The 72,089-nt window shown below is 38.1% G+C and overlaps 4 protein-coding genes across 6 annotated transcripts; 3 read left to right on the top strand and 1 right to left on the bottom strand.

Moving 5' to 3' along the window:
• Positions 1-9,059: 9,059 nt before the first annotated feature.
• On the top strand, positions 9,060-17,696 carry LOC105043683 (uncharacterized). Its single transcript, XM_010921341.4, is given in 5 exon segments — positions 9,060-10,697; positions 15,897-16,043; positions 16,280-16,396; positions 16,880-17,429; positions 17,432-17,696. Coding segments are annotated over 5 exon segments (2,403 nt in total). The 5' UTR covers positions 9,060-9,185; the 3' UTR covers positions 17,509-17,696.
• Positions 17,697-19,127: 1,431 nt separating this feature from the next.
• Positions 19,128-32,250, top strand: LOC105043682 (autophagy-related protein 3). 3 transcript variants are annotated; one of them, XM_010921339.4, is made up of 10 exons: positions 19,129-19,445; positions 19,548-19,618; positions 19,873-19,989; positions 20,070-20,236; positions 23,031-23,116; positions 25,323-25,374; positions 26,184-26,249; positions 31,176-31,303; positions 31,670-31,772; positions 32,013-32,250. In XM_010921339.4, exons 1-9 carry the CDS (start codon positions 19,285-19,287, stop codon positions 31,767-31,769), a joined length of 948 nt encoding a protein of 315 aa, XP_010919641.1. In that variant the 5' UTR covers positions 19,129-19,284; the 3' UTR covers positions 31,770-31,772; positions 32,013-32,250. The 3 variants fall into 3 exon arrangements, with proteins under 3 accessions (XP_073111795.1, XP_010919641.1, XP_010919639.1); XM_010921337.4 differs by having other exon boundaries at positions 32,016-32,250; XM_073255694.1 differs by lacking the exons at positions 31,670-31,772; positions 32,013-32,250 and adding an exon at positions 27,793-27,892 and having other exon boundaries at positions 19,128-19,445; positions 31,168-31,306.
• A 736-nt stretch (positions 32,251-32,986) lies between these two features.
• Positions 32,987-33,930, top strand: LOC105043681 (PLAT domain-containing protein 3). Its single transcript, XM_010921336.4, is given in 3 exon segments — positions 32,987-33,154; positions 33,254-33,532; positions 33,534-33,930. Coding segments are annotated over 3 exon segments (537 nt in total). The 5' UTR covers positions 32,987-33,088; the 3' UTR covers positions 33,726-33,930.
• An 882-nt stretch (positions 33,931-34,812) lies between these two features.
• LOC105043680 (E3 ubiquitin-protein ligase BRE1-like 1) lies at positions 34,813-54,054 on the bottom strand. The gene is given in 20 exon segments (XM_010921333.4): positions 34,813-35,779; positions 36,115-36,280; positions 36,359-36,561; positions 36,679-36,816; positions 41,178-41,264; positions 41,356-41,428; positions 41,908-42,102; positions 43,350-43,426; positions 46,453-46,524; positions 46,619-46,779; positions 46,880-47,035; positions 47,038-47,065; positions 47,170-47,289; positions 47,409-47,492; positions 47,583-47,776; positions 48,028-48,195; positions 48,309-48,533; positions 50,056-50,143; positions 50,229-50,390; positions 53,489-54,054. Coding segments are annotated over 20 exon segments (2,643 nt in total). The 5' UTR covers positions 53,603-54,054; the 3' UTR covers positions 34,813-35,647.
• Between the last annotated feature and the right edge of the window lie 18,035 nt (positions 54,055-72,089).

A 72,089-nucleotide genomic window follows, 5' to 3' on the forward strand; every position in this document is an offset into this window, starting at 1 on the left:
GCTGAAGTCCCGTCTGAGGAACCATCGACCGAGGGAGCAGCCTCGCCCGAGGGACGGGCGGCCAAGGAATCGATCGAGGATGTGCCGTTCGCTCAGCCGGCAGAAGAGGTTCGGGAAGAGGCGTGCGAGCCCGAACAACCTGCGTTGGCAGCTGCCGCACCTTTGAAAGGAACCCAGTCGAGGTCGAGCATGCCCTCCCTTTCTGACGTCAGGGCCTGGGTGTCCGCACGGGGGAAGGCCCCGATGGCATCCGACGACGACAAGAGGTCGGCCGGTGGCGGAGCGTCGACCGACTCCCTGTTTCCCGAAGGGGCATCGGCCCTGGCCAACCACGACTTGGCCAAGAGGTTATGTCAGGCAGTTATCCTCCCAGCCGATCACGAGGTCATGAAGAACCAGAGAGTATCTGACATGCTGTCCTCCTTTTACCCGACCGTGATTCAGGTAAGTCTCCTCCCTTTACCTTTCGTTTTCGTCGCTACCTTTCATAAGTTCGATTTTCTGACGATCGATTTTGTTGTCCGCAACTGATTTACAATATGTCCGAATTGGAGGCCGGGTATCGAAGATTCGACGATCTCTGGGCGGCCTGAAAAGACAAGGCCATGGCTGCTGAAGCCGACAAGACGATGTTGGTCGACCAGCTGCAGCAGTCGGTCGATCGGAAGGCCCGACTTGAGGGGGAGATCTCCCACCTCTTCGAGGAGGTCTCCCGACTTAGTGGCGTTTTGACGGCTTCGGGGACCGAGCTACAGTCGGCCCGAGATGACGCCAAGCGAAAGTCCCACACCGTTTGCCGGCTGCGTCGTGAGCGGGACGACTTCGCCAAGAAACTCAAGGCCGAATGCGAGTAGCTCCAAACAAGCTTAGGGAACCTCGCCAAGGCTGAAGAGAACCTGTCCACCGCTCAGGCCAACACGGACATAGCAAGGGCGGAGGTGGAGTCGGCAAAAGAAGCCATGGGTTGGGCCGTGGAGGACTTCCATGACTCTGAGGAGTATCGGGAAGAACTTCTAGAGAGCGGCATCCTCTCGTACCGTGTGGGATACGAGGACGCTCAGGAAGCCGTCCGAAGCCTGTATCCGGAGCTCGACCTCGGTAGCATCGTCCCGTCAGAGTCGGAGGCCCAACCTGTGGAGGAGACGGCTGACCCGTCGTTGGGAGATCGCACCACCGTAGTGGAGACCGACGCAGACCCGACTGCCGAAGGACAGGCGGCTCCGACTCCTGAAGCGGCCCCGACCCCTGAAGCCCGAGTGGATGAGCCGATCGCCCCCGATCTTCTCCCGATGGAGGAGGCCAACTTCGGGGATTAGTCGGTCTTTTTTTTTTTACTTTTGTTTGGTATACTTGTAATCGGGCTTCGGTCTAATTTTGTAAACTTAGCTCGAGCCTCAATGAAATCAAAATCCTTTTAACATCAACTTTTTCTTTGTCTCTATGTATCCTGGGAAGTGTCTTGTGTGACTCGTCGAAATGCTTTCGAACGCATAAGTCGCAAGCCCAACGTACTAGTTAGGACGTTCGATAGGATCCCAGGTAACGATCCAGAATAGTCGGTAGCGCACGCCATGGCAAAGGCAGAGCGAACTCCAACTTTAGATCAGCCTCCCGACTGTCGTATGACCCGACAGTCGAGAACTTAAGTCGAACGCCCGTCACCCAGACGTGAGTCGAGCGTGTTCGTCGAGTCGAAGGTCGACCGACCTTCGGACATAGCTCGACAACCCGATCATTCCGTAGGATCTGATAGCCGAATGTTGTCCGATGCGTTCAGTCGGATGGCGTTCGATGCGTTCAGTCGAAAAAATGATGACAAGTCAAGTTCCCGTTACCCAGACCTTGGTCGGGTACATACGTCGTGGTGTGTGATAAACGGTGGTAAGCCGAATATCCTTCGATCAGTTGTGACCTGGTCGGTAAGTCGCGAACGCGACACTGGTCGTGTTGGCGCTTTGCCTTTCTTGATCGGGTCCAAGTTGGCAAGTTAGCCGATCATTTTGCCCGAGAGTTTGATCGTAGAAGGAGTGTGACTCCCATTATTATGGATATATCAGTCTTCGTAAGTGTCCGATGTGTCGTTGGTGATCGGTCCGTTGATTTTCCAATGGAACGTTGGGTCCAAGTCGGGGCGTCGGGGCTCGTACTTCTGGCGAGCACCGACCCACAGTCGAAGAGTCGAGATTCCAAACTCCAAAGTTTTGAAACTAAATTTATATTCCGGACGAGGGGATACAAAGTTCACTGGTAGTACAATCTCAGATTGTCGGCATTCCAAGTCCGGAGGATGGCTGTTCCTTCCAAGGTCTCGAGTCGGTAAGCTCTCAGCCCATAGGTGTCCGCTATCTTGTAGGATCCTTCCCAGTTCGGGGACAACTTCCCCCGGTCCAGGGGCTTCGAGACTTCCGCCTTCCTTAAGACCATGTCTCTGGGTCGGAAAAGCTTCGGCTTAACCCTAGCATTGTAGTACCGGGTAACCTTTTGTCGGTAGCAAGAGGTCCAAGTCGGCTCTTCGACACTCGGAGTTGCCCGGCTCACGATACTGCTCGACTCTGATCGACGGTAGCCCGATCTCCAGCGGGATCATTGCTTCCGTTCCATAGGCCAAGTTGAAGAGAGATTCTTCGGTTGGGACACGGGGCATCGTTCGGTACGCCCACAAGACAGAGGGCAGTTTCTCAACCCAGAGGCCCCTGGCTTCATTCAGTCTGGTCTTCAGTCCATGTAGAATGGTTTGGTTGGTTACTTTCACTTCGCCGTTGGACTGTGGATGTCCGACTGAGGTCAGCCTGTGCGCGATATGAAATCTCACACAGAAGTCTCTGAAGTCCTGGTTATCGAATTGTCATCCATTGTCGGTGATAATGGTGTGCGGCAATCCGAACCTGAAGATGATGGACTTCTGGATAAAATCTTCCATCTTCCGCTCCGTGATTTGCGCCAGAGATTCGACTTCTACCCACTTAGTGAAGTAGTCGATTGCGACAATTATGAACTTTCTTTGGCCAGATGTCGGAGGGAAAGGACCGAGTATGTCAATCCCCACTGGGCGAAGGGCCACGGGGCGACAATAGGAGTGATTTAGCTGGCTGGTCGGTGCTGTATGTTGGCGTATCTCTAGCATGGCTCACACCTCCAAACCAGCTCAGCCGCATCCTTTCTCATAGTAGGCCAGTAGTAACCCTGCCGTAGGACTTTGTAGGACAAGGATTTGCCCCCCAAGTGATTTCTGCAGATCTCTTCATGCACTTTCTGAGCACGTAGTCCACATCGATCGGTCCCAAGCATCTGAGCAAGGGGAGAGAGAACGACCTTTTGTAGAGTCGGTCATCCATTATTACGTATTGGGAGGCCGCCCATCGGAGCCGTTTGGCTTCCGTGAGATCTTCAGGGCTGATTTCGTCGGTCAGATACCGGATGATCGGATCCATCCAGCTTGGTTCGGCTGCTAATTGCAGTACCTCTTCGGCCCTATCAATGCTCGGCTGCTCGAGGCTCTCCACAAATGTCCGACCCAAGACGTCGTAGGTTGATGTCGCAAGCCTAGAGAGTCCATCGGCCCGAGCGTTCTCCGTCCTGAGAATGTGGGAGATCTCGAAATACTTGAGGTGTGTCACGAGATCTCTCACATTTTGGAGATATTTTGCCATGGTCGGGTCTCGCGCCTCAAAGTCACCTTTAACTTGCCCCACGATCAGCTGGGAGTCGGAGAAGATACTGAGGCTGTCGATCCCAAGCTCCTTCACTACTCTCAAGCCAGCGAGGAGCGCTTCGTACTCGGCTTGATTATTGGAGGCTTTAAAATTGAATCGGAGGGCGTACTCGATAACCACTTCCTCCAAGTTGGTGAGCAGGAACCCAGCCCCACTCCCTCGAGCATTGGAAGCTCCGTCGATGTGCAACACCCAAGTAGACCCGGGGTCAGGTTCGAAGGTTGCAACTTCTCCGGGGCTCCCGTCTTCCGATCCTTGGTCGGTTGTCGGGCACTCCACAATAAAGTCGGCCAGGATCTGGGCCTTCAAGACAGGTCGCGGTCGGTACTGAATGTCAAACTCATTGAGCCTCATTGCCCATTTCGTCAGTCGTCCCGATGTGTCGGGGCGGTGCAATATCGCCCTCAGGGGCTGGTCGCTGAGGACCATGATGGCGTGCGCTTGAAAATACGGACGGAGTCGTTGTGCAGACACGATCAGAGCGAATATCATCTTCTCCGTCTTTGAGTACCGAGCTTCAGCACCGTGGAGCACTTTGTTGGTGTAGTATATGGGTTGATGGATTCGACACTCGTTCTCTCGGACGAGCACCGAGCTAACCGCCTCAGGGGAAGTGGCCAAATAGAGGTATAGCATCTCTCCAACTTTCGGCTTCACAAGCAATAGCGGGGAGGCCAGGTACCTTTTCAGGTCCTCAAAGGCCCACCGGCACTCATCCGACCAAGAGAAGTCCTTCACATGTCTCAGGGTTTTGAAGAACGAGAGGCATCTTTCAGCCGACCGAGAGATGAATCGGCTGAGTGCGATGATTCTTTCGTTCAGCTGCTGGACCTCCTTCTTGGTGTCCAGGTGCCGCATGTCGAGGATTGCCTTTATTTTCTCAGGGTTAGCCTCAATTCCTCGTTGAGAAATGAGGAACCCGAGGAACTTCCCCGAAGGCGCACCTATTCGGATTCAGCTTCATCTGGTGTTGTCGCAGAGTACGAAAAGTTTCTTCGAGATCTCGAACATGATCTGTAGTTTGCGCACTCTTTACCAGCATGTCGTCCACATACACCTCTATGTTGCGCCCGATTTGGTCTTTGAAGACCTTATTGACGAGTCGCTGGTAAGTGGCTCCGACGTTCTTCAGTCCGAAGGGCATTACTCTACAGCAGTGAAGGCCCTTGGCGGTCACGAAGGCTGTGTGCTTCTCGTCTTCGGGCACCATCCGGATCTGATTGTATCCGACAAAAGCGTCCATGAAGCTGAGCAGTCGATGGCCGGACGTCGTGCTTACTAGCTGGTCGATTTTCGAGAGTGAGAAGCTGTCCTTCGGGCAGGCGCGGTTTAGGTCGGTATAGTCGATGGAGATTCTCCAGCTCCCGTTGGCTTTTTTCACCATTACAACATTGGCGAGCCAATCCGGGTATGTAATTTCTCTGATGAAGCCTGCCTCGAGTAGCTTGTCCACTTCCTCGTCAATGGCCTTCTGTCTTTCGGGAGCAAAAGACCACTTTTTCTACCTCACCGGCCTCATTGTTGGGTCGATGTTGAGTCAGTGAGTCATCGTCTCCGAGGGGATGCCAGACATATCTGCTGCCGACCAAGCGAATACGTCGGCATTGGCCTTCAGTAGCTCCACTAGCTGCCGTTGCTCGGGGTCGGGTAATTGAGACCTGATCCAGACCACTCGTTCGGGATTCTCCATTATCGGGATGGGAACAAGCTGTTCGGCTGGTTCACCCCGTTCTTCCTTTTTCCGTTGGTCCAACTTGTCGACCGTCAGGGAGCTCTTCAATTCGTTGCTTTGAGCAGAGATCTGGAAGCATCGTCGAGCGAGCTGTTGATCCCCGCGCATCTCTCCGACTCTATTTTTTATCAGAAATCGAACCAGCAGATGATACGTCGAGACTATTGCCCTGAGGGCGTTTAGTCCGGGCCTTCCAAGTATGGCGTTGTAGGCCGAAGGTACTTGGACGATCGCAAAGGTCAAGTGGACTGTGCTTTGTCGTGGTTCGATTCCAGCCGTCACGGACAAAGTAACTTCCCCTTCCACCTTGACAGCATCTCCAGCAAAACCTACCAGGGGTGAAGAGACTCTCTTGAGCCAGTCAGCCGACAGTCGCATTCGGGAGAAGGTCGAGTAAAACAAAACATTCGTTGAACTTCCATTATCAACAAAGATCCTTCTTACATCATAATTTACTATTGTTGTCGAGACAACAACAACGTCATCATGGGGAGTTTGGATACCCCGAACATCTTCATCTGTAAAAGTAATTACATCGTCTTGACGCAGCTTCTTCGTCGGCTCCCCTTCAGCAGTTGTCCCCGGGCCCAGTCGTTTGGAGATCATGTTGATGACCCCGATCGTGGGCTGGTTATTCGTTGCTTCTTCAGTCGGCTGGGGTCGTCAGTCAGTGATGGGTCGAGTCGGCGGGTTCCTCCAAAATTTGCCGAGATACCCTCGGCGTATGAGGGCCTCGATCTATCCTTGAGTTGGATGCACTGCTCGATGTTGTGGCCATGGCCTCGATGAAATCGTAGTACTTTCACCGATCGAGGCCCTTTGCCTTCAAAGGTGGGGGCTGTCGCAATATTCTTCCCCTTCAATCTCCATCAAAATCTGTGCACGAGGAGCAGAGAGAGGAGTATAGAAGTCATACCTGGGATGCGTCGGCCTCGGACTTCGCCGTCGAGGTAACCTCGGGCTCCGTCGCTGGGGTGAGATCTGTTTGTCGGTCGGGGGCCTACTAGGTTCGGCAGGGGCCCGACCCTTCCTTCGCTTCTCCTTCGAGCCTTGGTCTTAGTCAGGCGCCGATCAGAAGCTCCTTCGTCCGCGCACATGTATTTGTACGCGCACTCCAGCAATTCGGCGTATGTCCGGGGGAGGGTCTTGTCCAAGGAGTATGTAACTTGGACCCCCTTAGCTCCCTCTTCATGGCTGAGATAGCCATGTCTTCGTTGAGGTCCCGAACCTCGAGCGTGGCCGCGTTGAATCACGTCACGAAGTATCGGAGCATCTTATTTTCTCCCTGTTTGAGGGAAAAAAGGCTGTCCGAAGTTCGTGACGGCTTCCGGCTAGTGCTGAAGTGGGTCACGAAAGAGTGCTCAAGCTGTCTAAAGGAGTGAATACTTCCTGAGCGGAGGTCGAAGTACCAGGCCTTGGCGGCCTTGCGAAGTGTAGCAGGGAAGCCGATGCAGAGAAGAGCATCGGTCGCCCCTTGGATCATCATGAGAGCCTCGTAGCTCTCTAGGTGGTCAACTGGATCGGTGGAGTCATCATAGGGCTCCACATGGGGCATTTTGAACCGACTGGGGATCGGCTCGTCGAGGATGAGTCGGGAGAGAGGTTGGGCAGTCTGGAAGTCGACGTCGTTCGAAGATTTCTGTCCGTCCACCTGCAGCTGGGCTAGCCGACGGTCGATTTCTTCGAACCTGCATTCGTAGTCGTCGGCCCATCGATGCTGAGAGACCCCGGGGGTGGAGTCTCCCGATGAATCTGAGAGAGAGGAGGACGGTGTTCGCGGCCGCTTCTCCTTCCTTGCTCGTTCCAGCTGGGAAGGAGACGGCCGTCGAGACCGATGGGTATCAAGCCGTGGCCGTCTCTCCTCCTCTCGGTGGGAGTGCTGTGACAGCTGCTCCCGAGGAGGGGATGGAGACCGATGCGGGCATCAGCGGCTGCTCCTGGAGGGCATCGGGTGTGCCGTCGGTTGCTCCACCGGTGAGTGCGGCAACCGGGTTGGTTGTTGTTGAAGGCTCTTGACCACGTCCGTCAACACGGTCATCTACCGCACGATCACCACGATCTGTGCCTCCGTGGTCACCACGGGATGCGGAGAGCTAGGTTCCGTCATGGAGGGTGAAGGAGAGGTCTCTTTCCGGCGGGAAGAGTGTCTTGCCGATCCGATGGCCCTCGATCGCTGAGCTCTGGTTCTTATCATCTCGAAAGGATGTTTCGAGTTCTGTGGGGGTCGTGATCCCTGCGTCCCCCCTTTCTGGTGCGCCAAAACCTGTTGCGGTCAATCCCCTCGTCGTCTGGTCGTCGGGAACGAGCACCTGCAAGGAAAGTCCACACTGACCGGAGATGACTCCGGCGGGGACCCTCCAACGGTCAAGTCAGAGAGGAGACTAGGCAACAGTAGAAAAGAATCAAGGAGCCCAGCGAGAGAGAGAGAGAGAGGGAGAGTAAGCCCAAGAATTTCGAAGGGACCTCCTCCAGCACTGTTGCCTTCCCCGTTTTATAGTAGAGCGCGGCATGGCGCCGTCATTAATGGCGCAGACAATGGGAGAGTTGTCAGATCGCCAAAGACTGTCAGAGTCACCGTGGGACTGTCAAATCACCGTGGGGCTATCAATCACTAGGGTTGACCCCTGTCTAGGGTAGGACGACATCCCAGGACGGCTATGCCGCATGCTCCTGTCAGGACGGACGGCCTTCAACAGTCGTACGGTGTTTGGAGGAGCCGGTCGATCATATGTCGGTACTTGGTCGTAGGATGTCGGGTGAGGATCCAGGGACACCGTCGGCTGGCGTGGCGCGTCGCAGGGATCGGACGTCGGCCACCACCCCTGATGGTCAGTCTGATACGTTGCCAAAGTCGGGGGTCGGATCGTGTCGTTCGGCCAGTCGGGGATGGAGAGGGCCTTCCCGACCGACATATCTTCGGTCGGCCGGTGCAGTCGGTGCGGTCGGTAGAGTCGGACACCGGTTAGGTTGGCCCGACGGTGAGTCGGTGTGAGAGTGACCGGTCGGTATGCCCCAACACCAATATAGAACCATGACAATCTCTCTTACCCAATCTCATGATGTCCTTATCACGATTGACTCCTACTCATGGATCCTCCTCTACCCGATATCATCTAGTGAAGAACCTACATAACTAATAAAGGTTGTCACATACAATGGATTTGATTCTAATACCACAAATCACCAACTCACAGCCAAAAGCTTAAGTTGTTTGAAGGAAGAAGGCTAACAAACCTATGTGGCATCTTTTTTATCAGCTGATGCAGAACTATGACATTGGATACCATGGTAATGAAAGTCCAGTAGACCAAGGATCATCCAGGTTGTTTCTCCAAAAAAGGATCATCCAGGTTGGCCCAATGTCCAACCGGTTTTCAGGTTCGTTTCGGGGGGTCGAAGGCCTACCCAACATCCGGACCAGGGTTGGCCTGGTCCATCCGCCTCAGTCGGTTGAGCAAGCGTTACGCATACGGCGAAAGCCCCTATCAAAAGGTCCACATATGCACTCTCGTGACACGCCGCGACCGCCACGTCTCTGGCCTCGTAGATGCTTCCCGAATAGGGCGCACCGCACGGCCGCGGCCACACCGGCCCGACTAGAGAGCGCCATCCGCTCTTCCATGCCCTCCTCATTTAAATCTTCAAATCCCCTTCCTTCAGCTTTCTCTCCGAGCCTCCCCTTTCCTTCTTCCAAACCCTAGCCCCCCTCCCCCCCACCACCCACGAACTTTCCCATTCCCATGACTCCACGCTCCTCCTTCCCCATGGACGCCCAGAACCGCGCCCAGGACCTCGCCGCTTCCATCCTTGCCGCCGCCTCCCCGCCCCAGATCGCCGCCGCCTGCTCCGCCGTCGACGCCTTCCTCCGCCGCCACGCGTCCGACCAGTCCCGCGCCTTTTTCTCCATCGCCTTCCCCGCACTCCTCTGCCGCCTCTTCGGCTTCGACGACTCCCCCCGTCCCCCCCCCTCTTCCGCCTGGATAGACCGCGCCTCTGCCGACCCTCACCTTGCCGCCTCCCTTTCCGACCTACTTTCCCCCCAGGGCATCCTCCTCTCCTCCATCTTCTCTGTCGATCACCACGCCCTCGTCAAGTACGTCTTCCCCCTCGAGCGCCTCCCCGAATGGATGCGCTTCGCCCTTCAGAGTGATAAACCATCATCCGTCCTCTCCGATCTGTGCGCTCTCTTCAGGAACAGGGTCAAGGAGGACAAGATCCAGGGATCGCACCAGCTCCAGCTCAATGTCTTTGAATACTATATGTTCTGGTTCGCGTACTATCCCGTTTGTCGAGGAAATAGCGAGAAAAATGATCGTTCTATCAGTGATCGGAAGGTTCGGAGGTTTAGATTGGAGAATTGGACCTCGTCCCTCTCTGTCCTCTCAAGCGCGAGTCGCCGGCCCGGGCAGAAGGCAGAATGTAGCTTGTATCTCCGTCTTCTTTACGCTTACCTCCGAGCTTTTGTACCAAAGTATGGTCTGGGATCTTACCAGCCCTACCGCAGTTCTCTTCTTCATTACTCATTGAGCTATGATGGTTCTGCTTTCTTGCAAGCCGAGTTCTTGGTGCACACTTTTATACACTTTTGGATGGTCAATAACGACTTCTCGCCTTTGCCAGTGCACGTGTCCCATTCTCTTGTAATGTCATTCCCTTATCGAGCAGTTTTGGGTGAGACTCCTCCTACTGCTGGATTGGGAGAAGTATTGAAGTTATTCGTGAAATATCTGATTTGTAGGTTTGCTGCTCCCAACAATGAAGGGAATGACCAGACGGTGTATGGTGGAAGTCCTGTGAGAAATGGTTCTGTGGATGTTGTTCAGTCAAGGGCTATGATGGTTCCTGGTGATAATTCTTTCGGTTCTTGGAACTCAGTGATGCAGAGGCCTTTGTATAGGTTTATATTGAGGACTTTTCTCTTTTGCCCAATGGGAGCTTCTATTAGGAATGCTGCCCAAGTGTTCTCTTTGTGGGTGACCTATATGGAACCATGGAAGACTAGTCCAGAAGATTTTGTTGAGTTTGACACACAGGGAGTTGCCCAGAATCCGGGAAGTTTGAGAAGGGAGAACCTTGGGAAAATTAATGAAGATAAGGAAGGGAACCGAGTAAAATCTTTATACTCGCCTCCTTGGCAAAGCTATGTGTTGTCCAATTATCTGTTCTACAGCTCACTAGTTGTGCATTTTCTTGGGTTCGCACACAAGTTTCTCCATGCAAATGTGGAGTCTGTGATTCAGATGGTTTCACAGGTTTGCTATTCTTCCTCTGCTATCTAATCTTTTACCTTTCACTTGAGAGTTTAAAGCTGTTGCATTTTCAGATTTTTGCTTTATATTGCATGCCATAGTAGTACATGTAAGCTGATGAACTGGTCCATGCTGTGCATTTATGTATCTAAATGTCTACCCATGTGATGGTTGTTATGTTGTCGGTACAATAGAAGTTAGTGTGTAATTCACATGCAGCTTGCATCTTTAAAAATGTTTGTGTTTCAAGAAAGTTTTTTTTTGGGTAAAGGATATGTGTGTTAACATGATGCAGGGCAATTTTCTTTTATTATATATATATATATATATTGCATGCATTATTGTTATAAGAACACCTCTTTTTCTTAATCATGTCATTAAGTTTGTATTGCATGCATTATTGTTATAAGAACACCTCTTTTTCTTAATCATGTCATTAAGTTTGTATTGCATGCATTATTGTTATAAGAACACCTCTTTTTCTTAATCATGTCATTAAGTTTGCTATGATTTTTTTTTTTTTTTAGCAATTGGATTTTTTTATTAAATGATACTTCTGTGTGTGTGTATGCATTATTGTTATAAGAACACCTCTTTTTCTTAATCATGTCATTAAGTTTGCTATGATTTTTTTTTTTTTTAGGAATTGGATTTTCTTATTAAATGATACTTCTGTGTGTGTGTGTGTGTCTATATATATATATATATATATATATTGCATGCATTATTGTTATAAGAACACCTCTTTTTCTTAATCATGTCATTAAGTTTGCTATGATTTTTTTTTTTAGGAATTGGATTTTCCTATTAAATGATACTTCTGTGTAATGACTTAGTTGCTTTTGAAAGAATAGTATGCCATATGTATTGTGTTACTCAAACATGATACATGTGTAGGTAGGTGACATTTATCATCTTTGATCGAGCTTATCAGTCTTTTTAATAATGATAGAATTCACTTAAATAGGTAACAATGGTGTGCTTGCAATGCTGGATATCACTTTTTGTCTCGTAAGAAAATGGAAATGGTACGAATGCTGAATAAGTAGGTTTTCCTAGCGTCTGTATCTACAGTATTGCATAGTCAAAGTTCTTTCATATGTCCCTTTTCTAATGCCAGTTTTGAACCTCCTTTTTCTACCTTCGGAGTGTAGATATTTAAATAGTAGCAATTTACCCTCTGAGATAGAAGCTGACCCGTTAAAACCCTGAAATACCTGCATAGGTTTTTAAAGTAGGGTCCTGGACTCCTCTGATACCTTTTAGATTTGCATACAGTCCAAAAACTGATTTGTTGTATTTTTGCCGACACCTGATTTTGCATCTCTCCTCTTTGACAAAGTGCTCCTTCATTGAGTAAATTTGCTAACTCATAACGCACCTACTCAAAATGCATGAAAACCTCGTAATCCTGTCACAGTTTTCATCTAGTCAGCCAGCTTACGCTTAAAATCTATGATTTTTGTTCCTTGTCAATCCAAATCTCCAATTCATATTGTAAGTTGTTCACCCAGCTAACATTGCTTCCCATTGGTTCTCATTTTCTCATTGCACTCTGGCACATAATAAGCTGTCAAGAGAAAATAACTGCAATAGACCATCTTTTTATTGGTGCAAACTTTCTCTTGAGATATGACACATATGAGTCTCTTCTTTTACCTTTCATCTGTTTTTCTCTTTATCTTTCATTTTTGAATGTGGTTTGTTATTGCTTGAAATATGCAGTTACTTTATATTATGCTAATGAGTAATGACTTATATTTTATACGAACATATTTTCATGGGGTGATAAGACTGATGTTATAGTTATCAAACTCTCCTGTTATCAAACATAAAACGTTCATCACTCATACAACCATTTTACATCCTTCCAGACATCATTCCCTCTTTCACATGCTTTGATGAGAATGTTTGCACCATCATTCCTGTATTGTCAAAACCATGGACCCTTAACTCTCTCTCTCTCTCTCTCTCTCTCTCTCTCTCTCTATATATATATATATTATATATATATATAATATATATATATATATATCTTAAGCACACGTGCATGTAGAGAGAGAAATATATCATTGAAGCAATGACTCTCATTCTTTGACAACAATACCCAAGTATTCAACCTTTTACTAAAACCATGCAATTTATTGGAAATCCAAGAAATGCCTTAAGTTTTTCTACACCTATTAAGGTCTGCTGCTTTTATTCACTTTTCAAGTTAGCTTCTTGGATGCAAATCATATAAGTTCTCATATTTTGGTTAAATTCATCTTGAACTATTATGTTCCTATATATCAACATCTAATATCTCGGACTATTACTGCTGTTGTTGGTGTTACTAGTTCACAGTTTCATTTTGCAAAAAAAATTATGCAATCCTTTTCCTTTATAACTATGGTTTTCTCTTTTTTTTTTTTTCATTTTTATATTGCTTTTTTCACCTTTCTTAGAAACATGTTTTTATATATAGTTTAAGCGATGGTTGCATAACAGCCTATAAATTTTTCTCATTTGACTAGTCTCGGCATTAGATGAGGAAAGCTTTGGTAAACAGGCCTTCAGTTTTTTTATTGTTTTCCTTTCCTTGCCCTGTAGTTGAGATACGTCATAAGACAGATGTCTTGCAAATGGATGGACTATTCTTTTAATTTGACAGTATTATTTAGCCACTGTGTTTGTGACTGCGCAAAAGGATTAGTTTCTTTTTTTGTTGAAGGCTATTCCTCATCCACCATGTTTGCATTTTAATCTGATTTCCCAATTACCTTGGTATTAACCTTACTAAATATTTCTACTGGTAGAAACTAGTGGCCTTTTTCACTGTCAATAAAACTTCAGTCATATATGCAATTAATACAGCTGCATTCATAGCCTGTCTAAGTGTTGCATGGGCTAATATGGCAATAGAAAAAGCATAATATTATAAAAAAAAAAATTGCAGAGAGATTTAAAAAGGTAGTTGTACTGGTTTTGCTTTTCAGTGCTTTTACAAAATGTGGAAGGTTACTCAATCATAATAATAATAATAATGAGCATTTTGTTGCATCTGATCAGTATTCTTATTTCGCATATTTTTTATGAGGCCTTTGTCTCATGGGGATAAATGTTTGATTTTTGCCAATCTCCAATCATGGGGCCTGATAACACTGTTGCTGGTATATGGAAGTTCTGAAAGGAATAAGGCATGTGCTTTACTATATTTGTAATTCATGGTTTATGTTTCAAGAATGATGGATTAGGAAAAGGCTAATTGTGTGATTTATATACCACTGCCCTTAACTTATCTTTTATTATAATACACAATTTTCAAATGATTTTCCATTCAAACACTAAGGGTGTTCACATGGTGGTTTACTTTTGATGCAAGGTTTCAAGCATTCGCTATGAAGCAGTTAGCAGGAAATGTAACGAAGATTAAGGAAACTGCCTGTTATATAACTTGTATAATTGTAGATTGACATTCATATATTGTGCAAACAGTTAAGAGAAAAATTAACAAGAACTCATCATGGTTACATTTTTTTTTTAAAAAAACAGAAACATCATAATCATGATCATCATGAGGAAATTGCCTGTTATATAACTTGTATAATTGTAGATTGACATTCATATATTGTACAAACAGTTAAGAGAAAAATTAACAAGAACTCATCATGGTTACATTTTTTTTTTAAACAGAAACATCATAATCATGATAACCATGAAAGCACTTTTTAGGCCTTACAGTAAGTTTAAGAAAAATCTTGGTGGTGATGGATGTGGGAATCTAATATTTGGGTATTGTGCAATAAACTGTACATCAATTCTTCTTACTACAAGCTTGATTTGCTTTAAGTGTGTAATGGGAATAGATTTTAGAATTTAGAGTCCTGGAATGAGATGGACAGTTTAGGAAGCTAGATTTTCTTGTAGGAAAGATGCTTGCTTTTAGCCTATCAAATGACAAGAACCAAAACATGGTATTTGAATGAATGAACAAATCTCAATGAGAATTTAATTGGAGAGTGGAGGTTATTGAGAGAAGACCCTTTGATGTTCGAGATATCAAAACTAGATATTGGTGCATCGGTTGAAAAGTCCCATTATGTACTTGTAGTGGTTGGAGCACCAAATTCTGGTTGGCATGCTTGAATATCAGCAAATCATAAGAAAAAAGTTAATTATGTTGAAAGGCTGCTTGTTATTATCTCTACTCCTGTATTTCTTACATGGAAGGATGCCTTTGTACAACCAGGTGCATAATTTCTGTTTTGGGACATGGTTTTCCCTAAATAGGTACTTGTACAATTCACTGAATACGCTAAGTTAATTCTGTCTTAGGAAAGATGCTAATGAATGAAGACTTTAGTGAGACCAGCTTGATAATGCTTTCTTTTCCATTAAGATAGATGGGAGCTAGGTAAGATTAATATATATTTTCCACAATCTTCATTCAATGATTTGCAGTAGCAGGTGGCATAACCCATATTTTTCTATCTAAAAATGGTAAAACCAGCTTTCAAAAGCTCACTTGAAATTATTGTTATAATAATGAACCAGTGGGTCAGATAGCTGCTACTCATGCCCAACATGTTCAACTTTGATGTGATTTGTGGCTGATTCATAATGACCCACAAATCCCTAACTTTTTATGCAGTTGTATCTTGTTGGGTTTGCAGGAAAGCTCCAAAGTTACCACCATACCTAAAAGCAGCTGCCTTGCCAGTTGGTAGAGTTCATTTTGAAGACTGTGACAAACTTAGCAAAAATATGTCTCTCAAAGCCAAATAATCCATCCCTGCCATGTCTAGAGGCTGATTTGCAATTTATCTGTACATTCTTACACATTTTTTTATCAGCAAGTTTTCTCTTGAAATTTTGCTATTGGCTATGCAAACTCTACTAGTAGTAGTATTCCATCTTTGGTGCTTCTATAATGCAGCATAATTTGTTGTTAGGCTTTGCAGTGAATGCATATTTGATGTAGTTATGCCTTATTGGCTGAAGAACAAAGTAGCTCTTGATTAATTAGTAAAAGAGAATAGGGGATGCTTGAGTTGGTTTTGCCTTTATTGTGCTTATATCATTATTACACTACATAAATATGCTAGTTCAAAAAAATTCGGCTAAGTTGTTAAATCTGAAACAGCTGCAAATGGACTATGGCTTTAACTCGTTCATCTTGTTCTAGTTTTGATCGGGTTTGTCATTTGACCTGTTCTACAGGTGCTAAACGTCTTGACTTCATCCAGAGAGCTGCTGGAACTCCTTCGGAAAGTTGATGCTGCGTACCATTCTAAACCAGTTGGACCTTCTTCATATTCTTCTGATGAAGTACATAAATATGTACCATCAATTCGTGAACAGTTGCTGGTAATGAATGGTTTTGACCCTTGCATGAGTCTTCATTAATCATTTAAAAAATGAGATACGGTAACCTGTATGAATTTCCAATGTCTATATTTCTGTTTTTCTTTTTTTTTTTTTTAGTATTACCTTCTCTTCTCTTAAGTGTTTTTCCTCTGAGTTGGTGTGTGTGGCAAGTTTCCTGCTTGAGATACCATTTAATCTGTCTGATGATGATATGCCCATTTTTATGTTAATGTCAGGATTGGGAGGACGGTCTATGTGAAAGTGATGCAGATGGGTCTTTCTTACATGAGAATTGGAACCATGACTTGAGACTTTTCAGTGATGGCGAAGATGGAGCTTACAAATTACTGCAGGTACCTGTTCTGCTTGTCAAGCAACCATCATTACTGTCTGGTACCTTGCACTGGCAGCTTATATGACTTTCGCTAAATTACATTGACATTGAACATTGATGAGCTGACATGGCATATAGTGATTAGAGAGAACATTAATCGAAGGTTGGGCATTCGCTAAGTTATGTGGTGATGTATAGTCTCAACCCAAAGTGAATTGAATTTGCTTTAAGAGTTTTTCAGAGTTGGGTAGATTTTAGTATCAGCTTAGAAAGCCTAGGATGTTTACATTTTACTGGGTGCTAGTTGACATGTTAGTGCTGTACCTCTGTATGGCTTCTGTTCTTCACTAATGTTAGTTCTGATCTGTTTTGACATTTTCAAAATTAATAATCTTATAGTAGTTTTGTTGATCTTTTTTGGTGCTTATTGCATTTTTCCTCAGTTGATAAAAAAATTCCTAATAAATTTGTAAATTCTTGTCTATCATGATTGGTCCTCCAGCTGTTTGTGCTGCGCGCCGAGCATGAAATCCAGCTAATTTCTGGGGACGTCTCACATAACCTCCAGGCTTTGGATTCAATGAGATCCCAGATGAATATCCTTTTTGGGGGTCCCATCAGGAAGTCTTTGACACCTATCTTATCCGAAGACACAAATGACCTGCTATACGGACGTGAGGTATTCACTCCTAAGCATCCAGGAGTGGGGAAACGTACATGGGCTGATGTGAAATATAAAGGTGATTGGATGAGGAGACCTATCTCAGACACTGAAGTAGCATGGCTGGCAAGGCTTTTGGTCAGATTGTCTGATTGGTTGAATGAATTTCTTGGCCTTTACCGAGTTGATGAGAATGATTCTCCCGGCCCAACATACGTGGAGGTGGGTGACGATGAACCTAGCATTGTGGGAGGACCAAAGGAGGCTCTCTATATGATGCTAGCCCTTATTGGTTCATGGCTTGGGCTGTTTGGCCATGCAGTAATAAAGTTCATGAGAATGCATCGGGTGAGGATAAATTTGAGGGTGCTGGCGTCGAAGAAATTTGTAATGGTTTGGTGTTGTATGCTGTTGTTTCTGCATTGAAGAAGGCACTTTGTGTGGCCTACGCAAATCCCAGCCCTGTGTGATCATGCTTGGCTACCATGTCATGTCATGTCATGTGCCACTGTCACTACAGTTTGCTGCTGACGAGTCGTAAATATATGTACAGTCATACATACAAAGATGTGGGGATTTTACGAGTTGTTTTGCTACAGTATGTGAGTGCAGGAAATCCTGGTGGTTTTGATGGAAATGAAAGGTTTCTTTTTCTTCAGATTGTTTGTTTGGCCGTTTGAACTTGTTGGACGATCCATTTCACCGGTAAAGTTTGATATTTCTAACACAACCATCAATGTCGTAAGGCAAACATCAGTAGTAAAGCATGAAGAGCATCAACCTTGTTCTGGTAGCGAGGTTGCGTACGGTGTTATTGCATGAAGATGATATTTATTAGATTTTAAAAGTGGTTACTGTGTCCGTGATATTCATGAATGTTGTCCCTGACGCTTCTATATTCTAGCAGCATTGCTTGCTCAAGCCGCAGCGGAAGCAATTTATCGTAGGATTGAAATCTGTATATTCTCACTTTTCGGTGTCGGGGGCTTTCAGCCTCACTTCGGAGGTGATAGGGTATCCGCAAGTATTTTAGACTGCTTTTTCCCACCCTCGTTTTATTGGTTTTAGTTCTCCGTTCACCTAGAGACACAAAATGCTATTTTGATGTATATCGCGTCGTAATGTTTTTTTGTCTTTTTTTTTGTTTTTGGGTGCACTACCGTCTTTCTTTTGTTACTTTTTAAAAAAATATGTAAATAGGCTATTATTATATATGCAAAGCAAAATATCAATTATTTCAGCTTTCAGGTTTGCTGCCAATGTGTTCTGCAATGATGAATGTTAAATTGAAATATGCTAGAGATACATGCCAAGGTATGTGCTAGGTCATGTTGCATAGCATGTTACTACTGTGTAAACCAATGGTTGGATAGCTTGTCAGGGGGCATATGCGAAGGTTTTGCCTTTTGGAGAGGGAATTTTATAAAATTGGAGATGTTGACCGCAATTTCGACTCAAATTCCTAAAAATCAGCCAAGAGGAGGATCAAGGGGTAAAAAATAATAATAATAAAAAAAAACTTCTCCTAAAATTTTTAGGATTTATTTTTTATAGATAAAAAATTTATTTAAAAATTTATAATTTTCTAAATAAATATTTAAAAGATAATATTTAAATAAAAATAATTTATTAATATTTTTTAAATAAATTATTTCATAATATTTTTTATATTTTTTTAGATCTGAAGAAAGTGAATGATTGGGTTATTAAGTATTGAACGATAAAAATATTGAAAATGAGGGTAAGATATTTTAAAAATATGATTAAATATTTAATTTATTGTTATTTTATAAATAAATAAAAAAATAAATTATTTATTTTAAAAAATATAAAAATTTAAATAAATTAGTTAATAAAAAATTAATTAATTTTTTATAATATTATTTATAAAAATAAATCCGAATGGTGATAGAAAAATTACCACCAAGCGGCAACGGAAAATTCTTAATGGTGTCAGTTTATCATCCACGAATCAAAAATAATGCCGCATCTACCGGTTCCGACCCCACTTACGAATCCCCGGATCCGGTTCACGATGAGCAACGATGGTTTACGGTTTATGGTTCAGTGAGCCCGTACATCGGCTCCTCGTCAAGCAATCCGAGTTATGGGCAAACCCTTTCTCGGCTTCTCACGCATGTCCTTCCTTCCCTGCGTTCCTTTCTTCTATCCTCTTTTTCTCTCGCATTATTAGTTTCGATTGGATCGCATTTCGATTCGATTGTTAACAAAGGAGAGAGAGCAAGATGGTGCTTTCCCAGAAGCTTCACGAAGCCTTCAAAGGGACGGTGGAGAGGATCACCGGCCCCCGCACCGTCTCTGCCTTCAAGGAGAAGGGTGTCCTCAGCGTTTCCGAGTTCGTCCTCGCCGGCGATAACCTCGTCTCCAAGTGCCCTACCTGGTCCTGGTTAGCGGCTCCCTTCTCCCCCTGTTTTCCCCAATTTCCCTTTTTAGGTATTCCATCTCTTCTCGCCTTTTTATGGCTTATTTGCTCTATGGATTTTGCTAGGGAGGCGGGCGAGCCGAGCAAGAGGAAGTCCTACCTGCCCGCCGACAAGCAATATCTCATCACGAGGAACGGTATGGGAACTCACGTCCCTTTCTTGAAATTTTCTTGAAATTCAGTTCGTTGTTGTCCCAAATTGATGTTCCGGACTGGGTAGGGTACAGTTTGAGGCAAAAATTGAAGTTTTGGCAACCCGCAGCTCTTGATTTTAATGAGACGAATGGAAGTACCAAAAAAAGATAGAATCTTGGGTACACGATGTTCTTAATTTCAATGAGACCAGTGGATATTCTTGACACGCATTTGGGTGTTATTACTCTGTTTTCAGTGCCTTGTCTAAGGAGGGCTATTTCGGTGGAAGAAGAATATGAAGCTGCAGGAGGGGAAATTCTGCTTGATAACGATGATAATGATGGCTGGCTTGCGACTCATGGGAAGCCGAGAGGTGAGGCATTGCTTCTTTTGGATAGGGTTTCCTGCAATGTGCCCTTCCTTTATGTTGATGGTTTGGCTTTGAATTTCCAGAGACTAAGCATGACGAGGAGGATAACTTACCTTCGATGGACACCCTAGAGATCAGCAAAGGCCAGGCTATTCGGTCCATCCCCTCATATTTTGGTGGTGAAGAGGAGGAAGATATACCTGACATGGCAGATTTTGAAGGTTCCGATAACCTTGTTGAGAATGATCCGGTAAGTTGCATTCTCTTTCATTTTGCCACTTCACAATTTGAGGATGTTGCTCTGCTCATCTGATGTGCATTGGCCTTTTTAATTGCCAAGTTGTTCTTGTGTCTGTGAAATTCTGTTATTTAGTTGCCGTGCTTTGGGGGCAATTTTATTGTTTCCACATTCTAATGGCTCGTTTTCTATCTCAAAAATGAAACCTATCCATTGCTGATGTATTTTGTGTTCTACTAAGGCCTGTCTGGTTGGCTGTAATTGGGCATCTGAACTCAGTTCGTCCCAGGGAGCATACTTCGGGCATTTGGTTGGCCCGAACTGAAGCTGAAGTGAGTTCCTGCGATGGCCTAATTTAGGAAGAATTGGCAGCCACATCCACTTGATTGAAGTGGGCTCCTGCTCAGCCGACTTGCACCAAACAAATGGGCCCCTAGAGGGATACTTCGACTTCTGATGACACCATATTTTGCTGCATGTCAGTGTTCTTTGTTATCAGACCACAAACAAAGGAATGGGAACTAATTCTTCTGCTATGTCATCAGGAATGCTTAAGATAAAGAAGCATGTAGAGTTTGGAAGCTGAGGTGGGACAGCCTCAAATCTCATTAAAAAGCGGTTTGAGATTGTCAGTTTAAGAAATAGAGTTTTACATGATACTAATTGGATAGATGAAGGAGAAGAAAAGAAAATTCCATCGAGAGAAATAAGGGTAAAGTACAACAGTTGCGCAAGCATCGGATATTTTATATGGAATGTTGAAACTGAAACCAAAATTCAACTTCAACTTAAACCTTATCCAAAAGTGAGGTTGTTTTGTGGTTTTGGCTGAAGCCTACTTATGGGACCAATTGCACTTCTTTATTTCATTAAATGAAGGATCACGTTTTCTCTAGATTAATCTTAAATTTAATAAGTTTTGAGAGCATTTCGAAACATTGTGATGTCAGATTTAAAGAGATCCAAGGAAAAAGTTCTTTTACATATGTTCGGCTGTCGTAGATTTCCAGATTTCATAGAGATTTTGTTATAGTATGTTACTTTGCTAGTGTATCCTATACAAAGTTGCCATCAAATTTCTGTCCTGAAGTGATCACAAATTGCAACCCTTGAATTTGATTGAGTAGATCAAATCTAAGAAGATGAGATTTAATGACATCAAAACTCTAATAAACATGTGGATTTAAATCATTCCAACTATAACATTGAGGAATGGAGAGCCGGATCTCCATTCAGTGTCGTTTGCTTTCTTGAGACATAGCTAAGTTGCCCACTTTCCTTAAAAATCTCCTTTCTTCATGAGGCATTGTTGGGTGCCCTCTCTAGTTGAAATTCATTAAATGCTAGCCATTAAAGGGTATTGATCTCAGCAGATTAACCAATATCATTGCTTTCTATTTAAACCTTGATGGACACAGTGTGACCCCTATGTGCTGAGAGACTGTTTCTATGCTTTGACCCCATGACACCTACATTACAATGAACCATACCATTGTGCTTAAGGCCAGCCCTCTTCTTTCTATATTAAACCAATTGTACCATAATAATTAGAAAATTATAACTCTCAATGGTTGTGATGGAGCTTGTAAAACTATATCAAATGGTTAATGCCTTGAATCAAATTCTTTCTTTTTTTTTTTGAATTTATGAGATGACAAGGGTTCATCTCTTGAGAAGCCAGGGACTTTCTGACCTATCCACTAACCAAATGTTTCACCTCCTCATGTCCTGCTGATTCTTTTTTCCTTGACAACATGGGACTCGAATGGGTATACTTGTATTCTTCTACCAATACAAATGAACTAATACAAAATCAAATTATATTTTCAACAGTTGAAGTCTGGTTCTGATAACCTTATTGATCCTCTATATAATCCCAATTCAGAATTGCGAAATGAATTATTAAAATCTTATTATCCTTAAGATTAAAATTATTTAATAGGTTATGTAATAACTTTTTTTTTTCCTTAGGATGGGGTTTAACCTAATAAGCGATTGCACATATACTTCTGTTAGTGATATTATGAACATTAAGCATGCTTTTTAATATTTTATTTTTGAAATTTATTTACTTCTTTGACACAAAATGGCTGGCATTTTTTTTTTACTTCGGAAAAATTTCTAATATATTATTCTTCACTAGATGTTCCTTCACACTTTATTTTACTTAATTTAAGTTGGCATTTTTAAGTTTCTTTATAATTTCAACTAAATGGATGAAATTAGAGTAAAACCATTGCTACAAGCAGAACCACCAAAATTTTGTACCAAAAAGCCGAACCACCAAAATTAGAACTAATTTTTCTTGGCCAAAAATGATGACATTCATTTCATTTTGGCATAACTTTGATATTTAGTTGTTAAAAAAGTATCTATTATTATACTTTCAGTACACGGAAGGTTTGAAAGATTCCATCCAAAATATTCATTTAAGATGAGACACTAAACTGCCAATTGGTTTAACTCTCTGTTTTTATAATCACCATCATAAATAATGGGAAGCATTTTTCATGTTTTCCTGTAGAATATGTTTTAACATGTTACCGATTTTTTCCATCAATTAAAACATGTTACCAATTCTTGTACATCCCTTCTATGCCTTTACAAGCTCACTTGGACACTTAATTGACTATGCTTTCAACCTTTGCTTGTTTTATGAGGTCAATTTCTTCTTAAGCATTCTTTATATCACTTATGGAGTGGTCTTTTTAGTCATTAATGACTTTGAATTTCTATACCCCTTCTTTAGTCACTTATGGAAGTAAATTTCGAATTTTCATCTATATGTTGTTTTGACTAAATGCAGGCTACTCTCCAGCCAACTTATTTTGTTGCACATGAACCTGAGGATGACAACATCCTTCGAACCAGAACATATGATGTTAGCATCACGTAAGTGCTTATTTTTATGAAAATCAAGACCATTCTCTTATGTAAATTGTCTCAAGGATATAATTGACATATTAGTATTGCGATCAAGAGTTGCATATCTTGTTTCATTTTATATAGTTATTTTTATTTAATATTCAAACACAAATGGTTAGTTGCATATACTCATATCACATAGTGCCTATCCTTCGAACACGAGCACATAAATGCATACACACATTCTTCTTTCCTGATTTAGTTACAGCATTTATCTTAGAATGTTCTGTTTGCTTGTAGAGTGTGGTTGTCGGATGACTGACAGTATTATGTTATTGGTGCCTGGGAAGGCTTTTCCTAGACTGTGTTGCAGACACCTAGCTTCGGTTGGCACAGATGCCTAGCTGGCCCTTAGTTCCATCCTGCCACCTAGTTGGCCTCTAAGAGGCTTGATCAGATGGTCTCTAAATGGCTCAGCTTAGCCTTGACGACCTAGGTTGTTTAGGTTTATACTATCTCTTCATATGGGTTTAGTTATCTGACAAGGCAGATGAAATATAATCTCCATATCCCCTTGGTCTAAAAATCCCTAAGGTTACCTGACTTGCAGTTTTCAGGTTTCATCAATTCGTTTTTCCCCCAGCTTTTTATTCTTATCTTTATTTGGTAGGGTTATATGCTGCATTTACTTGAGCAATTAGGCATCTCTTTGTGGGGTGGCCAATTGATGTATTGTATTGTTCGCATGAAATTTTCATTTTATTAATTAACATGTTGTGCTACGATTAAGTAGTTCCTTGAGTCCATGTTAATTGTTTTCTTGACTTTCCTTAATATTCTTAATTTTTAGATATATTCCCCTTTAAATATCAGATAGGAGAAGAGAGAATACAAAGGAAAATATATTGAAAAAAAGGAAGCAAGAAAGGTCCACAATCTGGTAGGGTGCTGTGTACCTCCCTTGAGCTCTTTTTTGTTGGGGTAATCGCTTAAGGGTAACTTATGGTTTACCAATTAATGAGTTGCCTATTACATTGATTTTGGACCATGACTTTGGTCCACATGCATTAAGGCACCCCTAAACATCTCAATAACCTGATAAGTAGATCCAAGAAATAAAAACATCATCAAAGCATCAATGTTCCTTCTCAACTTGGAGCATAGAAATTTGAGGAGCTAAGCCTTCCCGAGCACACAACTAATTGCTTGTGTTGCTACACTTCTGTGAACATACTAGCTAATTAGTCTTTACCTGACGTTTGAAGTGACCATTTTTATTTTTTTCATTCACCATGTTCTCTCTAGTAAATTGATAGCCAACTTTATATGTTTTGTTGTCCATGAAAAATACAGTTATCAGTTATATGCTTAATCGCCTAGCCGCTACAATAGAATGTAAAAGTTTGTTCACTTATAATTTAGTGACTAATATGTGAACTGATCAATCAACTTTCAGTGATTAAGTGAAACTTTCATTCATTGCTGTTCATGGAGCCTCATCCAAACTCATTAATCCAGCCTCCCTTCCACTCATGTTAATTTCATTGCTTATTAATTATGCCCATGGTTCAGATAAACTTTTTTATGGATTCAAAATTTTTGTTTCTTGGATATGATTTTGGGTTGCCTACTTTTGCATCTGTTATCACATTAATGATGAATCAATTATTTGAAGTATTAGAAGGCAGCGAGGTAGACAGATATAAAGGAATCTAAGGAATGAAACATGTCATTAAAACTACTACTCCCCTTTCTCAGTAGACTGTTATGTGTTAATTTTGTTAGGTTGGGGATCAGGATACACAAGCTATAACAAGATTTCCAAGGTGAATAAGGTGGCCATGATGGCAGTGGACTAAGAAACATTCAGAGCTCATACCAGTGTATTATAGTGTCTTTTTCCTATCTGGAATCATGATAGCTTGTATTTTACTGAAATGTATAAACTATGTTTTTTCTTCTTGACACACATAGCTATTGAATATCTCAGAATTTTAGAAGTTTGTTAGCCATCTAGTAAGTACAGTTGATATTAAAAAGTTAAGCTCTTTTACACTTTTATGGGAACCCATCAAACTAGCTATTTTGGAATTTTTGAGTTTTCTTTTTTTTAGCTAGGCTTATTACTATATCTTTGTTTCCTATAGTGCAATCTATATGTATCTATATTTTTGAAAATATTTTGATAGTTCTGTTTTTCTGGACAGGTCTAACCTAGCAATTTTTGCTGCAGGTATGATAAATATTACCAAACTCCTCGTGTATGGCTTACTGGATATGATGAGGTTGTACCACTAAACCTATATATTTGCAATATAGTCAATACATGCAATGTAACAATTATATCAAAAGTAACCATATATCTTATGAGAGGATTTGGATGCTAGATACCTATATCAGTCACTTGTGGTGGTAGGCTGTTAGCGACCTTTTGGTATTCACTGTTAACAAAGCTACTACCAACCATTTAGAGGTATAGAAAGCCTCGGTATAACATGTTATATCTAAAATAACTATTCCAGAATGAGTGATTGATTCACCAATCTATCTTAAGAATGAGTAATATTTTCTCAAATATTGTTGGACAAAGTTGCCATAAAAGGAACCAAATTATACGCACTTCCTGCAACATAGTTCTGTAATTTTATTTTTATTTAGTTTTCTTGATGCTGGATTTTGATTTAATACCTTATGTTGGAGCCTGTTTAGTGGGTTCTTGGTGTGAGGCTAAGTAGTGTTATGTATCAGTGCCAGAAATTAGGAAAATTGGATCTTCGAAATTAAGAGAACCTATAGTTGTCTTATTTTTTCTTTTAAACTTTTACATTATCACTTTCCTTTTTTGTTTATTGGGTACATATTTATATCTGATTGCACTGGTTGGGGACATTTTGCAGCCCTAGTTAGAATTTGTTTTACTTACTGTTGTTGGTAAGTTTTGAATAGCTAGATGTGCTGTCGTCATGGTGGGTGACTGTTGGGATTACTCACTGGACTAGTGGGCTTGATGTCAATGTTTACAAGAATAAACCATAAAGTAGTATAATTTCACCAGGCCATTTCCTTATCAACTTATTTCGATGTGTTATTACAGTCAAGAATGCCTTTACAGCCAGAGCTTGTACTTGAAGATGTGAGCCAGGACCATGCACACAAAACGGTGATGACTTCTAACTGTTATGATGTTCAAAATGTGACTCCACATGCATATGCCTTATATTAATATTTGATAACTTACTATATGCTTGAGCTTTTATTCCACTTACAAGCTCCATGGTTGCTAGTCTGATACATTCTTAATTTGAATTGCCATTTAGTGGATTTGCACTGTAACATTAGTATCATATGAGAACATAAATTCATGCAACTGGATCTCTTTCTTTTGTGTCAGTACATGTGCTTCTGTGTACCGGCACACATTCAAACACATTTATGTAGTTATCTTTTTACAAATTCTTGACTGAGAGAGCTTTTCTTATAATCCATCTTCCATAACAGAAAGTGAAAAATTTTCCACAAATACTTTTAGTAGATTATTTAGAGGCAAAATGTTTTCTTGCTGTCCCTAATTTCATTTCTTAACCTCCTTGCACTTGTATAATGTCTTTTCAGTTGTGTTTGTTGCTGTTATTTTTGTCCCTTTTATTTGATAGTAATGTTGCCATTTCATTTTATTCTTTCCCGGACAACATAGATCCTGTTGGAATATTGCTCAATTAATCATTTTCATTTTGATTCATTTTGATCTGTGTCAATGCGGAAGCTAAGATAAAAGAATAAAATATCTTCTCAGTTTGTATCCAAGACCATACAATTTTGATGGCTCGAGTAATTGTGCAGATCCTCAAGACAATTGGAGGACCTTATTGGCATGAAACTGTGTTGATTGACCATCATGTTCAAGTGTCCGTTGCACTAGAAAGGGATAAAGTTGGGAAATGTCATATAGCAGTTTACATGATGTGCATCAGTGCATGACTGACTGATCATTTTCCTGGCTTTGAACCTGAGTTCATGATCTTACCCACCTTCGTTGTTAGGCATAAAACAAACTTATATATGATAGAAAATAAGGCATGCTAGTACTTAAATACACATGCATAACAACCTTATTTTCTAGAATACTGGAGAAACTTTGAATTATTCACAATTTTTTTTTTGTTAGTAGAGTGATTCTTTAAACTATTTTCTGAAATGAAAATCCATGAATTGTTCACATGTTCAAGAACTTTATGAATAATTATGAATTGTCTGCAACTTGATCATAAAATTCTCATTTTGGAGTTGGTATTCTTTTTGTTTCTTCTTGTTGTGTTTATCATATTTTTTTCTTGGCTAATTTTTAAATTATATTTGTAATATTATTGTTTTTCATTTTTCTAATTTTAAGTTATTCAAAATCTTTGTAATCTTTTGTTAAACAATATGCATTTAATCTGAACTTTGAATCTTCCTCTAGCCAGATTATTTTGGAATTGTGACTATGGTTCTGGCAATTCTTCTTTAAGAATTGCTTGAACTAGCTTGGTTACAATTAAAGGATTTATTGCTTATCATTACCTACTCTAAGAACCTAAGATGGTGATTGGTGCATGATCTTGTTGGCAAGAGTACTTCAAAATCAATAGTAGTATTCAGAAGTGCAAACCTTATAATGTTGGTGTTCTGTGCCTTGACTAACATAAGCCATTCGCATGAATCAGATGCCAGGTTACTGCAATCATCTTCATCCACTTATGTACATACTTTGTGCTGATGTTGCCTTCTTTGCTTCAGACCTTCCTTACTTACCCTTTTGCTAAAGTATGCTCTTGCCTTTGATCAGAATCTCTTGCTTTTATCTCTGGATGTGATCATGAACTATCGCTTGGCTCAAAATTTTAAATACATCCCTATATTCTCCTTTTGTTTTTATTCAGTTGCGAAGTCCTTGCATTCTGCAGTTGATAGCAGAGATTGCTAACTTATGGTTTCAAAACTTATTCTATAATTACAGTTTTATATTTTACTCCATTTCTTTATGCTGACATATTCTCTCTTGCTCTCACATTAAACTTTGTTTGTTGCTCTTGGTTACACATTAAACTTTGTCTTGCTTTTGGTTTCAAAGGTTAGACATTTATCATTCTCCAAGATGTCATCCCACAGGGTTTGCTTTACTGGCCCTCACTGAACCTGCCACCTGGGATGTTCACTTGGTGATCACCATCCATGCAACCACATCTTGATTCCAAACATCATGATATGAGAGTTGCCCCAAGTTTTTAATCTGTTTGATAATCATGAAAGCTCCCCTCAATCACACTTGTGTTAATAATAACCCACCACCCTTTCTTCCCTCTCTCCTCTCCCTAAAGGTTTACCATTTTTATCAGTTTGCTTTAAGAATTAGATGAACTTTGCTTAGATTACCAAAAATTATTTCTTTATGCGCAGGTTGCACCATATCTGAAGGGCCTAAGGTGATCCTTATTGGAAATTGCATGATGGCATAGATATTTAAAATCATTTTTTCTATTTATGTTTCTCCTAGTATACAAGATATAGAGATATTGAACAGATCTGAAGTATATTTGTTTGTTATGGTTTTGCCACAAACTGTTCAGAACTACCAGGCTTTACATGTCCTTCTGAATTTGGCATCCTAAACTACCATAAATTCCTTAGGTGATCTGATGCAACAATTGTATATTGTTTAGGATAATTTAGTCTCAGTTGTACAATTCTACATTCTTCTTTTATGCAATATATGTATGATTACTCCAAACAATACTAGAATTTTTAAGGAAACCTTGTAGAGTCCTTTCAGTGAGGGCATATATTTGTCAGGTCAGGCTTGGGCCAAGATCTACTTGAACCACAGGCAGCTAGCCATTAGACCATCTGGTGGATCCAATTGTATTGCTTGTTGCTGGATTTGGCTATGGTACATCTGAATCGATGATAAACTGATTCATCATGATTTACAACTTTGTTTAGTGCTTAAAACATCGTGATGAAACTTAATTATTAGTCATCATGTAATTACTAACAAATATCCTTTTCACAGAAAAAGATGAAAAGGGAACAAATAATTTGTTTTGAGCTATGGGTCAAAATTACCTGTACAGTTTGAATTTTTTGTCGATGTTTTAGTGTATGTATTACACAATGAACAATGTTGAGTATCATTTTCATTCACCCAATGTACAATTCAGGGAAGGGTATGAGATAGACATGTCTTAGGAAAAATTATGCATGCATGTATATATGACCTGTAAAGAACAAGAGCTAAGGTTGTGGTCATGGTTTAGGCGTTATTGGTTGTTGCTGCACTATACTGTGAAGGGTGGAGAAAGGAAAGATGAAGGAAAGGAGGGAAGCAAGCAGAAGGGGGTCCATATGAGCAGTTGTGAGCTTGGTGTTGGTACGAAAGCAAGTAGGATTGAGCTACCTTAATTTTGTCTTTGATGCATCTAATCTCGTTGTCGCATTTTCTGAAATCCTTTGATCACATCATGTGTCATGTGACCAATAGTGTAAAAATTCAAGCCTTATCTGTCCAAAAGTTGATTGAAGTCTGGACATCTAACACCAGGGATAGTTGTTAAGCCATGTCTAATAAACCCAAGCCCGAAATTCTTTTGGTATGAGTCTTCAAGTTGACCAGGCTGGTATTGCCCACTGGTGTGCCTACCTCTTGTCTACTGATGAAATCACGTAGATCCCTATGGGTTTCCTTGTCTCCTTGTATGCATGCCAATGGAGAATGTGTGTTTTATTTCATGTGCTCCTATGCTTGTGCATGTAGTTTGCACAGCTCAGGATGTTGTCACGTGATTGTGGCATAGTTAAGGTTTATTAATTTACCAAAACAAGCTATTTGCTAGTGTGTCAAAATGTGGTGCATGCAACTACATATGTGCCTATGCATATAGATGCAGCCCCTCGACCACACCATATTGCTTAGATACAGTTACAATATGCATTCATGCTGCATATGGCCGAAAAGGAAGTCTACATAGCATTATGTGGCCATATATGTGGTCTACTTATAATTCTAGGGCCGCATATCCAGCCCACTCTTAGGTAGTTCTGTGCAGATGAACTAGGTTCAAGGCTTCAAGCTGATGGTTTTGGTTTGATGTGGTTTTCAATGGGCCTAATAGGGATCTTAAGCATTGGTCTGCTCTTTTTTTAGTATTATAACTTGGCTGTTAGTATTAAGCACTAAGTGGCAAGAACTAATTGCTAGTTGTTATTAGCATTTCAACTGTTTATCAGGAAAGGAAAAATATTACTGTCGTTGTCGTCGTTGTTTTTATTGGATTTAATGTATTTTTTTAGATTGTTAAGAAAATAGTAACTGCATATGCAGCTTGCATACCAAATATTACTACGCAGTCTCCTTAACCCCCACATAGTGCAGCCATCTTTTAGAATATAGTTTCATTTGGGCTATATCCGATTCTTCCTTTGTTGAGTTCTTTAGCTGGTGCATTAGTGGGATAGCCCAGGAATATGCTCAAGGAGCATGGAAAGAGACTGCAGCTGGTGGAAGCTGCTTTTTATGAATAGGCAAGTTTCAGTGAAAAATGTTGTATGTTAAATGTGTTGTTAAGCTCATGAAACATCTGAGGATTCCGAGTTAGGCAAGGGTCTGTTATTTACAGGAGCAAAGGCAAATAATACAGTTAAATGATTGTTATTAGATGCTAGTTAGGTTTATATATAGATCTGTCCAACTAGGATTTATAAATGAAGGCCACAAGCGAAATGATGTTCATAGTTAACAGAATGTTCAACAAAGGTGTGGTGTCGACACCCTTTTGCTTGTCTGGAATGGAGAGGCTACTCATATGCATTGGAATCATGCTCTCTTTTTTGTAGTTATTTGAAAGAATCTTCATCTAACGGCAGGTTCAGATCTTGCGTTTTGTTGTGTGATGAATCTGTTGTTTGCTTTGTGGATAAGATTTGATTTTAGACCAAGGCCTTTCTGATGCTATCATTATTTCTCTAGAAGTTGAATTATAATGTCTTAACTTTATGTTCTTATCCTTTTGATTTGTATTAACAATTCCAATCACATTTGGAAGAAATACAGGTGACAATTGAGGACCATCCTCATCTGCCAGGGAAGCATGCGTCTGTGCATCCATGTCGACATGGGGCTGTGATGAAAAAGATCATTGATGTTCTAATGTCACGTGGAGTTGAACCAGAAGTTGATAAGTAATGTTCTGTTGTGCCATAATTTATACCTCAAGCCTGTATTATGCATTTATGGTGGCATAAAAAATCCTTCCATTTCTCTTCCTTGTTGAGTTTTAACAAAGGTACTGTCTTGTTAAATTCGGCAAATTGGATCAACAGTATACATTTTCCTCGACCTTTGTTGGACGATATGCAGAATCACATTAATGCTTCCATCGTTTCCAAGTTGATTTGTCATTTGTCTCATTTCTGTAATTCTCCCTTCCAATTAATAGCCATCTTTATTTTTACCTGTCCATTTTAATATTTTGTAGACAAAATATCCTGCTCTCTATGCTATTGAACTATTCTTTTCCTTATTTTGCTTCTACGTTTTTCGTGCAGGTACCTTTTCTTATTCTTGAAATTTATGGCGTCGGTGATTCCCACCATCGAATATGACTATACTATGGACTTTGATCTTGGTAGCTCCAGCCACTGTTAAAAGGTATGCTACCTGTTATTTAATTTTGATCGAATCATTACTTCGTTATCTTGGGTTCTCAAAAGGAGGGAAATAGAGTTAGAAGTTATTAGTATATTTAGTTGTTGAATGAAGATGTTAGATGCAAATATCATAATAGGGAAAATTTTCACTTGCATACACCTTAGGTTAACCGACTTTGTGGGGGTTGTTGGGTTCGAGTGTCGTGAGATCTCAGATTTGATTTGCTTTTTGGCTGTAAAGCAGGTGGCAGCTAGGGCTGCAGTGGTGGCCTGAAGTGGTCGTTCTTGTCCATATGCAGCGTATCTTGGAACACATTGTACATACCACGTGTGTCATGCATATCTGAATTCTCAGTAACATGAAAGCTTGTTCAAACTCTTTCTGGTGGTAAATGGTAATACAAGTGAAAGAGTCTGACGGTTGTTTGCTACTCAAATAAAATTGAAGAAAAAAGAAGTATGCAGTGTTTGACATGGTATATTGGCAACGTTGTTCGTTCGACTGTTCTTGCTTTCCTTTTCTTTAATAAAAAGAAAAAAATAATAATAAAAAAAAGAAGATGAAGTTGGGCCCTTGCTAAATCATCTCGGTTTTTTCTCGGGTATTCTGGGAGGACGGTAAGCTTCCTCGTGGTTAAAAAATGACTTGGACTCGTATGTTTTTGCTGGAGATAACTTGGAGCGCGATCAGCTGCGCTACCTCTTGATGACTGATCCCAAGACCTCAGCATCCTCGTGTGATTTCTGTAGCCAAATCAGCAATTGTTTAAGAATGCTGATTGAAACTGGAGGCACGTTGTTTCGAGACGCGACGTCGCTTTGGATCGCGAGGAAAGGACACCCGTGACACTCGATATATTTGTCCGATTCGTTGTAAGCTGCTATGACGCCATTTTATCGAGAATAAGTAGGGTGATGAAAAAAAGGTGAGTGCGCATGGCTGGGTTAGATGTGAAAAAAAGGTGTATCATGTGAGAGTGTACTAGAGAGAGAAAGGTTCTGCCTTAAACGGGGCGTCACAGAACCAAACCGGGCCCAGCGCATCATCACCGCTCCTGACTGGACTGGGTTCAATGATCCAGTCCACGCCGAACAGTGCCGCCCTCCCCGACCCTCTCGCTCAGCTACTGCTGGACTGGAAAACACGAGGAACACATTGCTGGTGGCCCCAACCACGCGTCCTCGCTCCACCCTCATTTCTCTCTCTCTCTATCTCTCGAGAAATTATAGGATGTATGCATGGATGGGGATATAAATAGCACCCACCACCCTCACTGAGATTCAGACAGACGGAGAGACAGCTCCCAGGAAAAAGAGATGATGGCTCGCCGCTTCCATTCTCTCTTACTCCTCCTCGCCCTTCTCCCCTTGCTGGCCTCCGCTGTAAGTGTTAGTTTTGTCCGTCTGATCTCTTGTATTTTAAGTAAAATCGTTCCGTTGTTACGATGATTAAACTGAAAAAATAAGGGATAATGAGAGCAGGAGGATGATGAGTGCGTGTACACGGTGTACGTGCGGACGGGGACGCCGATCAAGGGCGGTACCGACTCCACGATCGGGGTGTCCCTGGGCGACGCGTCGGGGCTCGACTTCCAGGTGAAGGACCTGGTGTCCTGGGGGGGCCTGATGGGCCCCGACCACGACTACTTCGAACGGGGGAACCTGGACATCTTCAGCGGGAGGGGGCCCTGCGGGCTGAGCACGCCGCTCTGCCGCCTCAACGTGACCTCCGACGGGAGCGGGAAGCACCCTGGCTGGTACCCTCGACTACGTCGAGGTGACGTTCACCGGGCCGCACCTAAACTGCTCCCAGACCCTCTTCAACGTCTATCGGTGGCTCGCCACCGACGCCTGGCCCTTCCAGCTCACCGCCACCATCAACGTTTGCGACCAGGCCCGCGCTCCAAGGAACCCCAACCTCGTCCTAGGAAACCGCCTGGACACTGACATCTGATCTCATCGCCTTGAGGTGGTGGTGATGGTGATGGTGATGTGATGGGTGTTTGCCCTTTTCCCAGATCCAGAGGTTTTGGTGTATTCCGTGTGAGATGTTTCGGCTTAATGATAATCATCATGTCCGATGATAAATAAACAGCGCTGCTAGTCTTTCCGATGATAAATAAACAGCCTGCTAGTCCTTCTATGGCTGCTATTTCATACTTCTGTGCTGTGATCTATCTATTTATTTTAGATCCAACATATTTCCTTTTATTTTTGTGATTTTGTTGTGCCAACACTTGGATAGGACCCAGCTTCAGCATTTATTATTCGTTCGTGCCAGTAAAAGAGAGATTACGAAATAATTCTTTCCATAGCAAGTCCCCAGACTGCATCCAACCTCATCGAGTCTGAAGGCCGAGTTTAAAAAGCCGGAGTTAATGATCTACATGATTATTATAGAAAACAAAAGGATTTTAACAATTAGTCTCGTCAAGTCTTTTATATTTGATGTTATTACCTATCTTTTATACGTTTATAATTTTGTTAAAACTCGTAACTTACCGCTTTGTACGTTTCTCATGTTAACTAGATGAATGAAATGCTTTACTTATACCGTCCTTGCACTGATTTGACCCTTTGATCCATGTCCTTCTATCTTTTGTTTCTTTAGCGACCAAATCTCCAAAGAGATTATGGTGTAAGCAAAAAGGGGCTGAGACCTGATTTTCATTTACAAGTTATAAGGACATTTTTATCCCTTTGCAATCATGAACGATGTTAATCGAGAATCAGTCAATGAGAGCCAGTAGGAACGATCTGTACAAGAAGTTTACAAGATCCTTACGTAAATAAGAAAATGATAGAAATTAATATACAAATATGAAAAATTTAAGAGAATAATGCACAATTTTTTTTAAAAAAATCAATACTTAAATAAATAAAACTTACCCATCAACTCTTCTTTGTACACACGCGCACACACATCCAACCACAACGACACGATAGCAGTCTGAATATGATTTCAAAGTCCCTTTTATGTCCAAAAGAAAAAGGAAAAAAGAACCATCCATTACCATTTATACATCGCATAATGAGCTAAATGAGAAAAAATCTGCTAGCCGCAGAGATTTCAATGCAATCCGTTCGAATATGATGAGGCATTTAAACACAGGCTTCATATTTTCACAACATATTACAGTCCCACGAAGTTCCTGAGATGGCTCACAGGCACATCGAGCTTTATCCCACAAAAAGAACAAAGTGCAGAATGCGTCAATTTAGCTTTGAATATTTCCATACTTGTATACTGAACTTACAATCAAACAAACCATTCTAAATTAGACGACAGAACTGAATTATTCAGAAAAAAGAAATACCAAGAAGCTTTGATACACCAAATTTCACAAGCACCTACACCTATATATGTACACAGGGCAACGCCGCCTCAGGATAAGGCATGTGAAACAATCGAAACTTTACCATGCCACTCGCTCCAAAGCAACGGTACAGGATACAAACTGCAAGAATCAACCAGAGCGACTATAAAATTTCTTATTTGCTACTGCAACCCGACTTCAGATTAATTGGATATTGCACAATGCAAAGCTATGCAACGGAACAATAAGGCTCTCCATGGATCTTCGAAACAATCGAATTGATAGCGTAGGCTCATCCAATAGTTCAATGGGTGCAGATGGGGCTTTACAATAGATGGCCTGAAAATCATGTACAGAAAGACCTACAGCATAACCATGGGCCTCCAATTTCCTGCAACATGCTATGGATGGAGAGGGGCTGCCAACACACCTACCCAATCAATTCTCCATGAAGATATGTTACAAGTATAAGCACACGCACAGCCACAGAACTGTTGCTCACCAGCATCGCAATGCAATTGGATTTGTATCTTCAGCACAAACAGCTTGCACATCCTGATTATATATAGATAGGTTTCACATCATTGGGCCCAAAACTCATGCCACAGGCCGGACACCTCCGTTGGCGGTTTCCAACGGTCTTTTGAATGCACTGATTACAGAATAAATGGTAGCATTTGGCAATAACAACCTAGGTCCATAAGAAAAGAATTGCAAATCAAAATATGCGGACAACAAAAAGTAGAAGATTTTCTTAATCAAAAAAAAAAAAAAAAAACAGCAGCAGCAGCAAGAAAGAGAGTAGAAGCTAGTCGATTAACAAGATAGCTTATATAACACAAATAGCTTAATAGTATCAATAAAAAGTAAAAAGTTATGTCAATTTCCAAGCTTCAGTTGTGTAATTAAATGGGCTTCATAGGCACACAGTTAATTATTAAAAAAAAAAAAAGAATCTATTTTGAGTTCTTACCACTTTTTGCCTGTCAAGGCAGACACTACAGTAAATCTATTTTGAGTTCTTACCTCTTTTTGTCTGTCAAGGCAGATACTACACTTCAGTATTCCCCTGTATTCCCTTATTTCATGCCTAAGCTTTTCTAGAACTGAATAGCCCTCAGTTTGAGCCTTAAGATGTTCAGCTTTCCTTGTCATGACTTCCAAGTCCTCCTCTATTCTCTTCATGTTAAACCTGATTGGCTCCACAAAAAATTCATGAGCTTTAGCAAAACACCCATCAAGAATATTAAATAGAAGATCAGTTAACTACCTCTCCTTCTCTAGCTCTATTAGCAGCTCAGTAACATTCAGTCGGCTTGTCCCTGCCTTACTTTGTATTTCATCCAATGATTGCCTTAGCTGCTGAGACTCACCCCACACATCCAATAGCCTCCTCTGGGCATTCTCCAAAATAACAGAATTTTGCCTCCCATCCTCCGCAAGTTTCCCAACGTGTTCTGACCAAACTTTTAACTGCAAAAAGTACAGAATTAGATTTCAAGCACCTTTAACAGTGACTGATTGTCTTTAATTTTTTTTTTTTTTTTTTGGAGGAAGGGTGCGGGTGGATCTACCATTTAAAAAAGTTACCTGCTCATCCAAATGTCCGACTTTTAGGTTGTATAAATCCATGACTGAATTTGCTTGTTGCAATTTTTTGTCCATCAGTTGTATTTCTGTCCGCAGCGCATCATTCAGTTGCATTGCTCTCACACCCTCGACAACAAGCTAGATAAGGAATTTAAAAAAATGAGACAGAACTCAAAGTAATATGCATAGATGAAGCATGACGGCTATTTTCACAATTTGTTCATATTGTAATTTAACATATGTCCTTGCTAGCATTAAGCAGAGTAAAATGTCCATCTTAATTACCAGAAGCAGATGCACAAGCAGGAGTGAATTAACAAGAATCTTTAAAAATTAGAGGTGTGCACAAGAAAAATGGTAAACAAAATCCGCTCGAAAGAATTGGAAGCCCTCCGTTGGTACAAACTTTTAGCTATAGAAAATGTAGGTAATCTAACTCCCAACATCTTAAATCTAGATCCAAAGCAGACACTGCTCACCTAACAAGGCCACTAATACAAAGATAAGAAATGCCCCATAACACCTATTAATCCCTATTAAAAGTAATCATTAGAGTATAATAAGGCCTCCAAAATTCACGGCCTTCCTTAACGTATCCATACCATAAATCTGAAATTCTGTAACGATATCATAGTCAAGACATTTTTTGGTAGGCTGGAAGCTCATCTTGCCTTGTGCCTTAACGCAAAGTTCTTTGAAAATGCTTTGAGGCTGATGGGTGAGGCTACATAAAATGTGACACCTAGACCTTGTATTATACAAGGCATATGTGTTATGCCCCACATAATGCCTTTCATTGGTGCACACTGTTAAGCTTTAATTATTCTCACAACCAATAGAAGGTAGGGGATGAATTCTCATACTTTTGAATGGTTTTTTCTTTTTTGTGGCTAGAATGCAAATTATGGAGAATGTAATTTTTTAAGCTTTATACTTGGTGGTGATATTAGACCAACTAATTTTTTTCACCACATTTTTGAGGATGAAGTTCTAGATCTTTACCAATACCTAGCAAACTAACTACCCCTGAACACAACAGTCATACTGTTTATCTTGCATTTTCATGTAATATTCTCAATTTTTTAATGCTTCATTTGATGAAATAGAACTTATGCTGTTACTACCATAGGGTTCATGCAATGCCTTAATGAGATTCTAATCAGCACATACTGTTAAAAACTTCTGCAACAAGCCTCTTCATCTGTATCATGGTTAACTTATTAGGCAACTTTAGAGGCAAATTTCTTCCTAAAGATGTCATGACTGGCATTATCACTGGCTTACAGCTCACAACCCTCCCTCTAGCCATTCAGAAACTAGCAAAAATCATATAAGACTGTTCCACCTGACTGGCATTATCACTGGCTTACAGCTCACAACCCTCCCTCTAGCCATTCAGAAACTAGCAAAAATCAATAGGCAAAACTCTGAGCAGATAAATGAACCTTTTATTTTTAACCAAATTATTTTAGAGATCCCATTATTTTCTGCAATATATTGGACACAGTATATACTTGGATTGTGAGTTGCAAAGTCAATAAGGGGGTCTAGGAGAGACAAGATTGACCAACCTGGCACTGCTGGCAATAATTGGCTCCATGCAGAAATTGCAATGAGCAAGACCCAAGCCTATCTAACCTTGTGAGCTTGTCTGTATGAACCTCCAAAATAAATAGGATGAGACATGAAAATATTTCTCCAAATTATGTACCCAACAAACATTCGAGTCCTCGATGATTATACTTATTTCCATTTCTCCTCCAGTCAACCTTTATACCTCCAAGTCATATTTAGATATCTGACAACCAAGGAAGAACCCCCCCACCCCCTTCCCCTTCCTTCTCCCTCTTTTCCCAAAGAAAAAAAGAGAAGCAAGGGAACACATACAATTGAAAACCAGATCTGATGAGCAATTCATAATGTCAGAATATTCTAAAAGCTCACAGAAAGCCATCCAATCCAACCAAATGTTGGTCTATAAAAATTTTGAAGGGAAGTCATCCAATAGCAAAGAGGATGTTGTCCCGTGCTTCTGATGATCAGCGCAAAACCATCAGATCCTTTCATCAGTACAACAACAACCCGACAACCGCCTCTAAAGCCAAATTTAAATCAAAGCTATTTGATGCCTCCATCCCACAGCTAAAAATGTGAGGAATCACATGCCAGAATCTTGACCACAGGCATCCATGAACTAAAATTTTGTATGTCATAAATTATCCGTTTTTTAATAACAACATAAACTTTAATAACTTGTATCACATCTAATGCAAAGATTACATTCGAGCACATCTTGAACTGCATCGATTATAATACAGATGAGGAAACTCTGGCCATTTTACTTAAGGTTCTTTTTGGTGAAAGTTGATGACGAGGATGCTAATAATTACGATGTTGCCATTGCATGGCTAAGTCACTTAAAACATGATGTGACAACTATTTCTCTACTCTTCTTAGTAATCATTGTAGGAATAAGAGGTTAACAAACTATAAGTCCCATTAGGACTAGAAAAGATATTTTTATTTTATTTTCTCATTAATCGGGTGCTGTAAGAATTAGGCAATGAATCCAATATTAGATGAAATCGATTAGCTATAGCTCTAAATACCGACAGTCTTCTCTTTCGCATACAAAATTGAGGTAATAAAATTTAAGAGTTTTCCATCTTCGCATGTTGTTTGAGGTCATGGTAAGAGGCTCTGATTATTTTCAGTGCGATGTTGAGTGACTTCAATCGAATTTGCCTGGTGATCTAACAGACATAGGACACTTCTACCAAAGCCTTGCTAAATTAAAGACATGAGCATGGTTTGCCATACTGCCCAGTACAGGGCGCACCATACCCATACTAGTATGCCATACCACCCCATACCGACACTACCATAACAAACCGCGTACCGACACTATAATAGGATTTTACAAGTATAGAGACTCATACCGAGATGGCGAACTTTGGGTGTGAGACTAAAGGTGAGAAGAGACAAGTGCGAGCCCAAAGGTCATGCCAGAAAAGGCTTATAATTATTTATATTGGTTTACTTGAACCTTACCATATTCTCCATCTTAATTCATTATTTCCGCTTCCGCCATCCATCAATTTATCCCCCTTCCACTTATTTATCTATCCCATTGCTCTTACTCTTGACAACATAGGAAAAACTGGAATCCTACCTTTTACCCGCATCATCCTCACTGTTTTAATACATAACTCTTTACAGTGATCTTAAAAGCAGTTCACAAGATTGGTAAGATGACTTATTATTTAAGCATAATGAACCCACATATTGGAAATGATGAGGAGGATTTTTATCCTTTTGCCTTTCCTCAAATCATTTGGAAATGGTGATGAGACTTTTCATCCTTCCAACTTTCCTCAAATCATTCCTCCACTCTTCTCTTTGATTGCTTCCATCCCAGCTTTAGTCTTCTACTACTATTTTGCTCATTTTTCACAAAAATATTACCCTAGAATGAGTATGAAGCAGAATAACACCTTAGCGTTCTCCAAAAACACCAGCAAGGCCTCCACTTAAAGAAAAGCTCTAACATTAACAATCTATTTAACTATGCCAAAGTTCAGCCAACTATTAATGTTTTTACCCTTGAAATAAGATAATGAATGCAAACCCTCATCAATAAGCCAACTCTACATTGCATCATAGTCAAACAAATTGACATATTCTGTGGAAGCTTCTTTATTATGCCTAATTTACAGAAAATGTCATGAAATTCTCCAACTCAACATATACGCATAGCATTCTTCCTTTTATTAAATTGTTTTAATGATTTCGCACATATTGACCATTGGATTATCCATAATTCTCAGGTTCAACTATCTCCATAATCTTAAAGGTCCCAATGCATGAGGATTACGCCACTGCAGGGTCTAGGGAGAGTCGGATATATGCAGCCTTACCGCCACATTTCCATAATGTTAAAGGAAAACATTAAGCTCTCCAACACAAAGGGCTTCAACCTTTTCTTCATGATGTAATTGTAATTTATATTTGCTGACCATAACATAGACTATGCATCTAACTTGTTACATTTCTTACATACATGTTTTCATAATTTTAATGTCAGCATGCATAAGCCTTTTAATTGCTGTCGGAATTGTTAGCACTGCATCTAGAGAAGGAAATGCCTGCATAAATGTCTGGCTACAATTTTATACCAGAATGCATGTGGCATGACAAAAAAGCTTTGCTTGTAAAAGGATTAACTATTAAACTTCAGAAAATGACACAAATAGCTACTGAAGTTCTGGTATTGTGTTACATCCTATGATTCTGTACCAAGAAAATTTTACTTGCTTATTCTAATCCTTTACTTCTTAGAAATAACAGTCTTCTATGTTTTTATCATATTTTGAAAGATGATGATCATGCTATGCTCTCCAACGAAAGGTAGGCTTACAAGGGGCTATGACCAATATTGAAGGAAAAAAACCATAAACAAACCCAACTTCAACCATTACAAATACAAATCTAAAAATCACCTTGACATTGTAATCATCTCTCTCTGTGATTTGTTGCAACAGGTGTTGATTTTGAGTTTGCATATCTTCATATGCTTGCCCAATACTCTGCAAGGAATGTGTGAAATATTTACTCCAAAATATACTTCCATCAATTATAACCCTCACATTTAATAACATTACATAAGCAATTTCAAACCTCAATCTCAGATAAATATGCTTCGCCTTCTTCATGTTTGGATTTCAAAGTCTCAGAGTATTTACATATTTCCCTGGATAGAATGTAACAGGCATTTCATCATTAACTTCTTCAAGCACGATAACAAAGAAAAGACTCTCAACAACCCACCAGTTACTATTCCTCTGCTTGACCAAATACAGCAAATATAAGTCTTCAAGAATGAATCAAGGGCCGAAAGCATGATGAGTTTAAATTACTCGACAATGGATAGTTCTTAAGCCTCTAGATCATTACATTAACATTCAATTACTGCAAGATGATACACTCAATTACATTAACATTCACGTGCGGCAGAAGCACTCTACAAAGTTATAAGAGTAAAATAATAATAATAACGAATATTATAATAACATGATCATCATTAAATCATCAAAGATTCATCTAATCTGAAACATATTAAACATGAGGTCTAGAACTTGTATTGCTCGCAAAGTATGATTCTACACTAGTTTGTTTAATTTGTCTTGTCCTTCAAGAATCCAAAAACCATAGAAAAAACAGAACAAATACCTCCCAGTATCTTCCAACTTCTGCCTCAACTCCGCAATCTTAGCTTCAGCAGTCGCTAGTCTCTGCTGGGATACTGCTTCAGCTTCATTGGCTGCCTTCACACGGCGCTCCAAGTTGTGTTCATCAAGAGATGACTTAAGGCTTTGAACAAGAGCCCATGACTTGTATTCCATGTCCCTAGATTCTATGACTTCTCTACATAACAAAAGAATTCAAGCAGCAAGCTTGGTGATAAGAATCAGATCAAAACAACAGATTAACATACATTAATGAGCAGAAGCACTGCATGTTTTATACTGAGATATGAATGCAAACACTAGCATGGAGTTACCTTGCTTTTGTGACATACACACAACCTGCCCGCTTGTCATGGTGTTTATTGTTGCTTAACAGCATTATTTTTCTAAAGATGGCATGCCATCAACTAATAGAATTAACTAATCTACATCTAGTGAAAACACAGAAATGCTTAGAATTTTCAACTCCAATAGTTGATAAATATAATGCAATTATGTCCCTAAAAGCAAGTTATCTCACCTGCAATTGCAGACACAATTTTACATCATAAAACTAAATATTATATATGAAAATATGCATATTTAGATAGACAGAGAAAGGGATATTATATATGTAATATGTGTTCTATGCCCCGATTTAAAGAGGCATAGGTGCAAGGCAAGGAGTCCAGAATAAGAATGGGGCAAGGCATGAAACACATTGATTTTACTAAAAGGTCTAAAAATGTATTAAAAATAATGTGAAGAATAAGCAAGTAAAAAGCATAGCTATTCCACTCACAAATGGCTACAATAATTGGACTATACGCCACATCCCACATTCCAATATGCACAAATCCTAATGATAATAACAATTTTATATGCAATGTTCAAGAATACCAGTGGGATGGTGGACATTCCATTGTCCCAAATGTGAGGACAGGATGAGTTGAAAAATATACCAAGATGAGATGAGCCATCCCATCCCAAGTGTCAGGACAAAGGGCGTCCCTTGCACAAAAACTAGGAAGGCCCCAATAAAACCTTGATCATATGCACCTAGATCTGAAAGAGTCCACGCACGATATCATGCAAAACACATCAGAAGAGATCCACTTCTTATGGTAACCTAAAATGCATGCTTCCTATATAAGGCAAAATCTAAAAATATTGGGTGTGCAGCTCACATGAACCGCTTAACCTGACACCCTTCACATTATAAAGCCCCAAAATGTTTTACAGGGCCTTTCCTTCAAGCATAAAATTAGGCAATCCTCAAACAAACCTTTCCCAAAAAATGCCAATAGGAATTCGGAATGAAAATAAGTCATGGTTAACTAAATTCCAAAATATTAAAACAAAAGCCCCTGCAAATTCAATACCTTAAAAGAGGATAAAATTCAAGAAGCATCAAGTGATTTTACAGAAAATGATAAAATTTACTACCTGGAATCAGTAGATTCACGTCTATACATCTCTAGAAATATATTCAACTCTTGATTAGCCTGTCTTAAATCTCGAACCTACATCACCATAAACATGCAACCTATGGTAAAGTAGATACAGCAAGTGCAAAATAAACAATATAACAAAATAGCATATAAAGCAATATAATTTAATACCTCCTAACACAAAGAGAGAAATTAATTTAAATGATCTACCAAATGTAAAATTGGTAAGCATGATTTTTACAGGTAATATAAACTATCACACAGGCTATATTGCCAAACAAGTTGTCAATTTCAATCACAAATCAAAGTGAAACATGATGTTACAAATACAGGCTAGTTTTTTAATGCAAGTTTCAAATTTCATGGTACGAGGATGTCCTAGTTTCTCCAAGGAACAAGATATCCCACTCTCTTTCCCTGTCCCAGCAACCATCTCAGTCAAGCATCTTGATAGGTACCCCTCCATATCTCTCTCTTCTTTCCTTTATTTCTTTTCTTATTCATTTTTTTCTTCTTTTTCAATTTACTTTCCTTCTTTTCTTCTTCCTTCTTTTCTTCCTTTTTTTCCTTTTTCTTTCCTTACTTTCTTTTTCTTCTCCCTTCCTTTCCTTTTTTCCCTCCCTTTTTTTCTCCTTCTTTTCCTTCTTTTTTTTTCCTTTTTCTTTCCCTTATTTTCTTCCTCTCTTTTTCTCCTCCCTTCCTTTCCTTTTTTCCTCTTTCTTTCCTTTCTTCCTTCTTTCTCTCCTTTCTTTTTATTCTCCCTTCCTTTCCTTCTGTCCTTTTTCTTTTTCTTTCCCTTTCTTTTTTTCTTTTCTTCTTTCCACACATTGATGGGTTTCACATCCCACCCCATCCAATTCCATTTTCTCATAGGAACAAGACAAGATGGCTGAGACACCCCCCGTCTCACCAAGATTTAGAAACATGGTTTAAAAAACCCCTTCCATAATGAAGCCAGCTTCACTATTTATCATCGTTTAAAAAAAAATACGATGAATAGGGATAGTCGCCCCTGTTTCATGCCCGCGGAGCCGCAGGCCATGATTTCACCATCCAGTGGCTATGACGGCCAGCCGAAGGCCCTCCAGCGGCCTCTCCACCGGCTTTCCCTCCCTCTTCTTTTCCTCCACCCTCTCTCTCTCTCGACCGTAATTTGGCAAAGGAAACAGAAGCCTTTGCAGCCCCGCAAACACGCCCGCGGCCCACCTGTGGCCGCCATCGGTGTCTCCTCCAACCACCCTCTCCCTCCCCCTCCCCCTCCCCCCTCCCCTCTTTCTCTCTTATTCTCCTTCCCAATTTCTTTCTTCACTTCTATGTCAATTCGTGCCAATCCGGTCTGGTAGGATCCGCACCGACTTGTACCACCGACTGGCCGACAGGCACAGGTCTCGATATTGGTTTTGCGGTCCTTGCACAGAACCTTTAAAGCCCCCAACTTTGATAATGGTGGCATTCTATCCCAAGTTATTGGTACAACCATCAAATAGCCGTCAAGCTAGCCAACATCTTCAACTTTCCAATTTTCCAGAAAATTAAGCTTTTTTGCAAGACTTTTGAGATGCCAGAAAGCACTTTTTGGCCCTCCAAAGGAGGCTCATATACGGAAAGGGAGGCAGGTTTTTCCCAACTCTATCATTAATTCAGCACGAGCTAAATTCCCTAAAGTGGGATAGCTCCAATCTAAGAGAACCATATGACCTACCATGAACCAACCCAACTACTTCATGTGGGTCTGGACAAGTTCTAAGAGCAGGATCTGCCAGATCCAGGGCTCAATAAAATACTGAAATTTCGAAAAGTCATAACATCTACTTTGGGAAGAATTTGGTGATGCAATTGAAGACAAATTTAATATAGGAGTCAAGAATCAAGATCTAGCTTCCACTCGAATTTAAAAAATGTTAAATATTTTTATTATTTTTGTAACTTGTATTCTATTTTAATTAGGAGATAAATCTAACCTAACTTGGAATGGACTTCACTAGCATAAAAAGAGAACCTGACTCAAATAACGAGAGTGGACCTCTAAAGAGTAGTAGAGAACATGCACCTTCTCCTCTTTAGCTAAGAGAAAAAAATCAACTCAAATTAAGACTCACTAGTATAAATAGATGGCATAGGCCATGATTTTAGAAGGGGAATTAGAGGGAGAGAAGCAAAGAGCATAGATTCTACTTTTCATCCCAAAGAACCCTAACATAAGGAGTGAAAACAAAGAAAATATACTCTACTTCCCACCTATGATATACACAATGATTTGTGGATCATGAAAAATTAACGAAAGAAAAGGGGATCTAGGCCTCACTTTTGCCAATTTTTCTATTTTCGAAATTTTCTTTTGAGACATTCAAGTTGAGCAGGTTGAAGGAATTTCTTCATTCTACCTAATTGGATCACCTATGAATAGCACAACCTCATATCATTCTTTAATTCATGCAAGCCAATATCATACAATAGACTGAAATTGCTCATAAAGATAGCTTAAAATCTTGATATCACATCTAACATTATTCTTGACTCATGTTGTCATAGAACTTAGCATTCATCGATAATACTACAATAGTCAGTTTTAGGCAAGAAAAATCCTACTTTTGGGAACCTTTTGGTTCACAAATAACCTTGAACAAAGCAGAATAAATTTCACTTATCCAACTCTACTCAGCCAAACAAATTCTTTCTAGGACCCAATAAAGTAGAATAAGGGTATTTTTGGAATTTCAAAAAAGTGAAAAGCACTTTTTGGTATTTGTCCCTCTTTAACTGGTCAAAACTATTTTGCCATTATAGCCAAATAGTTTTCTAGATTAAGAATAAGTAGAGATAATTAAATTTATGCAGTAACCAAGCAGGACCTAGGTCATTATTGATTTTTGCATCTCATTCACAAGAATATTTATGCATATCCAGACTTTTAGCTTATGACAACTGTTTACGTGAAACAAAAGAATGAAGGTAAAAATCAACCAGTAATCAAAGGGCAAGATTTTGACAATCTACAAGCCTATTTCATTTGTTTATTTGAACTAGCAAATGAGGCTCACTATCACTTGTTAGTAGGCTGAAAATAAAAACATATGTACATAAGATAGCAAGCATACCGCAGACTGCAGTTTCTTTACTTCAGAAAGCTGGCTAGCATATTGATCAGATATACATTCCAGCTCGGCCTCCTATAGGAAGAATATGTTTAAGTCCTTCCCACAATCTAATATGGACAAACTAGTGTAATGCTTTTGTATAATGACCTGTACGACAAACCCTTACCTTCCTTTGTAACATACTGGAAAGAGATTGAACTTCTGCTCGTAAAGAATGGAGCTCTGAAGCAGCTTCCTTATATTTACCAAGTTCGCTTTGCATGATTCCCATATCCTTAGGTAGTGAGGATACTAGTGCTTTGAATTCTGTGATAATTTTTTTCCTACCTGAAATGTTCAAGGGTGATGCCTAAAAAGAGCGTATCGAATGATAAGGTAAAGAAATGCTGATTTTATGAAGTAGAACCAAAAAAATTATTCAGCATACCTGGTTCTCTTGAAGCCTCTTCAAGCTTGGTTTCCAACAGAATCCTTTCCTCAGCTAGTCTGTGCAACTCCTGCTCTAGCTCAACAGTTCTAGATTCAGAAAAGGCAGATACTCTCCAAGATACCTCAGCTAGATCAACTTTCAAAGTCATTTCTTTTCATGCCAAACAAAGTTGTCCTTTTCAACCTATCATAATAAATACGGAAAAAGAATCTCTAAGTCCACCAAAAAGAAAGTCACACAACCAGCATATCTAAATAGGCAACTTATATCTACCGACCAGTTACCACCTGTAATTTCTCCAAAGATGCCCGACACTGATCCATTTCTGCCTTTGACTTTTCTAATTGATCGTTCAGCAACTGAAAAGCTTTGGATGAAGATATACTCTTGATATCCCTCAAAGTGTTCTGCAAATTATTTTCCCAAATACATAACGAAATTTCAGCTGCACTCCAATTGAAAAAGTATTGAATATAGTATACAATCACACTAAACCAATAACAGAAAATAAAACAACAAAACTGACCTGCAAGTTAGCTAACTTCTTCAAAATTTTAATTCTTTCTTCATGTAGACTCCTAATCTCTACCAGCCGGCTTGAAACTAAATTCTGGTCAGGATTCCAACAGCAAGACATGAAACTATCACATCTATCAAAACAGCTGCTAAATATCACAAGAAATTATGTGCTGATGTGTACCATCAGTTCCTTGAGTGTAGACTCTAGATCTTGTAGTTCTTTTTGTTTATCTCTGACCTTATCCCCACCAACATGTTTATTTCCTAAAGTTGGAAAAAGAAAAGGCGTCCCTTGTGTTGTATCTCTTTGTGCCTTGAGGGCTGCCAGTTTACGATTGCTTTCTTCTAACTCAGCAACAGTACTTGCCAACTCCTCTTCACAAGAAGGGAGGCAAAGGTCAACGGCAGCAATAATACATAATTACTGCATGCAAAAGGAACAAGGCATGTGCAAACATACATTGGTGTGTGTAATGAACAATCTTCATGCAAACTTATGGACAAAAAGCTATGAACTCCACTTTTGAAGATGTAGCATAAGTTTGTTGCAAGAAGGCAAGCATGCACTGCATGTATGATATATTGAAAATTTTAAGAGGATCCTCTGAAAGACATAATGAAAATACCTGCCAAACATTTATGTTCAGCCTTATTTTTAGCATCCGCATCTTGATGGTTCTGGAACTTATCTGTCAACAGTCTATGTTTCAAATGAAGATCACCTAATGCCGCTAAAAATTTCCCAAGTTCCACCTCCAGATCGTTAGCAGTCTTAATTAATTGTCTGCTGTGCTCTATGATGCACCAAACCAAAAATAAAAATAAAGGTCAGAAACACGTTACAAACACAAACCCGAAGTGAAAAGTGTTGAAATAATAATCTGCAACATGAAACTGGAGGTTTTACCATCTTCTGGAAGAGACACCAGGAGAGCAGCAGCAAGTTCCTCATTTACATGGCACACATCATTAAATGAAGCTATGATATTATGTAAGACGTTTTTTTCCCTCAGTTGCTTTGCTCCTATATCATCTTCTTTTTCACTAGGGGATACATAATTTGAGCTTTCAGTAGCACCAGTTTCTAGGAGTCTGTTTAAAAAATCATCCTCTGTGTGGCAGGATGCTCCATCTGAATGAGAAAGTAATACTTGTTCATCCAACAACTGAAGAAAGGACACTATAAAATTAAAAAAAAAAAAAACAAATGAAGAAAGGACTGTGACAAAGATGAAGGTGGGAAAAAATTAACACTGCTCCCCCATGGATAAGCACATAAAATGATAAGCTCATGGAACAGTGCCATACAGACAGATGCACTGCATACAACATCCCTGACACACACACACACACACACACAAAAAGGAAAGAGGCCTGAGCTAAACCTGACCCATGGCAACCCCTACTATAATGTGAGATCCAAATTACCCTCACAACTCCAACATCCATTGCCTTATCATCTCAAAAAAAGTGCGACTTTAAGGTTACATCAAATAGCTGCACAACTTTAATGATTTCATGTGCTGGTTCTGCCAGGTAGCAAGTGACAAACCCAAGGCAACATTGGCACATAGCATGGGTTGGCACGGAATCTATTAAAATTATTTTGAAATTTTAAAAGGTTTTTATTTTATTTTTTGTTTTTTATTTTTATTCCTATTTGTTGCTTCAGCACAAGGAACAGTGCATGGCATGCCACAGCCAGCAGTCCTGCCAAGAGGCAGGTGATAGACCAAACACCATCACCTGATTCTATTATCTGGTTACAGATTAGACAACCAGTCTAGAAGAATCCAAAAAACTACGTTTCCAACAAGTTGTATATCTGGGTGTTGTAACTTGTGAACCACTTGGAATATGACCAGTGAACAAAAAGTATGCACCTTGAGTGCTGGATCTTTGGATGGGGAAAGGAAGGCAGTATGGAACTGCTTAGTTCAGCTAACAAAATGAATATGGCATGACAACGTAGCAGGCCTGCCAAATTTTCACCACAAATGAATTTACCGATTATATATAGAGCTTTGAAATGCCAAGAAATACCAAAGAAGCAATAGGTATACCATATATTCTTTTGAATAGTATAGAGCCTTGCAACAGGCATTACCATGAAAAATATCTTTAAAATTATTACTTATTTAAATGTCTCATATCTGATCGATATCCATTGCAGAAGCACTTTTTATCCAGTGACCAACAAAGCAAAAGGAGGGAAAAATAAGACGAATAAAACTTTAACTAAAGTAATCTAAGCATTCTATTTTCATGAAAGGGGAAAAAGAGCATAAGACATGCATTAAAACACGAAAGCTGGCTTATTAGACTTTATTGAGTATCTTCTCATGTTATCCTTGTGTAGCAAGTCTTGCAAAAGGTATGTACGTGCAATTCCCCAACCCCAGTGAAGAAAATTCTAATAAGTCATTAGAAAAAAAACAAAAATCAACTGTTGTCTTGTTAATGAATTTTTAAGACAGCACTGCAAAGCACTCAAATCAAATATTTATATGTATACTATCTTTCATAAAGATTAGCAATCCTTTGAACATGAGCTAAGACAAAACTTTTTAATTGTTTGTCCCATTTATACTAAAAGTAACCTCTGAACAATGAGCAAAGGACAGGTTTATCAGGAAGAAGGCTAGAAATCTCACCCTCTGTCATATGAGAATGTCTTAAATCATATCCATCACTTGCAGATCCACTTGTGCAAACAGAAAGCGATTCCAAATCACCGACAAGCTGTTGAAACATCCAAAAAAGTATTCAAGGCAATGCACAATATTTGGTGGAATATCATAATTAAATAGAAGAAAGGGTCACTTACTTGCTCCCATGAGTTATTGACCACAAGTAATGTGTCCCTGTAATTCTTATGTTTCTCTTTCAGCTGAGTGAACTTATTCTCAAGAGCAAGATACTCAACTCTCTGAGCTTCTAATTGTTCAACAAGCTTTTGATTTTTGTATTGAAGGACAGTGACATCAAGCTACAAGATTTAAATTACCAGAACAAATTACTTTACATCTTAAAGAAGGAAAATAAAATATTGAGACACAAACATCCGACACAGGCTTGCCTTTCCGGTTAAAATTTATATATGGAAAGTTTACAACATGAGACTAAACATCAGCATCATAATCCAAGAGACACACACAAACACACACAATGACACAAATATATGCCTTATACCCTAAGCTGGTTATTTCATCTTGTGATGGTATACAGAGGTCAGGACAAATACAAAATTCAATATTAGAGTTTTAGACTGAAACAGTATATCCTTTATCCTAGCATCCTGAATTCTATCAAAAACCTATGCTTGTCCCATCTTTATTAATAAGAATGCATCTTTCTTTTCAGATAAGCTTATCAAAAGATAAATAAACTAATATAACGAGAGGATGGATTTTGCTTTCAAACAATCACTCCTACCAAATGAAAAGCATAAATTCAATTATCAGTTCTTATGAGATCACTGACACAACTAAACAGTAGCTATTAAGCACACAGGAGAAAAGAATAAAGAGCAAATGTTTTCACAGAGAACACTTACAAGCTTCCAATGCTATCGTTTTACAACTAAAACAATCGTGCATTCATAATGTATATTTCATGGATATCTTCAGATGCCTGAATGGTTAAAATGAAGTGCAAGATCCAACTAAGGGTATAGACAAACAACCTAGTAACTGTAACAACTTTTTATTAAAGAATATTATTCTTGCCAACTACACAAGAGTGACCATCTCCAAAAACCATGCAGGTGCCGCTAAATGACAAAATTCGGTAACGAGAAACTTTAACCACATCATTCACAAGAACTTGATGATGAAGACATTGAAGAAAGATTAAAGAAATAATTCTGTTTGTTTAGAAAGCATTATCTGACTGAAAATTCAACATGTTAGGCATTTGTCTAATGTCTACAATAGTATGCTTCTACTATTAGATTTTAAAAAAGCAAAACAGTAGTCTGATATATCAACAAGAGGTTTACTTCCAAAACAATAAGTAACCAATACTCTTCTTGCCAGAAAATGATTAAGAAGTAAAGAAATAAATATAAGTAGCTCATTAATATTTAGATATTTGACACCCATGTAATGCCAGATAAAAATATTTTTTATCCAGAATGGGGTTACCTCTAATAGGTAATTCATTCCATTCAATCAGAAGCACGGATGTTGGAGTAGGACAAAATAGTACATGTTAACCTTCATGGGATTTGTACTACTTGCAATGCTAGCCACACAGTCTCAAAATATCTGTGCATCTTTTTGAGATACTAAGTAGGTATTATGTTTGAGAATAATATTTTAGTGGTTCTCGAGTACTGCCGCATGGTCTAATGCATATTTTCTTCACATAATGCATGCCACTGCATAACTATGCATTTATATGTTTAGATTTATACATCAAACACCCTTCATGTGTCTAGTAGAGTTGTTGTATAATCATTTAACTAGCATGTGCTTGTGTCATTCATATGCATGGGACTCAAATTCATAACTAGCTCAGTTAAGAATTAGGTCCATGTATAGGACAAATCCCAACCAACAGGTCTAGATATCTTATCTGACTGGATCTGATTCTGATACAAGTCAACTAAATCAACCTGCGAAACATGGCAAGCATATACAATCAAAATGCACTGCAATAATTTTTGAAATTTGGAACAGTATATTGTTTGCTAAACAATAAGAAGAATTTAATAGCTAATAATATCTAATAACTAACAATTTTTCTTTACATGCCTCCTAGTTTACTAGCAATTTCACTATAACAAGCTAGAAACAAATGCACAAACTTGAATGATGGTAAAACACTGTTTCATTTCCATGTATAGCAAAGTTGGTGGCTCTCAACATGAAAGGAAGGGAATTGCACCAACATGTTAATCATCTATGTGTTACAAGTTACATATCACAAGATAGTAAATTGTTCATAATCTAATGATTAATAATAAACTAGCTTAGACTTAAAAATAACAAGGCAAACACTAAACAAAATATTGCATGAGACAAATAGCACGTTTGATTTTGATAATTGGGGAGCTTTTGAAGTAAGTAGGTTAACCTATGTAGAAGTTTCCTGCCATTGAAGGAGTAGCACATGGCACAAAATGATTTCCTCAACCATGCCCACATTACATGCATGCCACACATTATGTAGCCTTACTTATGAGCCCCAAGGTATTTTTGAATAGTCTAACCTCAACATGAGGAGAACCTCAAATCAAGAGCATTAGATATAAAATATAAATGTCTAGTTGCATTGAAACTGATTTGAAGCTTTCATTCAATCTTAAATGTTACTTTTAACTCAACCTAGCTTGGTGCCACATAGCGTACCGAATCATTCCCACTGAGGGTTCAGTTCATCCTTTTCCAACCAATAATTCCTCAAGAAAATAAAAATACAACATATCCAGTAAATTGCTTTCCTAATGTATAGTTTATCTTTTCCTTCGCACATAACTCAATTAAATGTGACATAGGCAACCACCAAACAACATGGATAGGAGTAAAGCATCAGACAGTCACAGCATCCAATCAGTGCCCTCTCAGCTGCAGCATTAAAGATTACTCCAAAAGGCTTATGAAATCATACTGGATTTTATTGATTCAAAGAGATAACACAGCAATTAATCAATACTGTCATAAACTAATTACAGCATTTGAAGTTTTATATGATACATGTGCAATGATTTAAGTTTTATAACTTGTGCTTCAATTGGACTCACAACTCCAGCCTCATTTCATTAAAGCACTCTGCAACTCCACGTGTACTCTTTTAAGGAACAAACTTTCCTTGTATTTTATAGCCCTGACCACCGAACAATCAACTAAAATATTAAAAATTGAAATTTTGAAACTACAGTGCACGGTTGGGGATCATATCAATCAAATCCTTAGACCAATCAACCCAATTACTTTCTAATCAACATCATATTCATCTCCTCCCAACCCTAGAGATGACACAAAAAAGTCCAAAAGCAGACTCTTACGGACCACAATCGGATTAGATCACGACTAAACAAAACTACTAATCGGGAGACGTTCATGATATCCATAAAGATCATACCTTCTTGTCATCCAAGCAAGGTGCCAAAGGTTGCTTCATGGCAGCTGCTCCGGCAGTGGGGGATATGGAGCTGAAATGGCGCCTCTTCCGGTCCGGCTCGCCAGTGCTCCCCATAACTATAAAGAAAAGAGAAACCCTAAACAACTGCTCCACAGTCACATGTGGACTCAAAAAGGAACCAAATTTGTCTCTGGAGAAGCCAAAGATCGATATAGCAAAAGGTTTCTCGCACGCGAAACGAAAATTTTCAAACCCTAACTTACAGATCACTACAAAAAGCCACAGAAAGATGGGAAAAACAAGTTCGGGCAAAACTAGGGCAAGAAAGCAGACAAAGATTTCGACTATTTTGACCAAGATGGGATCTTTCCTTAACCTCTACCCTTTAAAGAACGCCAAAATCCGAGGGGTGGAATTCTTTTGTTGGGGCGGGAAGGGGCGAAGCAGGGACGGATGTGGGAGGTGGGAGTTGGGGCCTGGGCATACAGGTGGGGTTTCTAGATAGGAAGCGAGCAAGACACGAGCACCCCCAAGAGAAGAGAGAGAGAAAGGGTGGGGGGTGAGGGGAACGATATTGGGATGATGGGATGCGGGCACGGGACCAAGGGGATTTACTTTTAGGAAACTTCGAGGGTATTATTGTCATTCAATAAAATGGCCTCTGATCCCGACCCTCGATGGCGCTATGGATGCTACCGTGCCGAGACGGGTTTAGCGTTTACCGAACCTGTTGATAATTCAGGTCTAATTTCTATTCCCAGTTCCCTAACCGAACCATTGCTGGATTGGGTCAGGTCCAGATTCGGATCATAGATACGTACATCAAGTTTGGGTCGATTTTTGAGGTCGGGTCTGGAAACCATCGAATATCAAATATTATATATCTGGAAAGTTTTTTTTTTTTTTTTTTGGCAACTTATATCTTGAAAGGTTCACCAGACTAAACAATCCATACTTCCAGAAGTTCATAAACATCCACTGAATACTGCAAAAATTCAATCGTGAACTAAAAATACCCGATTGCTAACTATATAACAATAATGAACTAAAATCATGTCATTATTTTTTTTAATTAAAGGATACATAAATAAAACTAGCGTTATTGTATGCATGTATATAGTTCGAGCATAATATCCGAACCTAACTCGAAATTTTCAGCAGGTCTGTCTTTGATTCAATACCCAACCTATGTATTGGTTTAGATGAAGTCCAGGTTGAGTTCTTATTGGGTACTAGATATGCGGGTTTGAGTTATAGTCCTAATGACACCATCATACTTTGCCTCTCTGTGGTGATGCATAAATTAGTTCACTAATAGTAGCTAAAAAGTTTGTAATGACAAATATCTATACTATATATGAAAGAAGAGTCCCAGGCTCTCCCAACACGATGCGCATCAATTTTCCAGCCCGCCATGTATCATAAATCCAGGAGAGATCCTGGGCTCTCTTTTTCCCTGAATCTTTTCGAAAGCTTTTTGTTCCCTCTCCATGGGTCTTTGCCATCGCTGTCCTCCCCTTCACTCCCTTCCCCTCCCCTGGCTTCGCCGCCACTAAACCCCCTCACCTCCCCGTCCCAACCTTGGCTGCCACCTCCCTCCCCTCCGATCTCTCTCAGGTCTGCCCTCCGAGGGTGCGCGCTAATGAACTCCCAGGCGGCAGACATGCAGGGGCCGAGAGACCAGCGGTGGAGGTGAGCATCGAAGAGCTAGACAGCAGTGGAGAGGACATTGTGGAGGGAGCCATCGAGGATGAAGATGGTAGGTGATCGCTGTCGTAGGTGGTTAAGAATAAAAACCAACTCAAACTATATAAATAGGATGAGTAGGGATCGTTTTCACGGGGATCTAGGATGATTATCTTTTTTTTTTTTAAGAATAAATAAAAGAGAATTGATTGTAGAAGAATTAAAAAGAAATAGAATAGTAAGAATTAAATTAAAAGTATTAATTAATTTATGAAAAAAAATAAATTAGAGAAATAACTCAGAAATTTCGAATCCACTATGCAAATTAGATTTTTTTTTTTTTGTTATAATATTAATTCTTGTGATTAAGGTATTAGTATAGCTTATCTCTAAGGAGTATGGATTGTATCAGTAGATCACAGCTCGTCCTATCAAAGTATAAACTATCTAAATTCAATAACAAGATATAAGATTTAATCTAACATACCACGATCTATCTCTCCTAAGTACAGACCGTATCCAGAAATCACAGGTAGAGGTTATAGGACGTGTAGGCTAGATCAATACCTCAAAAAAATAAAAAGATATGAAATAAAAGTATAATTTTATTGCATAAAAATTAAATACAAGAAAGAAAATAAAAATCTGTTTACAGACTTCATCATGTTCCTGGATTGAAGGGATTTAGTCACGCATCAAGATCTCTAACTCCATATTCTCCCAATATTTAATCCCTAAAGCTTCTTGATTTTTTTTCTAATTTTTTTTACTTTTTTACTGATTTTTTTCTCTCTATATTTATTCCTGGACCTCCTATTTATAAATAAAATTTTTACCTTTTTTCTGATCACAAAAGAAGTCCTAAAACCCTTAGAAAATATATTATACCCGTAGAAATTTTTCTGGCCATCGGATCTTCTTTGGACTGCCCAGATCTACCCAAAAATCAACGTTTAAATCTTTATCAGGGTCGGATGCGTTCTCAGCCGTCCGATCATGCTCCAGATTGAATTCTGACTGTTGGATCGCGCAGTTTATCTCTTTAACACAGTCGGGATCGATGCTAGCCGTTGGATTGAAGTCCAGATTGATTTTCAGCCGTCGGATCGCACAAAGAAGCTTCCACCTGTTGCGAACCGCATCATGGACTGCGAAGCTGCTCTGTGGACCGTGCTCCTGAATCTGTGGATCGAGCAGCCGGTCCACTATGCATCGAAGATAATTTTTAATATTTTTTAAGATATTTTTGCTTGATTTTCGCTCTGATTTTTGTCTGAAAAATAAAAAAAAAATATGCATTAAATTTTTCAAAAATTTTACATTATTTTGATACTTAAATTACTTAATAAACTCAACATCTATTTTTCATAAATATGCTATAATTTTATTTTTTTAAAATTATTTATTTTTATAAAAAAATTTAATTTATTCATGAAATTAGATTTTTAAGAAGATGTTAGCACCATAAATTATTAAAAATTTTTAAAATAAATATGAAAATATATCACTTATCACACCTTCCAACCTGAATTTTGCTCTCCTCGAGTAAAGAAAGAATTTAGAATTAAGTATCATTTAACTTAAAATTTTAAATTTTATCAAATAATTTTTAAAAAAATTATTGATATTCAGTAGAGCGTAAGTGAGATATGTCATTGGAGTATTAATACTAATCAATATGAGAGTTAAACTAAGAATACTAAATATTTTTTAAATTTTTTAAATTATTCCTATCTTTATCTCCAAATCATTAACCTCATATAGACAAATATATTGTTACTTTCATCCTTCATTTATTGATTGATTTTTTTTCTCTCTTTTTTTTTAACGTTGTATTGCTATTGAGTGTCTTAATCCCTTAAGCTTTCTGTTTGACCCATGTAGCAAGTTTTCAGTCAATGACTCTCAAACCAGATGGCTTTAGGGCACTAGGTATAGAATAACCCTCGAATCTACTTACTCGAATCACACAGGCTACGAGTTAAAATTAGCTTTACAACAAGCTTTTTTGTCCTTCATACATTTTAATCCGAAACTCAATGCTTGCTTAGACAAAGAGGCCTGGTTACTCAGCATGAAGTACTTGAAGTTTTTTTTTATATATATGAAGAAACGTATAGTTATCCTACACAAGCCCATAGGAAGTCAACTCTTCTTTGATGCTGATAGAAAAATTTAAAAATACTCAAAGAGAACTGTTTAAGTTCTAAACTTAATGCTTTATTGAGTTTTCTTAATACTTGATCCCTCAATATCTCACAAACTCTCTAATCTATACATCAATTTTCTTTTAAAAATATTTGGTTTAAATCGATTCTTAAGTATAATCAGATACTTAAATACTAAATACTAACTTACTTGAGGACTTAAAAAATTTTTAAATTTTTCTTATTCTCTTCCTCTAACTTAATCAACATTGTCCTCAATGGAGTAAAAAAAATGAAGGGTGCATAAAAAGAAAAAAAAAAAGAAGAGATGTCACCTGATCCATATGTTTTTTCAAAATTAGTTCTCCCCCCAACTTAGTCAATTTTGTCTTCAAATTCCTACAAAAGATACGAAGCAAACCTCGATTAAGCTAAACAAAATACAAAAGAAAGCAAAAGCTGAAATTGAAACTGGATTGCCTCTTAAAAAGTACTAAGTTTATTATCTTCAATCAGACTACATTTATTGACAGGTGCTTCCACACAGAGCAGTCCTTTATTCCTAAAAAAATAAAGATCAATGAAAATAAAAAAAATTTTGATTATCTTCTAAAAAATACTAAGTTTATTGTCTTTAGCCAGACCACATTTATTGACAGGTGCTTCCACACAGAGCAGTCCTTTATTCTTAAAAAAATTGAAGATCAGTTAAAATAAAATAAAAAAAATTTGGGTTGCCTCCCAAAAAGTGCTAAGTTTAACGTTTTCAGCCAGACGCTAAAAGAGTACCTATCTTATTCATGTCCGAATCTTAACATGGGTCTGTAATTCTCTACGTGATTCAGGCTCTTCCTCAGAGTATTTTCTACTTGGGATCATTATATGACTCATTCTCTTGATAACTAACAATTCTTCCTCTATAATTAGATCTAGGTATAACTTAAGTACTAATCAGAATTTTAAGAGACCTAGATCTATATACTTGATGTGCTGAGGGAGTATTTTTGAATCTCCTATTGTTGCCTCTTTCCTTTTAAACAGAGGTTCAACCAGTGTCATGAGGGGTTCAACAATTAATTTTGCATTTAACTGAGTGCAATAGTCACTAGGTATGGATACCTCATTATTATTATCAACTTTGGATATCTCCTTCAGTTCTTCAGACCTGAATGTTCTCAATTGATTGAACTGATCTTTAAGTTCTAGACCATTCTGAGCTCTAGGGTCATCCTCTAGTTGGCTTGATAATCTACTCTCTTCTAGTTTACTAACCTCTATAGTTGATTGGTCCAATTGTTTAAATAACTGATCAGTGGTTTGCATTAAATTATTGAAAGTATTTTTAATGTCTGAGGTTGATTGTGCTAAGACATCTAGACTCTTTTCTAACATGTTGACTCCTTCCTCAGGATCTAAACTTGGTTGATTATTTAGTATTTGGTTGGGCCTTAGATAGGATTGATAAAAATTATGGGCTCCTAATATTGCATCTTGTGACCATATAAAATTGGGATGACTTTTCGAACCTGGGTTATAGATGGGTGCATAAGGTTCATTTATGTAACTTTCATTGAATGCACTCTCCTGTATGAACTCAGTTTGGGTTGAATTCATCAAATAAGGATACTCCTCTACAACATGATCTGGTGCATCGCATCCAATGCACATGGGTGCTGGCACTTGGTTAAATTGGATATATCTTTCGAATTCTAAGACTTCAATTCTATTGATCAAAGTTGCAATTTTAGTGTCTTCAAACTCCCTTAAATAAATGTATGCATCTTCAATTTCAGTGAATGTAGAATGCATGTTAATCATTTGAGAGTCAATTATAAAATTGTTAGTCGAGGATCTAATTCTAGATGATTGGACAGAGCTAATCGGATAACACAGATCCAGCAGAGTTCTAGATTGTCTATTGGAATCTATTTCTTCCTTAGTGATCTTATAGGCTTGTAGGTTTTAGATTGTGTTTGGCAATCATCGTTTTATCCTAATAATTTTTTTAATTTTTTTTAAATTTTAATATATGAGAGAAAAAAAGAAGAAGAAGAAGAGTTCTAGAGATGAGAGTCCTATGGGGTCCTAAACCGATAGATGAGAGAGTTTTAGTTAGAATTAATGTTCGTAGGTTGATAATCAAATTATGCAGTCAATCTTAGCTGAGGGTAATCCTAGATCTAGATAGCTCCTAATGCCAAGGTTGTCTTTGAGCACTCCAGGTAAAAAACTAGCCACTTAACTGGCCGAATAAGTGTAAGATTGGTAGGAGTCCTTCCATTATTTTTCTTAGATACCAACTGAGTTGGCCAGGTAAGCGAACGAAACTAATTAAGTAACCACTTTCCTTTAAGACGTAGTCCCTGAATCACTTTCCTAGACACCAGTCAAATTGACTAACCCTAACTCAGTCCAACTCTTAGGATCTCTTATCCTATTGAGCTCGAGAGTCCTTAGGGGCCAACGTCTCATTGATTTTAAGTTAAGGTTTAGGTCAATGCAATATACGGGATGGTGGTTTGTGGGCCAAGAAAGAGTAATGAAATCCCCACCTTATCTTGTTTAGGATTTGTGCCCTTAAGATGTTTTATGGACTTATGCAATGCAAGAAGAAAAGGTGGTCAGATTTGATAGTTAGTCAAGAGTAAATTGATTTGTTTCACTTTTTAGATTTTATAATTAAGTATCTAATTCCTTAAGTAGATTATGAGGTGTCAATGTAGAGATTTTTTTTTGAAAGAAATTAAGATTGCTTAAGGAACTAAGTAAGTTAGAAAGCAAATAAAAAGAAACTAAGAATAAGATTAAAAAAAATTAAAAAAAATAATCATGCCTAGATCTCTGATAATGATGTCAAAATTTGATCGCTGTCATAGGTGGTCAAGAATAAAAATCAACTCAAACTATATAGATAGGGTGAGTAGGGATCGTTTCCATGGAGATCTAGGATGATTATCTTTAAAAAAAATAAAAAAAAATTAATTATAGAAGAATTAAAAAAAATAGAATAGCAAGAATTAAATTAAAAGTATAAATTAATTTGTGAAAGAAAATAAGTCAGAGAAATAACTTAAGAATTTCGAATCTACTATGCAAATTAGATTTATTTTTTTCTTTTTTTATGTTGCAATATTAATTTTTGTGATTAAGGTATTAATATAGCTTATCTCTAAGGGATACGGATTATATCAGTAGATCACAGCTCGTCCTATCAGAGTATAAACTATCTAAATTTAATAACAAGATATAAGATTTAATCTAACATACCACGATCTATCTCTTCTAAGCACAGACCGTATCTAGAGATCTTGGTACGTCAGTAGAGGGTATAGGACGTGTAGACTAAATCAATACCTCAAAAAAATAAAAAGATATGAAATAAAAGTATAATTTTATTACATAAAAATTAAATATAAGAAAAAAAATAAAAATTTATTTACAAGCTTCATCGTATTCCTGGATTGAAGAGATTTAGCCACGCATCAAGATCTCTAACTTCATATTCTCCCAATATTTGATCCCTAAAGCTCTTTGATTTTTTTTCTAATTTTTTCTTTCTTTTCTTCTATTTTTTTCTCCTCTCTACAATTATTTCCAGACCTTTTATTTATAGATAAATTTTTTACCTTTTTTCTAATCACAAAAGTAGTCCTAAAATCCTTTAAAAATGTATTATACCCGTAGAAATTTTTTTGACCGTCAGATCTTTTTTGGACCATCCAAATCTGTCCAAAAATCAACGTTTAAATCCTTATCAGGGTTAGATGCATTTTCAACCATCCGATTGCACTCCAGATCGAATTCTGACTGTTGGATCATACAGTTTATCTCCTTAACACAGTCGGGATCGATGCTAGCCGTTGGATCGAAGTCTAGATCGATTTTCAGTCATCGGATCGCGCAAAGAAGCTTCCACCCATCGTGGACCGCATTGTGGATCGCAAAGATATTCTGTGGACTGCACCCCTGAATCTGTGGATCGAGCAGCCGATCCACCGTGCACCGAAGGTAATTTTTAATATTTTTTAAGATATTTTTGCTTGATTTTTATTTTAATTTTTGCCTGAAAAATAAGAAAAAATATATATTAAATTTTTTAAAAATTTTATATTATTTTGATATTTAAATTACTCAATGAACTCAATATCTATTTTTCATAAATATATTCTAATTTTATATTTTTTAAAATTATTTATTTTTACAAAAAAAATTAATTTATTCATGAAATTAGGTTTTTAAGAAGATGTTAGTACCATAAATTATCAAAAAATTTTAAAATAAGTATAAAAATATATCACTTATCATACCCTCCAATTTGAACTTTGCTCGTCCTCGAGTGAAAGGATGACATGAGCACATGCTCTTTTCCAGTGAAAGGATGGCATCTATGCACTTGGAAGAGAGTCACATTCTTCATGTCCAACCGATTCACCCAACTCAGCATCCATGTAGGAGTCCAGCCTAGATGTTTTAAAATGCTACTTTATTATTATTTAAAAATAATATTTTAAATTATTAATAATAATAAAATAATAATATTTTTTAAAATATTTTTTAAAAATTTTATTTTCATCTCTTATCCTTCCCCCATTTTTATTTTTAAAATATTATTTTTCTTAATTTTTTAAGTACTACTTTATTATTATTTAAAAATAATATTTTAAAAAATAAAAGTGGGGGAGGGATAAGAGATGAAAATAATATTTTTTAAAAAATATTATTTTTCAAAATAAAATATTACAAAAATTATTATTTTTTTATTTTTAAAAATAATAACATACTAATTTATTTTTTAAAAAATATTTTTTTATTATTTTTTAAAAAAATATATATTTCGAGATTTGAATCGATTTATCGAATTAGATCAAATAGTATTGTCTTATTTTATATTGATTGTTATTGTAATTATTTTTAAATAATTTTATTATCTTATTGTTAGTATCTTTGTTAGGATATTTTTTAAATTTAACTTATAGTGTCGTCTTATTTTATATTGATTGTTATTATAATTATATTTTTATATTTTATAGCTATATTTATTTCATATTATTGGGATTTAATTATAAATCTCTTGATAAGCAAGATTTAAGACATATTTAATATAAATTGATAAGAATAATATTAGTATTAATTTTTGTTTGAGATTTTTTTTTATAAACATGACGGATGGCCACTAAATTCTAGCAGCAACCTCTGTCTAAATTCATGAGCACCGGAAGGCTGCTACATCGCAGCGGCAATCGTGTTTCAAATTTTCTTTTTGAAATAGTAAGGCTACTGCATCATGCTAGTAACTGTGTCCAAATCCTCTGACTGACTCTCTTCCCAAATAATATTATAAACTAAAGAGCGGAAGGCTGTTGTTACTAAAATAGTAACCTTTCTACATAGCTAATGAGAAATTAAATTAGGTTTCTCATATGATGCTAATGGGAAACAAAAAAAAATTACCTGATCCTGCTCTAGTTACAAACTCTCTCGCTCAAAGTAAAATATAGTTAGTGATATTATTTCTTATGGATTCTTCTTTTTTGTTCTAATTGTTATTTTTTTATTGTTTCATTAGTTTACTCGAGAAGAAACTTAAAGAATTGAGCCACGAAGGGTGAGTTGTATATCTTTTTCTTTTTGTTAGTTTGTTTGATCATTTATTATGGTTTGTATTCCCTCATTAGTTTAATAAAATGATGTCAATACTTATCTGACAGCTTCTAGATTATGGGAGGGAAGTTCAATACAGCATAACGAAGTTAAAATTTAATATATGAACTTAAAGTTTGATACAACATCAAAAAATGAAGTTATCGATTGTACTTAGCAGGTAAGAATGTGAATCTCATTATCATCTTTTTATTATTAATTTTTTTATTATACTTCAAGAATATATTATTATTTTTATAGCTTTTGATTCGTGAAAAAAATAAATTTTAAATCTATATAGAAAAATATCTTGCCTTTTATTTTTTTCCTCTTTTTCTTTATTTTTATTGATTTTTTTATATTTTTTTATATTTTTTACTTTTTTCATTTGTAGAAGTCTCAATTAGGTGGGAGGCTCGGAGTTGTCGAACAGAAAAATTTAGATCCATCTCAATTGGATGGAAGGCTTGGAGCAAACAAGATAGTTTTCTCTCCTCTCAATAATATTTATTAAAAATTATTATTTTTTACAGTTATTTATAATTATTTTTTTTTTATTTTTTAATGTTAATTTGATTTTCATATTAAATAATTTGAAGGTAATTAAATGATGATAGAAAAATTTATTAGTATAAATTTAATTTTTAAATTATAATTTTTTTTATTATCTCAATGGATTTTTCAACAATGAAAATAGACTTTTCAACAATAAAAATAATATTTATGGTATAAATATATTTTTTTATTAAAAAAAGTGAGTTATAACTGTCTTTTTTCGGATAATTTTATAGTTTTAGATCTATCTATTAAATAGATATTTTTAAGAAGGTATTCATTATATTTTACTCCATATTAGTTTATTAATAATTTAAAAAAATATAAATTTTTTATTTTTTATTTTATTAAAATTTATTTTATTATATTATTTATTATTAGAATAAGTAAATCGAGTGATTTTTTTTTATTTTTTTTATAAAATAATAACATATTATTTTTTTAAAATACTAATTTATTATTAGTTAAAATCATAATAGCCTCATTGTCGAGAGGAACGGCCCCCCTTGATGCTTCGCATTGCGTACGATCGATCGATCTCCATCGCTTTATTCTTTTTTTCCTCTATTTTATGATATTTTTTCTGTCAATTAGAGGATAAAGAAGTGTATTATTTTTTTATTAAAAAAAAAGATGGCATTTGGGTGGGATCTATGATGTGAAGACGAAGATTAGAATCCCATTTGGGATGATGAGACATCCGATGGAGTTGGCTGATGGAGCAAATAAGGGCCTAGAGATCGCCGTGATGCTACTGGAGCTGATCAAAGAGTAGTTTCTCATCATTTTTTATGCTGACTTCTATCAGGTCTGTTACTCTGGATTTACCTAGATAATGATATATGATCTAAAAGGATTGTAGCAACAATTGAAAGGATTGTCGTGATGGTTGCAGAGAGGTTTGATGGTGAGAGAGAGGGGTTAACAGAGGTATAGCCATGGATAATAGAGAGAATTGGTTGGTCCTTTATTTAAGAAAGGATAGAAACCGATGTAGTTCCACATTATTTTAAGATTTTTTTTACTTTGATAAGATTTTGATTAGCTCATCAGATGTTGGGAGAAAAATAAGCACAGCAATTAATAGGTATTGCAGTACTTAATCTTGCAACTGATGCAAGATCTGATATATTCACTATTCTAGGATCATAAAGCTTCGATGATAACAGTCGTGCTTGGAAAGTGACAAATATTTTTTAGGATAATGAATCTGAATCTATTAATTTGTCTGAAAGTTCTATAGCTACATCTTCTACATCTCAAATGTTAGATGAATCGATTTTTTCAACTCTTGAAAAACTAGTTCAGCATGAATTTTTTTAGGAAACTACTCCCTTGCAAAGAATGTCAAGCACAGAATAGTAATATATTTTAATTATTAATTTTTTTTCAAAAAATAAAGTACATATAAATTTTATTGTTTATACAGAGAATCGTCAATACTACCGCCGATGAAAAAATTATGATCAGGATATTTTGACATTATATTTTTCATTTCTTTCATAAGAAAATCTTTATAATTTGATCATATTTTTAATAATTTTTTATAATATTTATACAGTTTGGAATGAGCACACTAGAGCCACCGAAGATCAAAGATTTTTTTTTTAAACTTATTTTATGTTTTATTAAGGCCCGCCGCATAGCACGGGTCCATACTAGTTTCCATGAAATTTGGAAAAGGCATGGCAGTTTTTTAGCAACTACCATGTGAGGAGATGTGGTGACTTGGAGAATGAATATGGTGAATTATCAGCAATAAACAACTTCTTAATATGTTAAATAGGATGTATTGGACCATAAGGGGCTGGTATGGTGAAAAGCTAGTAAACAGTTCTTAGTAATTTCTATCGATTATTTCTTGTTTTACCTAGATGACATGTTTTAGGTTAGATTATATACTAAATATAATCTTTGTTATGAGATTAGGAAGGATCAATCCCCACCTTCTACTCAATATCTAGCCCATCTAGATCACTCCAATTGGGATCGAAACCTGTGATGCCCAATTGACAAGGGATGTTACTATTGAGTGCTAGTCAAGCGTTCAATAGACCATTGGTTGAGCAGGCATGCATCTTTTCTTCCAAAGATTCGAGTCTTAGACCGGTGTTATATTTTTCATATGCCATACCAATATTTAAGCATAACCTACGTCATTACATATCACGAGGCAAAACAATGATGATGGTTGGATGTGATCCCTCTTACTGGTGAGGTAACAATGCATCTTTCAGATTGAAAGCTTGTTCTTAAGATAGTATCACTGGTGCAATTGGCAAAAATATTTGGGTTTGGTACCAAAGACCTGGATTCAAGCCCCACCCTCACTTCAATTTTAGGATTGACCTGGTTCCAAAGACCAGCATTATAGACTTTGGAGTCTCACTAGTCATATTCAAAATTGATTCTTGTACCATTTTTCTTAGCAGTATCATTTTGATACTAGCACATTGAACCAGACTTTAAGTAGATTGTCTATTAGAAAAATAAATAAAAATCATGCCTTATCACAAATCTCCCTAAGATTTATAATTATCATTCCATAATAGGTTTGACATTTTATATGGTGCTTCCAGCCCACCCCTGCTAGATTTTTAACGAGTCTAATGGTATGAAAATATGAATTTCAACTAAAATGTCACATTTTTTAAACAAATATATAGTACATATATTGATATTATCATTATTAAAAATAAGATATAGTTTTATATTAATATTAAAAGCGTTAGCATAATATTGAAATAATACAATACCACTAAAAAAATATTAATTCTAATGTTTATTGTGCAACAACTTTTTACAATAGCTATAATGATCTGGATTTGTCCTCGGATATGATTGTTACTGTTACATGTCTAATATTAAAATAATAGTATGACATTATTTTTTTATTCCTTGTAAAATTGAAAAAGTTCATCTCATAAAATTCTGTGGTCTAGAATAGCATGATATACACAAAAACAATAAACCATCATCATCTTTTGTAAAAAGCTAACAATAATTATTGATTTAATGGTGTCCACAAAATTGCCCCCAATAAAGTCTAAAGTGACAATAAATTCAAATTTTGATATGCTGCAGCCATTTGGTCATAAAGAAAATCTTTGATTGATATAAAAAAAAACAGTCATGACCACCGATAATTGAGTAAAAAATATATGGGAAAGAAAAAGGAGATGATAAATGTAGAAATAAAGAAGAAAATAATATCTTGTTGATCTACCACCTTCAAAGATTAGGTTATTTATCATTCTTACTTTGTTTAGATTGTCAGTGAAGTCCGGTGTTTTGGTCCTTGTGTTAAAAATCGATCTTGCTAGGAAGAGATTAGAGTTTTTAAGCTGAATAAATGAATAAGGCATTTATACAAGGCAAAAAGGAGGAATATGTAATTATATTAATTTTAGGGACCAATTCTAAGGTACTTTATAACCATATATTTTCAATCCAAATCAAATCGTCCAATTCTAACATTCAAACTCAACTCCAATGGCACCACACAACCTCCTAAATTTTAGTAATTGTTAGCATTTTTTTTGTAACATTCACAAAAGCAATATTATTTTTTTGGATGGTATAGATATATTATACGGTCGTAGTATAAATATATCCATAAGAACCAGGAAACAAAAAATCCTTAAGTTGGAAAGAAGCAATGGATGTAGATAATATATTTTAAAATCAAACAAAAAGTTAGAAACATTATATTTTTTTAAAAAATGCTTCAACGTGCCAATTATATGCACATGAAAATTTACCTAATCTATTAATTTTGATTTGGCAGCTCCCTTCCTTAGTCTCCATGTATCATACTGATCCCCGTCACTTCCCTTCATTAATAGTCCAATACTAACACATTGTGCCACATAATAAAATAAATTTTTCATGTACACATTATTGGCTCCCTATGGTATCACTTTATTTTTTTGACATTTATTTAGATTACAAAAAATAATACCTCTTTATTGCTAAAATTGATGCATGCACTTTTGCGAATACATAATAGTTTGTATTAATATTCATATATAATTAACCAATCTCTGACAACTTTAATCATGATAATGTCGACAAACATCTATTGTAATTTTTAAAAGTTATAATGTTGTATGTTCCTTGGTTGCCCGATTTGATCCTAACTAACATATGGCATATATAATAGATAGTTGTTGTTGCCCTACTAGTTTGTCTCGAAGATTAAAATCCGAAGTTTGTGAGAACTATACATTGGAAAGGAAACTAATAGGGCGTCAATAAATATGTTCATAATTGGAAGTATGCAAATCACAACCTTGTTTGTAGTTTTTTGATAAATGGGAGAAAGTTCAAATGAAAATATTAATTAACATCAAAAGGTCAAATGCAAACTTTCCTTACAAAATTTTAAATTTCAATGTAAGTGAAGATTTCATCCCAAAAATTGCATCTTAATAGATGGTTGTTTTTGCCCTACTAGTTTGACCTCTTGAAGATTGAAATCAACAAAAAAAAGTGCGAGAATATCAGATATTGAAAAGGATAATAATATAGCATCAATAAATGTGTTCATAGTTGGAAAGATGCAAATCACAACCTCCTTCCTGTTTTTCGAGAGAAGCGAGAAAGTTCAACACAAGTGATGAAAGTATTAATTAACATGCAAAATGCGTGCAATTTTTTTCGGTGTCATTGACCATGAATTGTCTTACGCATTTCATGGAGATTCTAGTTTGCCCTCTTAAAAATCAAGCTCCAATTGCCTTTTGTAGTTAAATGGATACTAGAATTGTAGGATTTTCACCGTTCCAAGTCCAAAAGCCAATTAAGCAACTTAGTGACTTCAATGATTACCAGTAGTCAAACTAGTTTCTTCAAAGGATAACATAAGAATCTTTTATTTATGAACAAATCAAGTACCTGGTATCAAACAAAACGGTCATCTAATAATCTGCTATGCGATGTTCAAAAGTGCTCAATCAAAATATATCATGATTTAATTATTGTATTTGTATTGTTTTAAAAAATGAATAGAGTTATTAAATTATGTAAATGGGAAATCATTCTTAGATGGGAACCCCTTCAGAGTTGCATGATATTCTTAATTTCCTTAAAGAAATCATCATCACGTCTTGTTTTTCTCTTTTTTTTCCCCCAAGCAATCAATTTCTCAAATTTCAATAAAAACTCTAACCAAAGTTTAAATAGAATAATTTTGAAAAGGTAATTGCTCCATATGCAATCTTAACCGGTTAATTCCACAAGCGCTTTATAACTTGTAGACTTCAAATACTGTTACAACTTGTAGACATCAAATAGTGTCTCATGATTCCATGCGTACTATCGCTGATCATGATAAAACTTGTCTGTCGTGCTAGAAGACAAGGATTTATTCTAGCCATAGTTGTGTCATATATACTAAAATACTGCATTAATAATATGTTAGCTTAAAATTGATCATAAAAATGGTCATTGACATCATAAAGATTACTGATTGCAGGCCTTTTCTTCCTAACCTAATTTCACCTAGTAAAGAGTGCTGGCGACTTTGCCATCTTCCTCAACAACCTTCTAGCCTCGCAGATACTGCATGGTGGCAAAATTGATTGCAGTAAAACCAAAAAGGAACCATCCACCGGACAAACCAGCATAACAAGCACAAACAACAAAATTGAAAAGATTTTTTCTCATGTTCTTAACATCTAACTGTTTTTTTTTTTCCAAAATGGAACCACCGTCTCATCAAGAGTGTAACTCAGGGACAACCTGTATTATAATGTGTTGTGGGCGGACATCGGGGGCTTCGAGCCCGAAAGTCCCATACCGAAAGTTTACAAAAGAGGCTACTGCTTAAGTATTGCCAGCCTCCCTCTCCCACGTGAGGCGCCTTTTGCGGGGCAAAACCGTGAGGAACGGGGTGTTTACCGGGTCAAAGGCCCGGGCCCCGCTTCAGAGCGGACAATACCTCACGATTGGTGAGGGGCGATGGGTTGGTACGACTTGGGTAGTAGTGCTCTAACAGTGGCGCCGTCTGTGGGAACCCGTCCCCCGTCCGCGCAGTAGCCTCCTTTGCAGGGGGGCTTCTGTTGTGGGCGGACATCGGGGGCTTCGAGCCCGAAAGTCCCATACCGGAAGTTTACAAAAGAGGCTACTGCTTAAGTATTGCCAGCCTCCCTCTCCCACGTGAGGCGCCTTTTGCGGGGCAAAACCGTGAGGGGCGGGGTGTTTACCGGGTCAAAGGCCCGGGCCCCGCTTCAGAGCGGACAATACCTCACGATTGGTGAGGGGCGATGGGTTGGTACGACTTGGGTAGTAGTGCTCTAACAGTCTGTGGGAACCCGTCCCCCGTCCGCGCAGTAGCCTCCTTTGCAGGGGGACTTCTGTTGTGGGCGGGCATCGGGGGCTTCGAGCCCGAAAGTCCCATACCGGAAGTTTACAAAAGAGGCTACTGCTTAAGTATTGTCAGCCTCCCTCTCCCACGTGAGGCACCTTTTGCGGAGCAAAACCGTGAGGGGCGGGTGTTTATCGGGTCAAAGGCTCGGGCCCCGCTTCAGAGCGGACAATACCTCACGATTGGTGAGGGGCGATGGGTTGGTACGACTTGGGTAGTAGTACTCTAACATAATGAATGGTCAGAGTTCTACCGAAGGTCTCAAAGAATATCTCTTGCCCTGTCTACCTTTTGAAGGACCCTGCTTGACCACGACATACCACATGGAGAAGATGCCAGAGGGCTTGAAAAGTACAAACCCCACCGAGATGACCAATCATATCCAGAATGCTGTCCCAAAGAGACCATCTAGTGGTTTCAGAAACAATCCAGAGATCCTAACATGCATTCAACAAGCTTCTGCAGAATAATACCAAACTTCTAGCAGATGATGAGTTTTAACAGGGGTTCCCTTTCCTACATCTCACCTTCCGTGCTGTTCCTCAAAATCACACAACACGGTAAGCTAGCACTGCTGTTATATGACCTGCATATGGAAGTAAATTATCAATAGTAGGAAAAGGACTTCTATTAACCGTGTAACCTTTTTCGGAAATTATCTTTTCCATTTTTTTGATGTAAAATTATAAAGTATCTGATAAATATTTAATTTAAATCATTTAAAATAAAAAATTATATTTAATTTATTTTATTTATTAAGAATTTGATGCTTCTTTTTATGTTTTACAGGAAAGGTAATCGCCGATACAAAGAGTCCGATTTGTAAATCAAAAAGATTCAAGTTTGAAAAAAATTAAATTTAAAATAAAATTTAAATAAAAGAAGGATGCACACGATATTATAAAAAATGAAGATACTAGGCAAAGAATCAAAAAAGATATAAACGTCATTTTAAAGAAATAAAACAAAAATTTCTTTTTGTAATTTGGAACGTAAACAGCTAATGTCACGCGGTGGGTTCACGCGGAAGCAGCGTGCGGTCACACGGGTGCGCGGACGAGCGCATGGGCGGACGTGCAGGCGTGGCATCGCGGCAGCGGGCGCGGCATCGGGCGCGACATCGGAAGAAAATTAATCAAATCCTCGAGTATGGTCAGAAATAATTTATTTTGTGTATCGAAATTTTATTTTGATTAAGAGTCAATTAGACATCCTAATCAATAAATAATTAACGGTCAAGATAATTTTAGAAATATTGAGGAATAAATTATTGAGAAAATCTAATGAATGGTAGGGTTTAGACTAAACCAAATTTTAGGAGTAATTCTACAACCCTCTTCTTACTGATCTCAATAAAGAATCTGCTTCATGAGAGATTGGGTGGAAAGGTCGAGGTATGAAAAAATTCTCCTTGAAATTTATTTTTAAAAAAAAATATATTGATTTCCTACTGAGTAACCGGGCCCTTTCGCCTAAGTAAGTGTTGTGGTTTGCGTAAAAAAGTGGGTAATGTTAAAAAAATAGTGGATAATAAGTGGACTAAATTGCAAGATGATAATAAATCTCTCTCACATTAAGTTAGAGGATTTAAAGAGTAAAGTGGGGAGTTGGTGAAAGAAAAGCTCTTAAAATTTCTTTAATTAATACTCAGCCACTAATTGGGTCAAATTGATAATCCAATGAAGTATCTCTTTAATGGTCTGACCAGATATCATCTACCTTTTGGGATGCCTAACCTAACTTTTTATTCAAGACCGAGTCGGTACACAATGCTGATATATCTATTTTACTCGAGGACGAGCAAAATTCAAGTTGGAGAATGTGATAAATATTTTATTTAAATCATTTAAAGTAAAAAATTATATTTAATTTATTTTATTTATTAAGAATTTGATGCTTCTTTTTATGTTTTACAGGAAAGGTGATCGTCGATACAAAGAGTCCGATTTGTAGATAAAAAAGACTCAAGTTTGAAGAAAATTGGTTTAAAATAAAATTTAAATAAAAGCAGGATGTATACGGTATTATAGAAAATGAAGATATTATGCAAGGAACCAAAAAGAATATAAATGTCATTTTAAAAAAATAAAAGTTTCTTTTTGTAATTTGAAGCGTAAACAGCTAATGTCACACGGTGGGTTCACGCGGAAGCAGCACGCGGTCACACGGGCGCGTGGGCGAGCGCGTGGGCAGACGCGCGGGCGCG

This window comes from Elaeis guineensis, chromosome 4 (assembly GCF_000442705.2).
Source record: "Elaeis guineensis isolate ETL-2024a chromosome 4, EG11, whole genome shotgun sequence".
Lineage (NCBI taxonomy): Eukaryota > Viridiplantae > Streptophyta > Magnoliopsida > Arecales > Arecaceae > Elaeis > Elaeis guineensis.

Bases quoted from the DNA above. Each gene is read 5' to 3' on its own strand.
- LOC105043682 (XM_010921339.4), top strand. From the start codon at position 19,285: ATGGTGCTTTCCCAGAAGCTTCACGAAGCCTTCAAAGGGACGGTGGAG. The intron at 19,990-20,069 runs GTGAGGCATTGC...TTGAATTTCCAG, and splicing joins GACTCATGGGAAGCCGAGAG to AGACTAAGCATGACGAGGAG. The intron at 20,237-23,030 runs GTAAGTTGCATT...GACTAAATGCAG, and splicing joins ACCTTGTTGAGAATGATCCG to GCTACTCTCCAGCCAACTTA.